General features: G+C 39.4%; 2 protein-coding genes and 1 long non-coding RNA gene across 4 annotated transcripts in view; 2 read left to right on the forward strand and 1 right to left on the reverse strand.

Moving 5' to 3' along the window:
* Positions 1-36,246: 36,246 nt before the first annotated feature.
* Positions 36,247-43,471, reverse strand: LOC121400541. The gene is made up of 3 exons (XR_005965803.1): positions 43,046-43,471; positions 37,015-37,060; positions 36,247-36,566 (listed from the first exon to the last, which is right to left on the reverse strand). It is a non-coding gene; the product is annotated as an uncharacterized LOC121400541 (long non-coding RNA).
* Positions 43,472-54,683: 11,212 nt separating this feature from the next.
* On the forward strand, positions 54,684-59,686 carry trem2.S (triggering receptor expressed on myeloid cells 2 S homeolog). 2 transcript variants are annotated; one of them, XM_018248727.2, is made up of 4 exons: positions 54,684-54,791; positions 56,048-56,447; positions 57,915-58,031; positions 59,450-59,686. In XM_018248727.2, the coding sequence occupies exons 1-4, from the start codon at positions 54,755-54,757 to the stop codon at positions 59,625-59,627; spliced, it is 732 nt and encodes a 243-aa protein (XP_018104216.1). In that variant the 5' UTR covers positions 54,684-54,754; the 3' UTR covers positions 59,628-59,686. The 2 variants fall into 2 exon arrangements, with proteins under 2 accessions (XP_018104216.1, XP_018104215.1); XM_018248726.2 differs by having other exon boundaries at positions 54,685-54,791; positions 59,447-59,686.
* Positions 59,687-70,979: 11,293 nt separating this feature from the next.
* The window catches only part of LOC108709462 (polymeric immunoglobulin receptor-like), an 18,202-nt gene continuing 17,092 nt past the window's right edge, over positions 70,980-72,089 (forward strand). Inside the window, exon 1 of the mRNA XM_041583856.1 lies at positions 70,980-71,129. Within this exon, the coding sequence (XP_041439790.1) occupies positions 71,051-71,129 (79 nt within the window). The 5' untranslated portion in view covers positions 70,980-71,050. The remainder of the gene's footprint in view (positions 71,130-72,089) is intronic.

Consider the following 72,089-nt stretch of genomic DNA (forward strand, 5'->3'; position numbering starts at 1 on the left):
CTCTTTGCGTTTTTTTGCGTTGCAGTAAGCGCCGCGTTTCGTCTTTGCATGTGAACAGGCTGTAACCTTTACATGTAGACGCTGGACGTTTTAAAGCAGTTTATTACACAGGTTTAGAAATGTAGTGTGATTTCTGCCCTTTACAGCACAAAACGCAGCGCTGTGTCAACAATGTATTTTTCAGGTACATTTTTGCCCTTGATCCCCCTCTGGCATGCCACTGTCCAGGTCGTTGCACCCTTTAAACAACTTTAAAATCATTTTTCTGGCCAGAAATGTCTTTTTTAGCTTTTAAAATTCGCCTTCCCATTGAAGTCTATGGGGTTCGCGACGTTCGCATTTTTGACGCAAGTTCGCTAACTTTTTTTCCGACGTTCGCTACATCCCTACTAACCAACACATGGATATACTTGGGGAAAAGTACACTGGCACCGAACTACACATCAGCCCTGGCATTTGGCTTATACAATCTCATGGGCATTTTTCACAACACTATTGGTATTAGGTTATATAACAACACGTATATCCTACCCATAATAATATCACAATAGGGAAGGTAAATTGGTAAACGGATGGGTTTTACAATTTTAGATGCACTTTGGGTAGTTTTATCACTTATTATTACCCCCTCATTTATTAGATTTTAAAGTGTGGGTTCTTAAATGATGTTTGTTCCTAGACTACTGTTTACAGGAATTCCCCTTTTTACTTAGTAAATTATTAATGTTAAATGTGTAAATTGTAATTCATAATTTATAATGTGTAATGTAAAAACCAATAAAAATCTAATTAGAGACATGCGCCAAGAAGATAAGCACAGGGGACAGAACTGAGCCTGATGGGGCCCACAAGAGGCAATGAGGTTTTTTCCCTGTGCCTCGCTGGCCCAGTCTGACCCTGCATAGATCAACTTAATAAAGGTTACATTACCTCTAATCAAACTGACATACAATGCTAGGGGAACACCCAGGAAATTTGAGCAAATATGGGAACCTTGGTTAGATGCCAACCCTCATGCATCCCCACCAGATGACTGAGTTCTACACTGATAACTGGTAATTATTATGCTCCTCTGTGCTTGAAACTGTTACTGTACATATTAAATAATTGTAAACAGTAGTCACACAAGTGTCAAGCCTGTTTGTTTTTTGGTTTTCATGTTTTGAAAATGCAGAATAAAAACCTTTTAGAAAAAGGGCTGTGATTGGTCATTTAGTAGCCCCATTTAGTGGACTGGCAGCCTACAGGAGAATCTGTTTGGCAGTACACCTGTTTTTTATGCATCAAAACATTTTCTCCAAGTCAGGAATTAAAAAAACAAATACATACTTTGAGGCCACTTGGAGCAACATATAAGGGGTTGGTGAGCCACATGGTGCTTACGAGCCACGGATTACGGATTGTAACATTTGAGACAACATGCTTCCTTAAAAGACCATTCTTTTTAATTGATGATATATTCTCCTCCTCATCCAATGGAAAATAAATCTGAGATAGAGCTTAAAGGAAAACTATACCCCCCAAACAATGTAGGTCTCTATAAAAGATATTGTATGAAACAGCTCATATGTAAAACCCTGCTTCATGTAAACAAAACATTTTCATAATAATATACGTTTGTTGTAGTATGTGCCATTAGGTAATCATAAATAGAAATAGTCATTTTAAAAAATAAGTGCCGCCCCCTGGGATCGTACGATTCACTATGCACACAAACATACCTAACAAACTATATTTCTTAGGTCACATGAGCCAATTAACAGACAGAGTTGTGTCTTTTGCTTCCACAATTCTTCCAGTTACAGTTAGAGTTGTAGGTGATCTCTGAGGCAACACACAGATCATCATGAAATGGGGGTTCAAGGCAAGAGATATAAAAGTGCAATAATTACTTAAATATATATTCCAGTTTGGTAAGATTCTTTAATATGCTACTTAATATGATATAATACTTGCTTAAGTATTCATTTCGGGGGTATAGTTTTCACTTAAACAGAATTATGTTACTGCAGGTGCAAAGATCATGACTTGACTTGATGTAATAGGGGGAGCCAGTGGCATAACTATATGTTACTGCTCCCCACAGAAAATTAATTTTAGGGCTCCAACATATCCAGAGGTTCTCTTGTTTTACCAATATATCTTGAAATTGCTCATTAATTAGGGCTCATAGGCCCCATTTACCTCTTGCCCCCCCCCTGCAGCAGCTTACGCCCCTGGGGGGAGCCCTTAAACAGGGTGTGGAAAGATCCACTATTGTGTCAAATTGGCAAAGATGAAGATGGCAGCAGCTTTTTTATATGGAAGCTTCAATTGATTTAACCAAGTTAGCTGCAAGAACCACAGTGCCTTTTGAGTATCAACGCAAAGGGCATTGTGGTTGAAGATCTACAGCAGGACTGCCCAATGCAAGGTCTACTTTTAGTGATGTTGTCCTATTATGATCTACGTCCATAAAAGCATTGTTGGCATTCTGTTCCATGGAAAATATTACTTAAATATTGATTTATTAGAAAATGTATTTTGGTATTTCTTATGTAACCAAATAAACCTGGATGAAAGGCATGAAACAGGAGGGTGATTTAAAAAAGCTGTTTGTTGACAGTGACTTGAAATCTACTTATCACAAGCTAAATGTCTACTAGTAGATCTTGATCTACAGACACTGCTTCTAAGACAGTATCATGTAAACTTAGTTTTATTGGAAGTGTTAGAAAAGGCCTTGATTATATAACTGCTAGTACAAAATGTTGTGCAATTTATTCTAATTGTATGTACAAAATTAACAGTCTTCTGAGAGACTGGACCATTTCTCCTGCACAGAAATGGTCCAAAATGTTTGGATTCGATATGTGATCCAGGATCTGATTAATCTCGAAATGTCATTTATTGTGCCCTACCACAATTTACTACCAGAAGTACATTTGGAGCAGTCGTATGTATTCAAATGAATCTGATTTATTTACTGGATCAACAACAAGGGTTTACAGTCACTCTCCTCTGCCAGCATGGAATTTAGCATCCTTTCTGCATTTTCAATTCCTCTATAGAACTGGTAAATTGGGCCAAATGGCACATAAAAATAGCTTCCTGGATGTCAGGGCCAGACGGCTGTAGAGGATTGGAGTTGGGACCAAAGAGGAAGCTTGCTATGCAGGTTCGCCTATAAAGTCCAGTTCACGGTACCAAAGGGGTTAAACAGCTTGAGGTCAAAGTCCAGGCAAAGAATCAAGGGCAGGGAGCAAACAACGGAGTCAGGAACGAAGCAAGTGGTTAAATCCAGGAATCAGTCAAAAATAGCAATTCAGGACCTATTCGAGCATTGAATCCATGAATGGCAGTATCTTTTGTTTTGAATTTGGCAGCAAATGTGCATGCGATGACATCACACGCCGGTGCACTGACATCACCACACAGCAATGTGTGCACGTGAGTCATAGGCACTGCCATCTTGGATGAGGCGCAGAAGAGGAGAAATTGCAATCGACATAAATCTTTTGGGATGAAGAACTAATTTCCATATGTACCTTAGTAGAATTGCGAACAAATGGGTCATTTGGTCATTGGCTGGAACATTAAATAGGAGGAAGTCCTGAGGAATAGCTTGGGGATGTTGACCATAAACACTTAAAAAGACCAATCTTCCAGTGGAAATGTGTAAGGCCATGCCCAGACTGGCAATCTGTGGGTTCTGGCAAATGCCAGAGGGTCTGCTGTAAGATGCCATAGAAAGTCAGTATTTAGTGGGTTGGTGGGGGCTGTTTGGGCCTCTGTGTGGGCTGATTGAGCCTCTGTGTACCTGAAATGCAAGGGCCTATTTTGATTCTCAGTCCAGACCAGTGTAAGGCGTTATGAGCGAACAGGAGAAGATCAGACCAGTCATCTTGGCAAAGAGGGACGTGGAATCTTAGGATCTGTTCAAGAGCCTGATTTATCCATTCAGCAACCCTGTAAGACTGGGGATAGTAGGCAGAGAAGGGAATTTATGTATGGCAATGAAATGTGCCATCTTGCTGAAATGATAAATTACCACCCATATGACGGTGTTTCCCTTAGAAGCTTGTTAACATGGACAATAAAGTCCATGGCCACATGAGTCCATGGGCAAGAGGGTACAGGAAAACGTTGTAGTGATCCAGAAGGAAACGAATGACTGGATTTATAAGATGCACAGACAGAACAAGAAGAAACAAAATCTTTAACATCTTTTTGCATGGATAGCCACCATATCAGATGATTTAACCAGACCATTGTCTTTCTTATACCCAGAAGCCCAGCCTGCTTAGAGCAGTGAGTCTGTTGAAGAATAGAGCTATGAAGTTCAGGAGGGATATAGGCTATCCCAACAGGAGTATCAGGAGGTGCGATGGAGATGCAATCATTTTTGTGGGGGGAATGATTGGGTCATACTCTTCTTCAAGACAATCCTCTGGAACAAAACTCTTGAAGATGGCTTCTGCCTTCTTGTTTTTGGCACCAGGACAGTAGTTAATAACAAAATTGAAGCGTGTAAAGAAAAGTGCCTAGGGTTCAGCCTTTTGAGAGCTTGAATATACTCCAGATTTTTATGATTGGTGAATATGGTGATGGGATGTCCTTTGCCCTCCAGTAGATGTCTCCACTCTTCCAAGGCTAACTTGACATTGAGTAACTACTGGTTCCCAATATCGTAGTTTTACACATTTTTTGGAAAAGTAGGCACAGGGATGACGTTTTCCATCAAAAACTTGTTTTTGGGACAAGATGGCTCCAGCTCAATGTCTGATGCATCCACTTCAATATAAAATGGTTGGCAAGGATCCGGATGTCTGAGAACTGAAACTGAAGTGAAAGTTTCCTTCATAGATTTAAAGGCTTCAAGGGCTTGCGGAGACAAATTGCTAGGTTTCCCACCTTTATGGATAAGAGCCAATATTGGGGCTATACGAGAAGAGAACTCCTTGATGAACTGCTTGTAATAGTTAGCAAAGCCAATAAATCTCTGTATGGCCTTGGTGCAGGTAGGAAAAGACCATTTCTGAATTGTGGAGACCTCGAACTCTCTTGGGAAATAATATAGCTAAGAAAAGAATCTTGGAGACTTCGAAGACACATATTTCTAGCTTAGCATACAAAGGAATTCTTCCTTAGACAATAACGTACTTCCTGTACATGAGTTATATGGCTGGCCAACTCTTTGGAAAAGATAAGAATATTGTCCAAGCAAATGACCACGGATTGTCCCAGAAGTGTCAGGAGCGCCGGTCGGTGCTTCCCTTGGCAACGACGGTGCATCCAAAATGGAGGTGCCCATAGCTACCACGTGGGTAGCAGCGGCGCTGGCGCGGTGACGTCACGCGATTGGTGCGAAAATTTGAAATAAAAACCCTTCCAGGTCATGAGTTCAATGCCCGATTGTAGGATTTGTTTGGAACATTCCTGGGTGCTTAATAATTCCTATGGTGGCTTTTCAACTTTATGATCATAACTTTGTAACTAAAAACCCCTGTCTTTGTGAACACATGCATTTGCATATCTACTGAATTACTAAGACAGGGACCCAGGGAATGTGCACTGACCCATTTGGCTATGTCAGTAGCACTTCCCTTATACTTATATACATTTCTACTTAGCAATGTGAGTGCTCCCACAACCCCCTTTTTGTATTTGTTAATAATTCCTGTTATATTGATTCCTGGACTTTTGACCCTGCCTGAACCTTGACATTGCTATTATTCTGCCTGCCTTTTGGTCGTTTGCCTGTACTTTGATTACGATTACACTTGATCCTATTTTGTACCGCAAACTTGGACTTGAACCCCTAAGGCTTCCTCCTTGGTCCTGACTACTAATTGTTATTTGGATTCCATCTGTTTGCACTTTTTATTTTATTATTTTAGGATCTTTTAAAAAATAACTTGACATTGACTGGAAGTGAGTTTTTTGTGGTTTGACCCACAAGGGCAAGGATACAGGCACACAGAACCTAGGCTCCTCTGCTTTGAAGCTGTGTATTTCTGCAGGCTGAGAGCAGGGCCGCTCCTGCCATGAGGCAAGATGAGATTCTTGCCTCAGGCGGGAGCGAGCGGCCAGTTGCAAGGGGCAGCAAAAATCTGCCTCTTGTAACTTTAGTTGAATTTCCGGATCACTATATGGGTATAGAGACACTGTGAGGAGTTAGTTGGTGATAGGTTTAATTCCTTTAAAAGGAACGTCTCCACTGAGTCACCCAATATGGCAGTTCCACAGATAAGATTACTTATTTACCTTTGGGAAACCAATAATTTGTTCTAACACAAAGCTAAGGAGCATACTAAGAAATCTTGAGGAATTTGGTTCATGGATTCAAACTGATTTTTTATTGTTATTGTCTTCCATGTCAGGTTTAGTGAATCTAAAAATGTTCATATATAAATAGTATTATACAGATGATCCACCTCTATCAAGACAGGACAGACTAGGATCAGTTTACATAAGTACTTTAGCAGATGAAGAAATATTTTAGTGGCATTCATAGATGATAAACTTTCCCAGGAATGTCAAGCAGGCCCCTCAGACACAGGTGGGTTCTTTCACTGGCACGATGGAGAAAAAGCGATAAACAAAAAGAGAGAAAGAGAGGTAATATGACTCCAACAGAGAGGTGAGAGAGTGACAGCACCAACAAACCAAAGGAAAATATGCATTGTGTAAACAGTGTGTGGAGACTGATCCCAATCTCATTCATTCTACAAGCAATATCTCAAAACAAAGTTGACTTTATGGGCTCTGAAATCCAGCAGAGCATCGAAAACTACACAGATCCCTGTTTTTATCTTGTGCTTGATATTCTAAATGTAACAGAAGCCGTTTATAAAGACACAGATTGTTAGTAGGGATAGTAAACCACCCAAACCTAACTCCACAAAATAAAAATAGAAGATTAAACATTTAGGGCAAGGCCAGACGTGGCGTTTTTGCAGGTTTTTTCGTTATGTTTTTAAAAAAGAACAGGCAGGCGTAAATACGCATAAACTGCACTACCACTGAAACAAATGGAAAACGCACTATGGCAATTCACACAGGGCGCTTGCAAGCTGAAATCCGCCACAGGACACCAGTATTGGCATTTTATAGCAGAAATGCCAATACTTCAAGAAACTACCAAATCAATAAACTCTATGGGATCTGCACGTTTGAAACCACACTTTATGTAAATACGCAACGTATTTTAAATATGGCGTCCAAATTCAATGAGACCAATGAGAAGTGCATGTTGGGATAAGAATACTACGTGCTGAAAAACGCATGAAAAACACATGTTGACGGTTGCATGTGGTTTTAGTGGCGTATTTACGCCTGGCTGTTTTTTTAAAAACCCAGCAAAAACGCCATGTCTGGCCTCGCCCTTAGTCTTCTGGTAGTTTGGCAGCCCAGTCAGGATTATTCCATTTAGGGTAGAGTCGATTTTGATGCCGGCTTCCAAAAAAATGGATGCCAGTACATTTTTGCTGCCGAATTTTCGCGGCAGTTTCACAAATTTATTCGCCAGCAGCAAATAGCAGGAATTCCCCCGTGAATTCGCGCCTGGCGAATAAATTTGCCAATCACTAATCGCCTCTTCTTCAGGGCAACTAATCTCCCCGCAATGCCTTCCCGCTGGCTAGAATCTAAATCGGCAACAGGATGGCACTCGGAAAGCTTTGTTTTCCGAAGTCGCTCGAAGTTTCCTCATGAGGCAACTTTAGGTGACTTCAGAAAACGAAGCAATCCGAGTGCCATCCTGCGGGTTATTTAGATTCTAGCTGGCGGGAAGGCTTCTCGGGGAGATTAGCCACCCGAAGAAGAGGCAATTTGTCGCCGGGCAACTAAATCTCCCAGAATCTTAGTGTCTGCCCTTAAGCTGGCCATAGATGCAAAGATCCGATCGTACGACTCATCGTACGATCGGACTTTCCCATCTCCCGACCCGCCACTAACCATTCAGATCAAAGTCTTACCAGTCAGATTAGTTAAAGAACAGATCAGCAATGTTCTGCCCCTGACAGCAATCGTACGATATCTATGTCCAACCAAAGCTAGTGACAGTCTCCCACTGAAAATCGTACGATCAGCAATACACGCAGAGATATTATTGGCAGCCGACAGAAATTTTCTAACCTGTCTGATCGACCAAACGACCGATCTCCGCCGGACGAAAAATGTCTGGACTCTCCACACACGGTTCGAAAATCGTACGAATCCTCGATTCGTACGATCAGATCTTTGCGTCTATGGCCAGCTTTACCCTTAAATACTGAAACCCATCAATAGCTCAAGTGATCACTTGAGTTTGATGGTAATTAGGGATGCACCGAATCCACTATTTTGGATTCGGCCGAAAACCCCGAATCCTTTACAAAAGATTCGGCCAAATACCGAACCGAATCCGGATAGGAAGGGGGAAACTTTTTTACTTCCTTGTTTTGTGACAAAGTCACCCGATTTCCCTCCTAGCCCCTAATTTGCATATGCAAATTTGGATTGGGTTCGGCCGGGCAGAAGGATTCAGCCAAATCCTGTATTCGGTGCATCCCTAATGGCCATGCAACCAAACAACCTCAGAAATGTGAAAGCCACCTTACACTATAATCGCTTCCCATGAACACTTCAAAATATGAGATTATAATATTGGGAATGGGACATTTTTTTACTAAACTGAACCCAATATTAAAAAATTATAAAAAACATTTTAAATTACAATAAAACTATTTTAAAATAACAAAAACAACCTAGAGAGAAGTAGGGTCCAAACTGTTCATGTAGATACACGGTACATGAAAAGAATAAAAAATGTTTATATTTTAGAGCTTCCCATCATGTGATGATATGATTTTCCCTTTCTCCTACCATTATCAGACAGGGAACTAGTTCATGGTATTTAATTATTGTACTGTCATGTAATTCACATTGCCAGCATCTTAGGCTGCTCCTTTACTTTATTAAACCCCACATGAATGTTGGTAATAACCGCTGCTCATGTAAAGATGTACAGAAGACATGAATCAGAAACCTATTCAGGTAGTTTGCACAGCTCTCACATTATCTATAAAATCTGTGTTTGCAAATGCAAGTACACACACAAACAGTAAAACTAACACTAAAGATATGTTGGCTTGAGAGCCCTCTTTATTTCTTCCATCTCTGTTATTTTCATATGTTAATCTGAGTTAATTTACTGTACAGCACAGTGTAATATGTTGGTAATTTATATGTAAACTAGAATATAAATGAATATGTAGGAAAGAATATGTAACTGAGAGACAATTAAAGATGCCCATTAGAAACTTTAAACACTCAGGGCAGGACTGAGTAGCCAAAAAAACAAATATAAAAAGGAGTACAAAAATACATAGACATATTTTTGCCTTAAAAAATGTACATGAACAATCCTCTGGTGCATGTCTAGACTTTTCATATAGCCTGCATGATAGTTAAAGGACCAGTAACATCAGAAAATGAAAGTGTTTTCAAGTAATAAAAATATAATGCAGTGTTGCTCTGATCAAAATATATAGTGTAACAGGGATCCCCTACCTTTTATACCTGTGAGCCACATTCAAATGTAAAAGGAATTGAGGAGCAGCACATACATAAAAAAGTTCCTGGGAGTGCCAAATAAGGACTGTGATTGGCTATTTGGTAGCCTGTTTGTAGACTGGCAACCTACAGTAGGCTCTGTTTGCCAGTTCTGTTTGTTTTTTTATACAACCAAAACTTTCCTCCAAGCCAGGAATTGAAAAATAATTACATGCTTTGAGGCCACTGGGAGCAACATCCAAGGGGTTGGTAAGCAACACGTGCTCAGGAGACACTATTTGGGGATCACTGTTACATAGTGTATTGAACTTATATGCAGGAAATAGTGATACAGATGAAATAGAACAAGATATTATAGAGAATTTTGGTTCCTCTATTAATTTATTAACATATAAAAATGCTAATTTATTTCATATTGCAATAATAAGAACTTTGTAGCAGAGCAACTTTAGGGTGGGCCCAAGCTAAAAATGTCATGTTCCTGGTTACTTTAAGAGCCAGTTCTTCTTGTGCATTAGAGTGCAATTGCAATTGCACTCAGGGTTGGACTGGGCCGGCGCTCCCCCAGGCTGCTGATCTCCCTCCCCTGATGCGCTGAAGGTTTTATTTACTCTCGAGGGAGGGGGTAGGGTGAGTGGTGGCAGCCCCTGTAGGGGGTTGTGTGAGTGTGGCTGTGGCCCCTGGGGTGGGCCCTGCACCCACCAGTCTGACCCTATCTGCACTAGCGATGCGGAACCCCTTCAGTACAAACTGAACCTCAACTCAAAGGAATGCTGAGAAAATGTAATTTCTGCACTGTTTCATCCACAGGGTCCCAATATCCACTTTTTTATTCAAAACAAAGGATCTATGGACACACATTTACCCAAATGTATTACTTGCTTGCCCCCCCCCTTTGAATAAACTCACAATTTAAAAAACTCAAATGTTTGCTTATTTATGAAAAAATCTGATTGTAAAAAACTCGATTGAATACAATCATGAAAAAAACTTGAATACCTCAAATGTTATAAATTTATAGGCTTAAAAAATAGAATTTGTGAGTTTACAAACTGAAAAACTTGAATTAAAATTCATATTTAAAAAATGGCTTGACCATTGCCTAGGACAACTCCCATTGACTTCTAAATGAACTTTTAGATGCCGATTTTTATTATATTTGTATTAATAGATACGAGACATTCAAATTATTTTTGTTAAAAAATTGAATCATGGCAAAACTTTTAATTCGAACCTTAATAAATCACCCCCCCCGGTACTATACGTAAAAATAAATAAAAACTCACGCAACAGATAATCCACTATTTAAGAAACGTGAAAATGATTTCAGAAATGAATACACTATATATATACATATATATTTATATATACCTACACATATAAAAACTGTTACAAATGCATTTTTGACTGACTTAAGAAAAATAAAATAAATTCCAGGAAAGGGCTGCAGCTAAGAAAACGAAAACCAGAAAATGCTTAAAGATGTTTTAATGACTTAAACACTGGCCGGATTGTGTCTAAAACTTTCCACATTTAAAAAAGAAAATTCAATATTAAATATCCGTTTCTCTGAGCTGCTGCTGCTAAAGAAAGTTTATTTTTCATTTTGTTCTTGTGGGCTCCTGTGTGTTCATAGGCATTTTTAGAATGTCCCATATATGAACGTGCTCATATTAATAACATATATATACATGCAGGATATAATGAACTGTGCTGTGTTTGCAATCATGTTTATGACGAAATTAAAATTAACAACTAGGTTACAAAAACAAAATTTAGGAATATTCAATGTATTCTTTAGTGTAAGACCGTGCAAGCAAATGGTAAAATAGTTTTGTCAGTGATTTTATCATATTACGCTTTCCCCTAGAACTACAGTACTTTATTATGCAAGTAACTGCCAAAGTGCACAAGTGCAGCAACCCATAGCAACCCTTGAGACATTTGCTGTCATTAATCTAGCTTGCTAGCTGTTACTTAACAGAGCATTCAGTATGAGTGTGACACAGGTCAGTCATATGTAATCATGTCTCCGTCAATAAAGAGGTCCCAGTATTTCTGTCCGAAAAAAGAATTAATTAGTTCATTAATCAGGCTCTGATATTTAGGGGGTTATTTATTAAGTCCGATATTTTTCTGGTCAGACTTTTAAAGGGGAAAACAATATTTTTTCTTGGCAAAAAAACTAGAATTTTTCATGCTTTATTAAACCGGGATGGTGTTTAGAATAAAAAAGTACTCAATCTCAGACCTGCCAAGTTCATGTAGATGGCAATGGTAGATGTCCCGTTTACAATTGAAAAAGTCTCAGTTTTCAGAGATAAATCTGAAAATTGTTGTACGATTCAGAGTTTTTCATGATTTTATAGTCTTTTCCCTCACGTGTCCCCCCCCATGTAAAAATGTATTGAAAAATGGGGGGGGGTCTGCAAGGATTTGGTCTGAGTGGTTTTCAGAAAATAGTGAGAAAATTTCACATTTTGATAAATAACCTCCTGAGTGTTAATTATAGTGAGCTAAAAGTATGATCAAAAAGGTTAGTAAGGTTGGCACAGCCTCAACATATATATTTTAAGTTTTGAAGAACTTGACAACAAGTATTCTTCCTAGATATACTAAAGAGGGCAATATCCTTTAAAGGGAAGGAAACCGAGTCGGCGCAAACCCCCCACCCCCCCTCCCGTTTGTTGCCCACCCTCCCTCCTCCCCCCTGGCCTACCCGTCCCGCTGGGCAAATGCCCCTAACTTGTTACTTACCCTTCTGCGCAGGTCCAGTCCAGGGAGTTCACCGATGACATCTTCTTCCACGCGATCTTCTTCCTGCTTTGAACGGCGCATGTGCAGTCGGATCATTTCGCCGGTAGGATCTTCTGCGCATGCGCCAAAACGCTGTTCACAGCAGGAAGAAGATCGCGTGGAAGAAGATGTCGTCGGTGAACTCCCTGGACTGGACCTGCGCAGAAGGGTAAGTAACAAGTTAGGGGCATTTGCCCAGCGGGACGGGTAGGCCAGGGGGGAGGAAGGAGGGTGGGCAACAAACGGGAGGGGGGGTGGGGGGTTTGCGCCGACTAGGTTTCCTTCCCCTTTAACTAGGTGTGTAGTGTGAACCCGCATGGTAATCCAGATTTGACATGCTTTATGCACATGCTTACCCCCAAATTAATTGAATTTACACCCACTTGTACCAAACTTTGGGAAAGCTGAAACATGTAGTGTTTCTATGTTCTATGTTTCATGCCTAATGTGTTTAGGTTTGCTATAGCATTGATGTCCAGTAGACTGCCAATAATATCAGTTAGATTTCAATGTTAAAGTGGCATCCCATACAAAAGTGGACTTCCTCCATTATAAATTTGATACTGCCCTATCCCAGGCTAAACAAGAGTACTGTAGTACACTCATACACAATAATAAATCCAACCCACAGTGCTTGTTTTCCATATTCAATTCACTACTCCATCCTACAAATGAAAAGTTAAAATCTGAACATACCCCTGGACTGCGCTGACTTCTTTAAAAGCAAATTCAATTCTATCCTCAAAGAATTTTCCCACCCTTCTGAAACCAATATTCTCACTCTTCCTAAATCTAATCTACAATAAATCTTACCTTTTGATCTTATAACTGAGCCTGAAGTCTCAAAATTCTCCTCTCCATTAACAACCATCAACATCTTGGTCACTTGATCCGATGCCATCACCGCTACTAAAACAGTCTGCTCTTATTTTTAGTCGATAGGTGCTCTAGTTCCGACATTTAGGTCAAAGGTTAGCCAACCAAATGAATTTGGACATTGCCAATCACGTTTTCTTTTTATCCAAAATCACATATAGATTATTGTTGATTAACTATCTTGTTGATTAACTATCTTAATTAACTTTGACCTTCGACTACGACTTCGACTTCGAATCGAACGATTCAAACTAAAAATCGTTCGACTATTCAACCATTCGATAGTTTAAGTACTGTCTCTTTTAAAAAAAACTTAGACCCCCTAGTTCGCCACCTAAAACCTACCGAATTCAATGTTAGCCTATGGGGAAGGTCCCCATAGGCTTTGCTATCTTTTTTAGGTCGAAGAAAAATCGTTCGATCAATGGATTAAAATCCTTCGAATCGAACGATTCGAAGGATTTAATCGTTCGATCTAACGATTTTTTGTTCGATCGTTCGGCAGTCGAATATCGAGGGTTAATTAACCCTCGATATTTGACCATAAGTAAATACTTGATCCTTATTGGGCCTATTGGGTTTATTTAATATTCACATGATTTTCTAGTAGACTTAAGTTATGAAGATCCAAATTATGGAAACATCTGTTATCCGGGAAAACCCTAGGTCCCAATCATGGTGGATAACAGGTCCCACACCTGTATTCTTATTTTGCTGAATACAGCAAAACCGGCATTTCGAAAGGTACTGTTGCAGAGCCATTGCATAATTGGTTTATGGTTTAATTTGATCTACCCCCTGGATGTTACAGATTTAAGACTTTGCATACGTAATTCTATCCTTTTTAATGTATATAAGACTATATCACACACACATACTTTTTTAAGCAGCCATTTTACATAAAAAAACACAAGACTTGTAACAAAATATTTTTAACAAAATAAAACTTTTTCTGAAATTGAAATTTTCAATATAATATGGTGCTTGCCTCCCCCCAGTGAGTATGAATGAGTATGAACTAACAAAACAGACTGGTGAAATTCATTTTCATCAATACAGATATTTTAAGGTTATATTAATCTGGGTAGAAGAAACAGATGCTGCATCAAACTGCATCAAAACACAATTATATCTAAAGGAACTAGGACAGAAGATTTAGAAAACTGTTCTTTTGAGATTCAAGCCAAGGATGTAAGAAGGTATGCTAATAAGATGGTAATTATTTCTGCGGGGTTGTGGTGATCGCCTGCTGTATATGTATTAGATGATATACAAATGTACAATGCTTCACTGCTATGTTAAACAGCTTAAGTTATGGTCAATTACTTGAAAGGCAGATTTGATTAAATCAAAATTCAGCAAATGTAACAAAAACATTTTCTTGAAGTAGAATAAAGAGAACACACCAGCCAATAACTACTGTAGCATACTGAACTGCAAATAGAAACCATTATGGGGCATTTTTTACACTGTATAAAAATGGCACACAGCTTATTTATTTAAATGTTTGTAAAATGTATTTTTAATGAACACTCAGTTAAAAATAAAGGCTCATTATACTGAGTAAATATGAATTTAGTTAATATATATCTATCAAGAAATCGTAATATAATTTGTCATATTTTGTCAAATATGACTCTTTCTCTTTTGATGAGATTTCTTTATCAGAGCAACTCTGACACGATTATAAAGCTTATAAATTATGTGAATATTTTTACTTATAATATACACGTGGCAGTATTTTCACGTGATTTTACGATTAGAGTGACATACGTGTAGTAATTTACATCCTGGCAAGGTCCTGATGTGATAGAGATTTAAAGCAGTAGACAAAATACCCTATGTGCTATCACACTTAAGTACATTTATAGGGTTATTTATCAAAATCCGAAATTTTCTCACTATTTTCTGAAAAACACTCTGGCCAAATCTGCATGTACTTCCCCCCCCCTATTTATTAATACATTTTCACAAAACTTTCTTGTGCAGGAAAAGACTCGATAAAATCATTAAAAAAAATCCAAATAATTGTTTTTATTGTCACTGAAAACTGCAACTTTTTTAGATTTGATGCCCAAAACCTGTGACTTTTCGGATTATCGCTGAAAACCACAAAATTTTAGGATTATTGAATAAAACCCAGCGCAGAGCAGGATATCTTCCAATTGTAAATGGGACATCTGCTGTTGAGTTCTACATGAACTCAGCAGGTTTGAGAAAGAGAGAGATAGAGTACTTTTTTATTCAGACTTTTAACACCATCGGGGGTTTAATAAATCATGAAGAATTTATGGGTTTTTTCCATGAAAAAATTGTGTTTTCCCCTTTAAAAGTCAGTCAAAAAAAAAAAACGGACTTTAATAAACAACCCCCTTACATTGTATTGCCTGATAATGGCTGGTGCCATTTTCATATCCTTATCCTTACCTTACTCATATCCATATCATATATATATATATATATATATATATATATATATATATATATATATATATATATATATATATATATATATATATATATATATATATATATATCATATCCATATCCTTACCCAAGATCTAAATCCAGTTGAACAATTACAGGTTTTTACACTTACTAGACTTTTTGTGAATCATTTACTAACAATTTGTTTTTTCTATATCTCTATATTCTAAAAAAAACTCGAAAAATTTGAGATTTATTAAATTGTCTTTTCTTGTGACTTTTTTGGAGTACAAGATATAATGTGACTGACATAATAATGTTGAGGATATAGCTTCATCTTATCTATTCGCCCAGCCAGAACCTGGCAAAATAGACTTTGACATTTGTAAAAATTTTGATAAATTTGCATATTAACGATTGTTCGCCTGGGCAAAAATTTTCCTGGCGTAATGGCGCAAAACTTCTCTCTACCACTGAGCTTTTTCACTAACAAATTGTCTTCTCCTCCTTTAGTCAATTGGCGATGTCCCTGCGAATTGTCATTTTGGCCATTTTGGCTAAAGAAGTACTTTTTGTTTAGTAAATTTGGCCCTTTAGAGTCTTTGCAAGATTCATTAAACTAGGCCAGTGGCTTAGGGTAGCTCAAACTCCTCTAGTTAAAGGAAAACTTTACCCCCAAAATGAACACTTACGCAACAGATAGTTCATATCATATTAAGTGGCATATTAAAGAATCTTACCAAACTGGAATATATATTTAAGTAAATATTGCCCTTTTACATCTCTTGCCTTGAGCCACCATTTTGTGATGGTCTCTGTGCTGCCTCAGAAATCACCTGACCAGAAATACTTCAACTCTAACTGTAACAGGAAGAAGTGTGGAAGCAAAAGACACAACTCTGTCTGTTAATTGGCTCATGTGACCTAACATGTATGGTTTGTTGGTATGTTTGTGAGTACAGTGAATCCTAAGATCCATTTATTTTTTAAAATGGCAATTTTCTATTTATGATTACCCAATGGCACATACTACTAGAAAAGTATATTATTATGAAAATGGTTTATTTACATGAAGCAGGATTTTACATATGAGCTGTTTTATGCAATATCTTTTTATAGAGACCTACATTGTTTGGGGGGTATAGTTTTCCTTTAAGGTGGTCTATATACGAGTTTATATAAGCTGTCAAAAGATTAACGGGGGAATGCAATAAAAGTTGCCAAGAGCAAAACAATCCGCACCAATAAGAATAAAAATCCACATCTCACAATGAAATATTGTTCCTTAAACTGTTATTGCATTGAGAATTTTAATTTCGCATTGCGAATTTTAATTGCGCACTCTTAAGAAGTGCATGAAGGTATTGTAATCTTTTGGAGCAAACATAACTACTTTTTCAGTAAGAAGTTTTATTACATTTACTGCGCATTGGCGCAAACTATAAAATTCTTCCACTGTCAGAAGTGGTCGCTAAACAGATTCCGGGTTCGCAATTGAATTCAATTTGCGTAAAGCAAAATTTGTTCGCGAAAGTCGGCCAGATGTCAGTCAGGCAGGTTTAAAAATCAGTTTGTTGGTGCGGAACTCAATCCAACCGCCTATATTCTCCTCCTTGTGGTCCGATTGTGGGCCCTATGTGGGCATATCAGCGACCTTGCCAAATGAGCAGATCTCTGTATGTATAGCCACCTTTACTGGGTAAATAGAAAACCCATTCCCTGCATACTTTGTACTTATACAGTACAGGGATCTGACACAGAGCTAGTGTTATGAGAAAGCAAAAGCAACATTAAGGGGCAGATTCATTAAGGGTCGAATTTCGAAGTTAAAAATACTTCGAAATTCGACCCTCGAATTGAAATCCTTCGACTTCGAATATCGAAGTCGAAGGATTTAGCGCTAATCCTGCGATCGATCGATCGAAGGATTTTTCGTATGATCGAACGATTAAATCCTTCGAATCGAACGATTCGAAGGATTTTAATCCAACGATCGAAGGAAAATCCTTCGATCAAAAAATCACAGGCAAGCCTATGGGGACCTTCCCCATAGGCTAACATTGACTTCGGTAGGTTTTACCTGCCGAAGTAAAGGGTCGAAGTTTTTTTTAAAGGGGAAGTACTTCGACTATCGAATGGTCGAATAGTCGAACGATTTTTCGTTCGATTCGTTCGATTTCGTTCGAATTCGAACGAATTTAACCAATTCGATGGTCGAAGTACCAAAAAAATACTTCGAAATTCGAATTTTTTTCGTTCGAATCCTTCACTCGAGCTTCATGAATCGGCCCCTAAAAGAAATTGTCTCTCCTGAGGTAATCAATATAGCAGTTCTATGTAGCAGTACTTTTTCATGCTTGTGTTTATTTCTCTTTCAATATTACAGGTATGGGCTATCTTATCCAAAAAGCTGATATCCAGAAAGCTCTGAATTACAGAAAGGCAATCTCACATGGAGGCTGTTTAAAGAAAATAATTCTAATTGTCTCCTGTAATTTTTTCCTCTGTAATACTAAAATGTTACCTTGTACTCAGGGCCGGAACTAGGGGTAGGCAGAGTAGGCACGTGCCTGGCGCCCTCCCAGCTTTGCCCTTCTCTGTCGCTTACCCCAAATCCGGTTCCCTTCTCTTCGCGCTTCTCAACGCTTCTGCGCATGCGCACGAAGACGCAAGTTCGTGCAGGCACCGCGACTGCCGGGCCTGCCTAGGGCGCCTGCCTAGCAAGGCCCGGCACTGCTTGTACTTGATCCTAACTCAATTGCATACATCCATAAAGATGGCAAAATAATCCCATTGGGTTTAAATAATTTTACCGGGCTTAAAATATGAAGATCCAAATTACGTAAAGGTCCGTTAACAGGAAAACCCCAGGTCCCAAGCAGCCCGGATAACAGCTTCTATATCTGTACTGCACAGTTTTATATGTTGGCTGTCCCAAACCCTTCAGTTTCTATGGGTGGCAGGTCTTTTCTCTCATATTGAATATCACCATACGTTTTCATGTGATAAACCATAAAATGTTTTCTCATTGATTTAAATCTGGCTCATTGTGTGCTAATGTGTTTACAGGGGAATTTTTTTATTTTTTTCAAATAAATTACTGACTTTTCCTCAGTTCCTCATGTTTCTTTCTGTTGTTAGATTTTAAATACAGTAGCTGCATTACTAATTGTACTCAATAGCCTTAAAAACATTGTGCTGTCTTTACTCTGTGCCCATTTGCTATATCAGCTGAAGTGGTGAAAGCACTTCCCTGAGATCAGAAAGCTAAATTACTGTATTTTGTTGCTAGTGTTATTGTCTATTCTCTCTCCACTAATAAAGAGGATAATAAATCTACTAGTTATATATAACCACATTAAAAGAAAAATAAGAGAATTGGTCAAATAAACACTAGAGGCAGATTCTGGGAATAATATTTTTGATTTTTGACCATAGAAAGCATGAGGCCGAAGGCTGATTGCTTTTATACAGGTCATGGAACTCCGAGGTTACTGCTGGAAGGTGATCCTCCGTCCCAGTCTCAAATCACAGGCAGACTGACACAGGTTTTGCTCAAGAATATCCCTTTAGCACCATCCATCTTTCCCCTTGACTCGGACCAGTTTCCCAGTCCCTGCTGCTGAAAAACATCCCACAGCATGATGCTGCCACCACCATGTTTCACTGTGGCGATGGTGTTCTTGGGGTGATGGGATGTGTTGGGTTTGTGCCAGACATAGCATTTTCATTGGTGGCCGAAAAGTTAAATTTTAGTCTCCTCTGACCAGAGCACCTTCCTCCATACATTTGGGGAGTCACCCACATGCCTTTTGGCAAACTAAAAACGTGCATTCTTATTTCTAACTTTAAGTAATTGCTTTTTTTCTGGCCACTCTTTCCATAAAGCCCAGCTCTAGCGTACAGCTTATTGTGGTCCTATGGAGAGATACTCTCTGCAACATATTAAGTGGGAAATGCTTTTCACAGGGTTAAACACAGAACAAAAATGGGAAGTCTTTAAAATGCTGCTTGATAAATATACTTGTCAGTATATTCCACTTGTAAGCAAGGAACGTCGTTGCAAAACAAAACCTTTTTGGTTCAATAGAAGCGTTGGTGTTGAGGTGGGTAAGAAAAGACGTGCTTTTAAGGCTTTCAAGTTAGCTGGGACAGCCGAATCGTTTATAAGGTACAAGGAGGCCAATAAATCATGCAAAGAAGCTATAAGGCAAGCTAAAATTGCTATAGAAAAGGATATTGCAGCAAGCAGTAAAAAAAATCCAAAATTATTTTTTAAATATGTTAATAGTTAAAAAATGAAGCAGGAAGGGGTGGGACCCTTACTATCAGAGGGGGGTCAGCTGGTTGATGAAAACAAAATAAAAGCGCAGATTCTGAACTCATATTTTTCATCTGTCTACACAAATGAGGAACCAGTAAGTGACGGTTTCCTTCTTAACAGTCCCAATTCTAGAAATACAACTAATGGTGCATGGTTCACACATGAGGAAATTCAAAAGAGACTAGAACATGTTAAGATTAACAAAGGTCCGGGGCCAGATGGTATTCATCCCATGGTAATTAGCAAGCTTAGCTCTGTGATTGCCAAAGCTCTTTACTTAATTTTTCAGGATTCATTGAGATCTGGCATAGTGCCGAGAGACTGGCAAATTGCTAATGTGGTGCCTCTATTCAAAAAAGGATCCCGTTCTCAGCCTCAAAACTATAGGCCAGTTAGTCTGACGTCAGTGGTAGGAAAGCTTATTGAAGGGTTAATAAAGGATAAGATACCGGACTTCATAGCAAATCATAATACTATGAGTTTGTACCAGCATGGTTTTATGCGTAATAGATCTTGCCAGACTAACTTAATTTCTTTTTATGAGACGGTAAGTAGAGACCTCGATTCTGGGATGGCAGTGGATGTGATTTACTTAGACTTTGCTAAAGCATTTGATACAGTGCCACACAAAAGGTTACTGGTTAAATTAAGGAATGTTGGCCTGGAACATAGTATTTGTACCTGGATAGAGAATTGGCTAAAAGATAGACTACAAAGAGAGGTGGTAAATGGAACATTTTCTAATTGGACCATTGTTGTTAGTGGAGTACCGCAGGGCTCTGTACTAGGTCCCTTGCTTTTCAACTTGTTTATTAATGACCTGGAGGTGGGTATTGAAAGTACTGTTTCTATTTTTGCAGATGATACTAAATTGTACAGAACTATACTGTAGGTTCCATGCAGGATGCCGCCACTTTGCAGAGTGATTTGTCTAAATTGGAAAACTAGGCAGCAAACTGGAAAATGAGGTTCAATGTTGATAAATGCAAGGTTATGCACTTTGGCAAAAATAATATAAATGCAAGTTATACACTAAATGGCAGTGTGTTGGGAGTTCCCTTAAATGAGAAGGATCTAGGGGTCTTTGTAGATAACAAGTTGTCTAATTCTGGGCAGTGTCATTCTGTGGCTACTAAAGCAAATAAAGTTCTGTCTTGCATAAAAAAGGGCATTAACTCAAGGGATGAAAACATAATTATGCCTCTTTATAGGTCCCTGGTAAGGCCTCATCTGGAGTATGCAGTGCAGTTTTGGACTCCAGTCCTTAAGAGGGATATAAATGAGCTGGAGAGAGTGCAGAGACGTGCAACTAAATTGGTTGGAGGGATTGAAGACTTAAATTATGAGGGTAGACTGTCAAGGTTGGGGTTGTTTTCTCTGGAAAAAAGGCTCTTGCGAGGGGACATGATTACACTGTACAAGTATTAGAGGACATTATAGACAAATAGCAGGGGACCTTTTTACCCATAAAGTGGATCACTGTACCAGAGGCCACCCCTTTAGACTAGAAGAAATGAACTTTCATTTGAAGCAACGTAGGGGGTTCTTCACAGTCAAGACAGTGAGGTTGTGGAATGCACTGCTGGGTGATGTTGTGATGGCTGATTCAGTTAATGCCTTTAAGAATGGTTTGGATGATTTCTTGGACAGACATAATATCAAAGGCTATTGTGATACTAAACTCTATAGTTAGTATAGGTATGGGTATATAGAATTTAATTAAAAGTAGAGAGGGGTGTATGTATGGATGCTGGGTTTTCATTTGGAGGGGTTGAACTTGATGGACTTTGTCTTTTTTCAACCCAATTTAACTATGTAACTATGTAACTCCAGTCTCTGCTGTGGAACTGTGCAACTCCTTCAGGGTTACCTTTGGTCTCTGTGCTGCCTCTCTGATTAATGCCCTCCTTGCCCTGTCTGTGAGTTTTGCTGGGCGGCCCTCTCTTGGCAGGTTTGTTGTGGTTCCATGTTGCAGCCTCTGGGGCCTTTCAGAAAAGGTGTGTTCATATTGACAGATCATGTGACACTTAGATTGCACACAGTTGGACCTCATTTCACTAATTATGTGATTTTTGAAGGTAATTGGTCGCACCAGGATTTTTAGGGGCTTCATGGCCCCTGTATATAAATCAGGATGGTAAGTCTTAGGGGGTTATTTATTAAAGTCCAGTTTTTCAGGACTGAGTTTTCATGGGGAAAACAATTATTTGGTAGAAAAAAAACATTTTCATGATTTATTAAACCCCGATGCTGCTAAAAGTCAGAATAAAAAAGTACCCCATCTCAAACCTGCCAAGGTCATGTTAAAGTCAATGGCAGATATCCCATTTACAACTGGAAGATATCATGATCTGCACTGGGATTCATACAATAATACGATTAATCAGTGGTTATCAGGCAATAATTCGGAAAATTTGAGTTTTCATGCGTCAAATCTGAAAAAATAGCTTGATTCAGATTTTTCCATGATTTTAACGACTCTTTTCCCACACCAGAATTTTTCGAGTTTATTTATTGATAAATACAGTAAAAAGTGGTTTTAAGAAAATAGCGAGGAATTTTCTGTTTTTAGTAAATAATCGCCTTAGTGTACTATGCACACATCTGTGCACAATGACTATGTAGCAGATACTGTAAATGCTCAGCATCCCAGGTCCTGTAAGCTTTTGTAAAATAGGTGAACTGTCCCAGGGCAGAAGGTACCTCTGGGGAGGGGGTACTTAATACACTGTGCGTTACTCTTTCCTTGTCATGTAAGTTTTTTTTATAATTGAATTAGTATTTAACCCAAATGACCCACAACAGGAAAATTGTAATACCAAGGAAATGTTCTCATATTATTATAGTATTATCATAGAATTAATCTGTTGCTGTTCATAGGGCCACAATCAGGATGGAACCTGTGCTTTGTTACTGTACCCCTTAAAACTGTACATTTTGGTGTTATAATGAACAGAACTACATATTGATCTGCAGGTGTTCAGTAAAGATGTCATTGACAGATTTACAGTTGATAGATTCACTAGCATATTTAGTTTAAATATTATTTCTAAGAACTTTGTGAGAACTTCTTTATCCCCATAAATAATTTCCTAGTTCAATTTTACAACTCAATTCAGTTTTAGAATATTACAGTAAATAAACCATACCTCCCAACATTTGAAAAACAAAAGGAGGGCCAAAATCTTGTGCCGCACATAGAGCGTCAGAAAAGTTTTGGACCACGCCCCGTTTTATGGTCACACCTCCTAATTACCATGTTCATGTTACAAAATTTGGCAGGTTATGCAAGTTTGAACACATTTCTGGGAGTTTTAGTGCAATGTTTTATGTGTTATAACAGTTTTGCTAATGAAAATGAATTGCCCTTTAAGCTGCTAGTCTCAGTTCTCCCAAGAGACCTGCTTATCTTAAATAGTTACAATTGTTTCTTTGCTTATCTTAAATTGTTACAAAAGTATCCAAGTGCAGCTGCTGACTGTTCTGGGTTCATTGCCAAAAAGCCTCTTACTTTAATTAAGTTTCAGAAACATATCTTTTTCTCGAGTCAGTGCAGGAGATCAAAGAGAAAGTCGGGACATTTCAGTAAGAAACACGGGCCCGAGCTGTCAAAATCGAGACTGTCCCGCAGAAAACGGGACAATTGAGAGATATGAATAAACAGGCTCTACCATTTACACGTGCAGTTGCTGCAAAAACATTTAAAATACAATCACTAAAAAGGTTTATAAACCTTTCCAAAAACCTTTGACAAGGCATGGACAACTGGAAGCCCATTTAGTCCTTTAAATTCCAGTGTCCTGACAACAATAAAATTATTTAAGTGGGTGCTGGGAATTTCAGCACCCTCACTTTCAGACATGGAAAAGGCTGGCATTTTATCCTGTGTTGACAAGAATCAGTTTTCTCTTTGTAGGCAGCTCTGTGTGTACCTGAGGTGTGTTTTTTTTTCCAAATTATTTTGCTTTCTGAACCTTCAGCACTCAGAGGTTTTCCTTCTGTGGCATTTATGGGCACACCCTGTGACCTCTCCACATATCAGCAACCAGGCCAGATCCTGAGCTTTATTTTGAATAAGTTTACCATTTTTTTCCCAAAAGAGTAGGAGGACGAGCCCAGAGTCTCACAAATACCAGACTTTGCTCTAAAGGCTACAGTATGTTTTCCAAAGGTTTCATACCCAGCTGATCTTTGAAAAAACAGAGGAAAAATAAAAGCCTCCTTTTGTTTTTTTCGACAGCAGAAATTTTCAGAGCTGTTGCCAAGTGAGAAAGGAGAATTTCTGTGTGAGGAGGAGGAGGGGTGAGGAGTCTTTAATCAGAGGCCTTTGATAAATAGAAAACTTCTAGTCATAATAAAGAGTAGTTTACATCTCGGGGGCAGACAGGAGGGGAGTAGGGAGGCTAGGATTGTACAGATTGCCTCAGAGCCCAAACAATGAGGTTAAGAAACATAACTGTAACACATTAGTAAATTGACAATGAAATTGCAGTTACTTCACTAGCTCTTTATTAAATAAACACAGGCTGAATTGGACCAGTCTGCCCCAGTTATTTGCAGAGAGCTCAGATTACTAACTCAACACTGCTGAATATCACACGTTCTGAGGCGCCCTCCAGCCCCCTGAATCCAAACACATTCCAAAGAGTTGCAATCCCCACCCATGCCTCACATTATACATGCTCCCACAACACATGTAACACATACCTGTAAGCATGAACAGGCTTCAGGTTTTTTTAATTGTATACTCTGAATTAACAGTGTAGAGCTAGATCTTCATCACTATGTGCCCGACCCAAAGTAATTCATATAAACATTTCACACATTTCCAAACACATTCATGATTATCATATATCTAACACATGGTTGCTGGCCCATGTTATTTTTCTTAATCAGACTGGTCCTATTTGTGTCAACTACCAAATGTCCTTTAGATGATCCAGCAATTTCCTGATACTGAATGTACTGATATGTTCTCAAGTGTGCTCTGTTTTGTTTTTTTTAAGTCCCCATTGTGTAGCATATATGCCAATTTCTGAAAAAAAACATTCTAATGGGACAAACTGTGTTAAAAAAAAGTGTCTTGCCTTTATATTTGAAACTAAAATATTTATTTGTACTACCTCAAAATTAATAAAACTGAATGAAAGCAGCTTTTGTTACAAAACAGGAAAAGTTATATTTTCACTTCTGTCCTATGCTTATTACACTGAATGATACATCTACAGTACCACAAATACTGATGAATTTGATTTACAGGAAGGATAACAGAAGCCACAGTACTGTAATACTTGTATTATCAATAGGGTTGCTTGGAGTTATTGTCAGGTATGGGATCCATTATCCAGAAACCTGTTATCCAAAAAGCTCCAAATTACAGAAAAGCTGTCTCCCATAGACTCCACTTTAATCAAATAATCCACATTTTTAAAAATGATTTCCTTTTTCTATGTAATGATAAAACATTACATTGTATTGTATTGTATTATTATCCAAAGTAAGATATAATTAATCCTTATTGGAAGCAGAACCAGCCTATTTGGTTTATTTAATGTTTACATGATTGCAAGAATCAAATTCAAATTAATGACCCTGACATTCAAAGCACTTCATAACTCTGCCCCACCCTACATCTCTGAACTCATCTCTATATACTCACCCAACCGCTTACTACGCTCCTCTACTGACCTGCTACTCAACTCTTCTCTCATTACCTCCTCACATGCTCGCATTCAAGACTTTGCAAGGGCTGCACTCTCTCCCACGGTCTGTGCGACTTTCTCCCAACTTTTCTGCTTTCAAGAAATCTCTTAAAACGCACTTCTTTCGAGAAGCCTACCCTCACTCTGCTTAACTACCAAATGCAACACTACATACAGTACCACATCTCTCACCCACTTAATTTGATCTTGCCCACTCCCACACCTTGTGTATTACTCCCTTCCCTTTAGAGTGTATGCTCTTTTGCATAAGGCCTTCCTCACCTTTTGTACCGGTATTGATTGTGGTGTATGTAACTCCATATGTATAGAATTCATGTGATTTAGTTGTATAATCACATTTACATTACAGTGCTATGCAATATGTTGGCGCTATATAAATACATGTTAATAATAATAATAATAATAATCCAGAAAACCCCTGGTCTCAAGCATTCTGGATAACAGGTCCCATATCCGTACAAGATTTTAGACCAAAAGGAGTGATCAGAGGCCTCTGCCAACCACAGGGAAATATTCAGCAATACCCAATGCTATATAAATATGGTTCAGTAGCATATGCTTATTAATATAACATCCTATTAAACTCTTCTTTGCTAAAACTAGGGTACTAGAGTACATTTTACATTTACCCCCCATAGCTAAAACTAAAATAACATCTGTCAGTTATCATTTTACAGTGTTATAGTTATGAAAAATTTAAATTGATGTTTAAAGTGGTCTGTACAGTGTCTGGTATTCTGCCAGATCAGTGGCATACACTGACATACAGTACTTATTTGCTCTTTATCTATAAGACGTCTCTATTTCTTTTCTCGGGTGAACCCTTTGAAAAGTTTTGAACTACACAATGACATAGCAGAAGGTAAATGTGCTTGGTTTTAATGGTCCCACGATAAATCTGACACATTTCCTCAATATCACCAACATTCTCTAAACCAAGACCCTTTTCCTTTTTTTCCCACCACCTCTTATTACTATCAGGATAGCAGTAATCAATTGTTTCCATTCAGTTCCATGTATGCAACATGGTGTAACCTTAATGCAGTAATGTCTGAAGACAAGCCAATAAAAAAAACAATCCACAAGTCACTTATTCCATACTCTAGCTGAAGTTGAAAGAGCTAATAGGCTTCCCAGGTTGATTTTAATCAGCCACTCCAACATATAATGGTTAATTTACAGATGCTAAATGCAAATGTAAAAAAAACTTTGTTCCTTTGCAATACTAACATTTTTCATAGCAATTAAAAATAGGATTTAAAGAGATTCTGACACCAGAAAATAACCTTTTTTATATCCATCATAACATTATCCTTGAATGCTATTTATAATTTTCCATAAAAGTATTTGCCTGATGCCTTTTACATTACTTTTCTTACCCCCATGTTCCTCTATGAGGGGGCTGCCATATTTGTGCAGCAGTAGTCTGTTAGCATTAGAAACTCTGACAGACTGAGATGGGACAGTCAGGTTGGCAATACAGTCAGGTTTAGTAGCTTCAAGAAATAATTACTTACAAAAGCGGAACTATCAGCAAAAAACGATCAACGTGACCTATATATAACTTAAAGGGGCAGATTTATCAAAGGTTGAAGTGAATTTTCGAATTAAAAAAATTCGAATTTCGAGCTTTTTTTTGTGTACTTCGATTAGGGAATAACTCAAATTTAATTCGAATTTGAAAAAAGACGAAAATTTCAAAATTTATCATGTACTGTCTCTTTAAAAAATAGACTTTGACCATTCACCATCTAAAACCTGCCGAATTGCAGTCTTATCCTATGGGGGACCTCCTAGAACCTATTTGGAGTCAATTGGTGCACTTTGAAAAATCTAATTTTTTGAGGGGAAAAACGTTGAATCAAATTCAATCGAATGCGCAATTCCTTCAATTCAAAGGAAAAAAAAACTTTGCCTTAATTTCGGTTGGTCTTTTTGAATTTGGATTTCAACATTTATTCAACTCAAAATTCAACCCTTGATAAATATGACCCTAAATGTAGATTAATATTTTGGAAAGAAAATTTTTTGTGTCAGTATCACTTTAAGCAATAACCACAAAACATATGCACTGTAGATGTGGTGGTTATGAGGTAAGCAATTTAATGGCCCCCTGTAACAGACCAAGAAACCTCCATTACAACCAAAAAAAAACTTTGACTTAATTTCGTTTGGTCTTTTTGAATTCGAATTTCAATGTTTTTCAACTCGAAATTCGACTCTTGATAAATTAGGTTCCTATTATGATACAGATATGGGACCTGTTATCGAGAATGCTCGGGACCTGCTTTACTGATAATGGATCTTTCTGTAACTTGGATCTTCATACCTTAAGTCTACTAGAAAATCATGTAAACATTAAATACACACAATAGGCTGGTTTTGCTTCCAAAAAGGATTCATTACATCTTAGTTTGGCTCAAGTACATGGTATTGCTTTATTATTACAGAGAAAAAGAAAATGTTTTTTAAAATTTGGATTATTTGCAGGGCCCGATTTACATAACAGATTCCCCTAGGCCCGCTGGCATTCATCACCCCTATCTCGTCCCCTTCCTTTGTGTACATGTGCAAATTTTCAGCATGTACTGAGTACTGGGGATTGGTGCACAGGAATTTTTATTATTGTATCTTCTGTGAATACCCAGTGCTTCCGAACCAATGCAGGTGTGTTTGAGCGGCATGCCTAAAATTCTGCCGCCCTAGGCCCGGGCCTTTGTAGCCTTTCTACAAATCCGGGCCTGATTATTTGGATAAAATGGAGTCTATGGAAGATGGTCTTTCCGTAATTCTGATCTTTCTGCATAACGAGTTTCCGGATAGCGGAACCTATACCTGTACATCCAAAGACTGTGCAAAGGGCCACTCATTTGTTAAAACCACCAAACAAGCAAATAGTTTCATGTAAAACCAACTTTACAGACATGCCTCACTAATTCCAGAGTGAACCCTTCATGTCAGCATACCCTTAACAGCCTAGAGCTGCTCTGTAATCAGTGACACTTTGTTACGACTCTATACACAAATCAGGATCATTTTATTTATTTTACTCACCTTTATGATAATTTCTGTGAATTCATCCTTACCTGCACACATTCTCATTGAAGAGGAAACTTGGGCCTTCATAATTATTGAGTTCCATCATCAAGCAGTGTCAGATTACCAACAGGGCCCGAAAAAGAAAACTCTTTTCCACTCCACCATACTTTGCTTATATTTAATTAGAATACATGAAATATAAACAAAGTATATTATTCCTTTACATTTGTATTGGACATGTGCATTGGACACAGTGACCCTTCAAGCAAAGTCATGGGTGGAGAGAGGAGCAATAACATTTGGCATGAGCACGTGCAAGGCTTGTTTATTATTTCTAAACCTAGTTCACTCGGACAGTTTGGCATTGGTCAAGGGACAAGGTAGAAATGATTTAAAGAGGAAATGGAAAGATACATTGTATCCTGGCTGCAAGGAAGCCAGAGGTGTGGGAAATAGAGACTGAAAAGTTTTCTTCCTTAGTGGAAGCAAGCCATTAACCCTTGACATCCACAAGGGACATTTAACTTTTGCAAATAGTTTCTTTCTGTAACCCAGAGAGATCCCTTTGTGTTCTGCAACAGTCTGCTGAGTTTAGATAGTATCATCGCTAATTTTACTGAAGCAAAGTACTTGAATCAACTCTCATGTTGTGAATAATTTAATTATTTATATAGTTTTGAAAAGGAAATATCGCATGTCTAAAAATATGTGTAACGCAAATGATTATTAAAAGCAATAGATTTCAATTCAAATATCTTACTGAACGGCGTTTAATTTTCTGTGACACAACATTCTGGACCTTGATATCAAGCTAGATGGCAAAATCTTAAATCAGGTGATTTTAGAATGTATTGTTCAGGGAAATTAATGTTAGATAAATACAACATAAAAAATATAGACTGCAAACCCATAATGTAAAATCAAGATACAATTGTACTTACAGGGGGTCCGAATGCCAAAAACTCTAAAAATGTGAGTTTTTCTACTATAATATCTGAATTTTTAGTGTAAAAAAAAACTTGAATTTTTCAGAATTTATTAAACCAGAGGGTGTTAAAAGTCCAAATAAAAACGTACTCCAACTCAGACCTGCCGAGTTCATGTAGAAGTGAATGGGAGAAGTCCCAAAGATATGCTGTTCTGGCTGGGTTTCGTACAATAATCCAAAGATTTTGTGGGGGTTTTTCATGCATCAAATCTGAAAATTTGTACGATTCAAATTTTTCAACAATTTTGTTCCCACACAGGAAATTTTTTTATTTGCAGGTATAACACATAGGCCTCTTACTCTTTCCTACAAAATGGTATTGTCACACTGGTGGTTCTGACTTTGAAACAATGTAACAGAAGCCAGCATATTAACAGACCTGCAAAGAAGCACGCAGGGGTAATTTCTGGTACATTGTTTCATGAGACAGAACCAGTATTGTAGATAGGGACATGAAAATATTGCAATTATATTGAAAAATAACTTTAAAACCACTGAAATTTTAGAATGAATGTATATTAGACGTTTATACATTTCGGGTAACATTTTGTTCAAAATTTCAGTTTAAATAATCTTCTGATTATTTCCACTACAAATACGTTATTTGCATTGTTGTAATTCAGACCTGTGGGAAAAGTCACTGTTCTGGTGCTGCTTCTGGTTAAAAAAAAATCCTACCTACAAGTATAGAGCTTCTTCCTAATATGGACTTTTTTAACATTTAAAAAAGCTACACCCAGAATACTTGTTTTGATTAGTATTGGGAACTCGGAGGCTTTTCCATTTGTATCAACAGAGTCACAGGGGAAGGGTGTCGATGAGAGTTATATATATATGTAAAGGAACAATAACACCAAAAAAATTAAAGTGATTAACATAAAATATACTGTTAACATATACTGGTAAAAGCTGTGTTTGCTTCAGAAAGTCTACTTTAATTTATATAAATAACCTGCTGGGTAGCCATGGGGACAGGCATTCAAGCTGAGACAGGGCACAGGTTACACAGCACATAACAGATAAGCCCTGTTCAATACAATGGTGTTTTATTAATTCATATATTCTGCTATGTAACCTGTGCCTTTTCTTCTTTTTTCCAGCTTGAATTGCTGCCCCCATGGCTACACTGTAGCTTTTTTATATAAACTATAGTAGTCTTCCTGAAGTAAACATACTAGTTGTACATTATATTTTAATTACTTTGATACACTTTCATATTTTGGTGTTACAGTTCCTTTAAAACCTGCATCAGCGACAGAATATTTCCAGCTGTTGTTTTAACTTATTTCATGCAAAAAATTGCCACCATGTTTTATTTTATACCAGAATATCTGAGTCTAATAATATAACAGTCATGCAGAAAGTTACAGTATTTCTTTAGTGATATGATGCAATGTACAGTGCTTTGGTTGACAGTCCTTCTATATGGAATGCCTAAATCTGATCAGCAGCAGTCACCTAAGATCGCCCCCAAAATTAAACCAGAATCAGAATATTCTAACCTGTTGCCTTTTATTTGAACTCGTTGAATTTTCCCTTATTATATATAAAACATTTGCTATGATCTCATGGTACACAAAGTTGAAAAAGGACATAAATGAGTGATCTGTTTCGGAAAGATGACACGTCATCACAAGGATTTAGAGTGATCCAAGTTTAACAAGCAACAGGTCTATAGACTTCTGAAAGTCCTAAATGCTTTCAGCAGGAAATCTTCTAATTGGTACATTGAGGGGCAAATTTACTTATGGTCGAATATCGAGGGTTAATTAACCCTCGGTATTCGACTGCCGAATGAAAATCCTTCGACTTTGAATATCGAAGTCGAAGGATTTACCGCAATTCGTTCGATCGTTCGATCGAAGGATTTTAATTCATCGATCGAACGATTTTTATTTGACCCAAAAAAGCTTAGAAAGCCTATGGGGACCTTCCCCATAGGCTAACATTGACTTCGGTAGGTTTTAGGTGGCGAACTAGGGGGTCGAAGTTTTTTTTTAAAGAGACAGTACTTCGACTATCGAATGGTTGAATAGTCAAACGATTTTTAGTTTGAATCGTTCGATTCGAAGTCGTAGTCGAAGGTCAAAGTAGCCCATTCGATGGTTGAAGTAGCCAAAAAAATTCTACGTTTTTTTTCTTCTATTCCTTCACTCGAGCTAAGTAAATGGGCCCCTGAATGTCCAAGGCAGGTGATCTACCTTAGGGAAACAATAAAATGTTGGCTTGCGTACCCTAAGTTTGTGTTTATAAATACTTTTATGAATTCATTCCACACACTATACCGTATCGCATGAACTACTTGAAAAAGATACATTTAGCCTTTATATTCATGTATTTTCTCTCATTTCCTTTAAAAAAAAAATTTTAGGAATCAGAATCATGCAATAAACATGAGTAACTGAGCCTGCAGTTAAACTTAGCACAGTGAGACTTCCCTCTTATGAATCCCTTGGGAAAAGTGACATGTCTTCAGACAAGCACTGGTGTATTTATTTTGGATGACAACGACAAATTTTAATTAATACTTTAAAGACCTGTATATTTCTTTTAAATGAGAACAATCTAGATTATGAAAATATGAAAAGTATACACCTGAATAACAATAATACCTAAAATGATTTTCATCCAGAATTCCTTCATCTAGCTGAATAAAATATAAATAGTAAATATGTGCCACTTTATTTCTATAAACTGCAGAGCATGTGTGCCCCATTCTGGCCACTTCCCAACTCTTGGCTGTAAAGTTACATGTAACATACATAGTAAGTTAGGTTGAAAAAAGACACACGTCCATCAAGTTCAAACTTTTAACTCTATTTTAACCTGCCTAGCTACTAGTTGATCCAGAGGAAGGCAAATACCCCATTTGAAGCCTCTCCAATTTGCCTCAGAGGGGGAAAACTTCCTTCCTGACTCCAAAATGGCAATCGGACTAGTCCCTGGATAAACTTGTACTATGAGCTATCTTCCATAACCCTGTTTTCCCTCACTTGCTAAAAAGCTATCCAACCCCTTCTTAAAGCTATCTAATGTATCAGCCTGTACAACTGATTCAGGGAGAGAATTCCACATCTTCACAGCTCTCACTGTAAAAAGAACCCTTCCGAATATTTAGCAGGAACCTCTTTTCTTCTAATCGGAATCGGTGACCTTGTGTCAGCTGGAAAGACCTACTGGTAAATAAAGCATTAGAGAGATTATTATATAATCCCCTTATATATTTATACATAGTTATCATGTCACCCCTTAAGCGCCTCTTCTCCAGTGTGAACATCCCCAACTTGGTCAGTCTTTAAATGGGAAGGAAACCTAGTTGGCGCAAAAACCCTCCCGTGTGTTGCCCACCCTCCCTCCTCCCCCTGGCCTACCCGTCCCGCTGGGCAAATGCCCCTAACTTGTTACTTACCCTTCTGTGCAGGTCCAGTCCAGGGAGTTCACAGACGACATCTTCTTCCACACGATCTTCTTCCTGCTTTGAACGGCGTTTTGGCACATGTGGATTAGGAGCATTTCGCCGGTACGGATCTACTGCGCATGCGCCAAAAGTCATGATGTACTTTTGGCGCATGCGCAGTAGATCGTACCGGCGAAATGCTCCTAATCCACATGCGCCGGTCAAAGCAGGAAGAAGATCGCGTGGAAGAAGATGTCGTCTGTGAACTCCCTGGACTGGACCTGCGCAGAAGGGTAAGTAACAAGTTAGGGGCATTTGCCCAGCGGGACGGGTAGGCCAGGGGGGAGGAGGGAGGGTGGGCAACACACGGGAGGGGGGGAAGGTTTTTGCACCAACTAGGTTTCCTTCCCCTTTAAGCATAGCTAAGATTTTCCATACCTTTTACCAGCTTAGTTGCCCTTCTCTGTACCCTTTCTAATACAATAATGTCATGTCTGAGCTCTGGAGACCAAAACTGTGTGGAATTAATTGGGCTGCATAGTATAGTGTCATATGCAAACATTGATACATTACTTACAATACTCTCCCCATAGTCATTAATGTGCAGAAAGGAAAACATGTAAGTTCTATCGCAGGTATATTGCCAGAGGTAGTATGCCTGCAGGTAGCAAAGTCATAGCTAGAGAGACTTTTCCATGTGGTAATAGGTGGAAATAGCATGCAGTTCTCCCCTGTTGGTCTGTCTCGATAGATGTGTGTGAACAGAAATTTATGGTGTGGAAATTTACCCAAGTGACACTCATTGGACACTCAGGATACTGTATACTCCATGTTGCAGTGCAGTCAAATTGTGGAAGCTTTCCCACAGCTAGGGTTGCCACCTGGCCAAAATTTTACCTGCCTGGCCAGTAAAAATGATGGTTGATCCCAATGTTATTAATAGGGAAAAAAGATAAATATATAGGAAGGCCTGTATTTTTTTCCAGAAAAGGTGGCAACCCTACCCACAGCATAGCAATAACTATACAAATGATTGTATAGGGCATTCCACAAGTTTACAGCAATAAATGAGTATAAAGGATATGCTTTCTTTCTATTGCCCTTTCATAAAAAATGAGTAACTAAGAAGTAAAGTGAAGCAAATTGGAAGCAAAACCCCATCTTAGCCTGGTCATTAGTCTAACGGTCTCTATTTTTACTTAATAATAAATTGCTATTAAAGTTATTTATTATTAAGTAAGTTTTTTTTCTGCCCAGGAAGCCTAATTTATCTGTACAGTTTTATTTATTCAGTTAATTTTCAATGATAGCCTGCCAGGAAACAATAGCCTCTGGCCATCAATTTGTCATGAAAAATGGCAAAATGTTAAGTTGAATTTAAAAAGCTTAGGCATGTGAATCCTGTTGTTTTCTCAAGGGCAAGAAATGTTTTAATGTTTTTTAAAACGATTGTAAGCTGATTGTAAGTGTTGAGTAGTGCTTTTGACCTCCTGTGTAAATCAGTTTGTGTGTGATTTGTTTGTTTAATGATGATGTTTTATAACTACATCTTAATACTAATAATAAATCCAAAATTAATAACTGATCAGAATAAAAGATAACTTGTTTACAAGAGAATTTAGATGCACTATCCCCAAAAGGTCACAAAATGTAATAAAAGGAGCAAGGTTTGCTCAGGTCTAGTCACCAATAACAACAAATCAAACATTTTTTCACTGGCAAAGAATGTTACCTTCTGATTGGCTGCTATGGGTAACTAGACCATACTATTCCCCTGTAAAAGTTGTATGTATTTAATTCCATTTGCATGTAATTTTTTCATAATGCTGCTCATCTGCATATCAGGTAGCATCAGAGCTTTATTGGTGCTAGAATTAGGACTGCTATAAAGCACAAGGTGCAGTAAATTGTGTAAAATCAATGCAACTTTTGATCAAATAAGTGTGCAGGATCACAAAAAAGACTTTTCCTTATGATTTGCTCTATTATTGTGCTTTATACAGCGAGAGTGCCATAAAACATGATATTAGAATCTGCATGGTAGGAAACTGTCTCTTTTAATTGCAGTATACACTTTTACTCAAAAATTAAGACCTATTTACATAACTGAAAAGCTAAATGTCCTTATTCAGCTGTATTTGCTCCCATAATTGCATTTGCTCCTATAATTGCCTTTATATTGGACAGCAATGTTGGCCCCCAATCGAACAGTCACAGAAAAAAAAAATTAGAGGAACTGCCCCTGCCTTCAATCTACTATCAGTCTGATCTCTGTAATTTACTTCTGTGAGTAACCCTTTGATACCTTTTCTTCATTGTGTACTAATTACCCTAAGGCTAAGGCCACACTAGGCGATAGCGCCGCGATTTGACTCGCGGCGACTTTTAAGCCGCAATCGCTGGGGAAACTTTTGCGCTGGCGTCTATGGGGAATCGCGAAAAACCGCCAGCGTAAAAACACACGCGGCGATCTTTTTTCTATTGTCGCTCGAAATCGCCTAGCGAGGCAATTTCGAGCGACAGTAGAGAAAAGATCGCCGCGTGTGTTTTTACGCTGGCGATTTTTCGCGATTCCCCATAGACGCCAGCGCAAAAGTTTCCCCAGCGATTGCGGCTTAAAAGTCGCGGCGAAAAGTCGCCGCGAGTCAAATCGCGGCGCTATCGCCTAGTGTGGCCTTAGCCTAAAATAGCACTACTCTACAACTACTACAACTGGTAACTGCTTCCATGCTTTAAAGGTTTTTTTTCTAGTTTAATTTGTTTAATTTTATTTGTTTCAGAGAGATCACCCGAAATAAAGACTTTTTTCAGCGACTTCCTATATTCTAGTTGTGACAGTTTTTCTTTCCTGAATCAGCTCTGAATTCCATAACTGCAACTAAATTGATACATTAGTTGATACATTTCTTATCTTTGGTCCTGCTGAGCAGAATCCCTGAGTTACATTAAAGGCAGAGATACAATAGTTGCTAATATTCCACAGATGCTGCTGAGAAATGTGTCAGCTAATGTAGCAAATTGAAACAGTTCAGAATCTGCACCAGGATTACTGAGCCGCCAGACTAAAACACAAGAAAGACAGGAACATTAAACTTCAATTTTGAAAAAAACAGTAAAAAATTAAAAAGGAATGAAAAGCAACTGAAAAAGGGTTTTATTACTGGTGAACAATTTGAAAATAACTGAATTGAACAACCCCTTTAATAAGGAAGGAAGCCTAGGGTGGAATATATAAAGTGGCTTAGCTTCTCTTTAGAAAAACATCATCTAATCAGGCAGTTACTGTACTGCATGGAAAATTCAGCAATATATAACTCTGTTTTCTTTGTATCATCTGAGCCGTAAACTCAGAGTCAAGGGGCTGTTTTGAACGAAAGCTGATCATCCAGTTACTGCATCTAAGCTGTGTTTTGCTTTCCATTGGAGGTCATGCACATTCCTCTTCCTTGCTTCAAACCCCTGAAAATAAAGACTAAAATGAGAAACAGAAAGGTTAATTTTCCTATTCTATAGAAACATGCCGTCATTTACTGGAAAAAAAATGTATAAATATTCCACTGCCAAGCAGTTAAGATATTTGAATAAGAAAAAAAATCCCCAGAAAGAAAAAGTATGTGATTGCTAATGATCTCATTTCAATATAATAGGATCTTTCTTTTGCAAAGTGCAAGACAGGTTAAGAGATATAATTATGACTTAGCAGACTCTCCCAAGTGCACAGAGATGGTCTGACAGTTGTGATCCGGCTCTCTAAGAGTAGAACCTTTGTCTTCTTTCCATGTTAAAGAGGCAGGATCCCACTCCTAACCTCAACCTACATTGCAATTTAACTGTCATGAAACACTTCCTACCAAACCCTCTCATTTCAAAACACCGAAGAAGAAGGAACAATTTGAAACTGTCCTACCATGAGTATCTGAATTTAGAATGCAGGAGATATTTCCTAAAAGGTTCTGTGGAGAGACAAAGTGGTGATTAATATCCTTCTCACTTGCACTGCGTTTTGTTAGAATTCATTCCTACCAACAATTATACAGAATGAGTTATCTGCACATTAGCATAAGATATATTAAATTCTTTAGGGATTCTTATTCAAAGCATTGCAACTCAAATTATATCTGCCCTGTTAGAGGGGAAGAGCAATGTGTTACAGGCCATGGTATTTTCTTAGAATTATCATCATTTTTCGCCAGCTTTCCATACAGCCAGACCCTATTAAAATCATGCTATAAATAACTTCTATTGAACTCATATGCAGAAAAATGTTGGACACCAGTCATGAGAGCTATCTGAACATCCTGCCATTTATACCCATGCTACATGTCTAGCTTGTCAGTTCTGGAGCTTGCTGTTCCAAATTATGGGAATATCATTTACCCAGAAAACCCCAGATCTCTTTTTATTTTTAAATATTTTTATTGGTTTCAACTTAAACATTTTGATGTACAGGTATCGGATCTGTTATCCAGAAACCCATTATCTAGAAAACAAAAATACCATCTGCCATAGACTCCAGTTTATCCAAATAATCCAAATTTTTAAAAATGATGTCCTTTTTCTCTGTAATAATAAAACAGTACGTGGTCCAGACTAAGATATAATTAATCCTTATTGGAAGCAAAACAAGCCTATTGTGTTTATTAAATGTTTTCATGATTTTTTATTAGACTTATGATATGAAGATCCAAACTACGGAACTATCCCTTATACAGAAAACCCCAGGTCTTAAGCATTCTGGATAACAGGTCCCATACCTGTAAGCAGATATAAAATCGTAACATTAGAAACAAATGTAAATGCAAAATTGAATAATCATCAAATGTGCAACCAGTTTCTCTCCCCAGATCTCAAGCATTCCGGAGCCCTATACTTATACAGTATTAAATATTGTTTAACATGCAGTTCTAAATACGTTTTTCTTTTCTTAAACCTGTATAATATGTTATAGTATGATAATTATTGTAGAATAACAGCATTTATGCATTGCGTCTGCCCTCTAGACCTCACAATCTATCTGTTGAAGTAAAATTTACAAAGGCACATGAAGCATTAACACATTTGCTGCACAGAACAATGCCCCATGCACCAGTTTATTGTGAATATAAAGTAATCAAAGTAATAAAGTAATCACTTGCCTGCATTTGAAGGCAATATGAAAATGACCCTCAAAAGACTTTCCAGAAATAATGTACATTTATCCCCCATATGTACCATTTATAGCTGATATAAGTATTTTAATGTATTTTATTAGGCAATCAAAAAGTAACACTCTTTTGACTCAAAAAACATTCCTTTGTGACACATTCTGAGAGAATTCTTTGAATTATAATTGCATTTGAATTATTTGCTTAAAATGTAAAAACAGTATAGGATATGGCCACCCTGTAATTCAGAGATTTTCAGATATCAGGTTTCCAGATAATTTGTGTTGATTTTAAAACTATTATAAATAATTAAATCCTTAATAAACCAACTTCATAATCCTGCACTTCCTAGTGTCCGTCAGTCCTAATAGACAGCAAGAGGGAAGGAGTTTGTTATACAACAAAGATAATTCTCCTTGCCCTGCAGCTCCGGAACTTTTTTTCCTTTCCTTCATATTGATTTGTTTATTTGTAAACAATAACCAGTAACATTACAAATAGATCTGTCGATCTGCACTCGTGGCTGTACAGGTGGTAAGTAGCATGTTTTAACAAAGGTAGGGTACTCAAGTATGGGTTTCATCAACATTTATTTATGTAGCACCAGCAAGTTGTCAGATCTTTATTGTTATAGGGCTGCTGTATCGTTAGACTGCTGTAGCAGCCTTACAGGAACAAAACAAGTAATTTAACTTTTCTTAAGGCTTTAGTTGTCCTTTAATTTAAAAACTAGCAAATATTTGGGATTATTTGCACATTCAACATATTTTTTCTGCAAGTCCTATTTATTCGTTTTATGAAAACCATTGCTTTATACTTACCATCTGATTCTTTCTGGTATTGCCCCTTTGCTAAATTCAGTTAATGCATTTTCTTTATTTTTCAATTAAAGAAGTACTTTGAAGTTATTGAATTGTTGACCAGGAGTCCAAAGGGAGTCAGGGGCCATGGAGTGAGCAACAGGATTTTCAGTTATCTGGCTGATGGTTGACTGTCAACACAGGCCATGCTGCAGATAAGCCATTAACATGATCCAGAGCAGCCAGGTTGGCAGCTTTTATGGGCCCATGTTTGGACAGCTTAAGATAGAACAGAAGTGGTCACTACAACCACAAGTGCAGTATGCAATATGCAGTTTAGGACACAAATCAACATGTTTTGCAGTGTTTTTACCACAATTTCCACACTATTCATGCCTTTGGAGTAATTGGATACAACACAATTTCACCCAATGCATCAAAATGCATTTTCATGCAAAACCAGGTTTGTAGCTTAAATGTTGGGGGATGTGGGGATGCCATCACTTGTGGTGCTCAGAGTTCAGATGTTGTTAGATTGTGTATCTTTGGACACAAGTCTGTTCGGTTTTTTTGACACAGGGAACCCCGGAATTTCTGCTTTCTTGTACTTTAGGGTTCGCCAGCATTAATAGTCAAACAGACACACTGCTGCTGAGTGTAATTAAGTGCAAGGAGTAGATTTCAATGTAAGTACGTAAATATAAGCAACACATTTCATCCAGTTTAGTGTGTCTGCACTCTAAACTTGCTGTTGCATTCATAACATAATATTTTTCTAACATAAACAAGTATATTGTTACAGATATATTTAATTTATTCATATTATATATTATATTCTTATTATTTTCATATAAAAACACTAAGCATATTTAAGCATATTTACTCAATTAAATAATTTAGTACTGCAAGCTGAAGTTGTTAGTCCCCCTGAGTCCCCCCTGTCTTAAATATTAAAGCCATATTAGTCTGAAATCTATAATAGAAAGTTTTGTTTGAATATAGGATAGTCAAAATAACAGCTTGAAAGCTAAATGTCTCACCTAAGTTCAGGCAAAAGTAACCTTTAATCCTGTTATTAGGTATTTATTTGAAAACCACAGCTCTAAATTCTTAGTCTCTCCATACTTGGCAGCATGTGTCATCATAAAGACTCATCCTGGCTTACATCACACATGTTCCAAGTTATTAATGAAAAGGCTTTGCTCTTGGGAGAGGAGGAGGCCTAGACATGACGGGGCAAAGGGCACAGGGCAGACAGGGGCCACAGTGCTTTGTAGCGCCATGGAGAGTAAAATGTTACAACAGTGAAAGCAGTCTATGTGTGCATGCACATAGCCACAAAGAGAAGATGAAACAATAGAGTTGTGTTATCTGTGTTTGTGTGAAGCTGAGGAAGAAGAGGATATTAAAACTATTCCAGTCCTTATTTTGGTTCCTGACAATGGAAATGTTAAGAATTATTACACTTGCATAGTCGGCAAGCACTGTTTAAATTTGAATACATACTCATAATGTACAGTATAACAAAGGTGTCAGCCTTTGCTGAGAATGCGTGAATCTAACTGATATGGACACTCATAGTGTTGTCTCTAAATACAGCTTTTTGCATTTCCATTTTCGAGGCAGCTTTTAAAAAAAAAATCACTGGTCCTCGTTAATTACACCAGTGCACCAGTGCATACACTAAAGTTAGCATAATGAAACATATTTGCTTTCATTACAAGAACTGCATATTAGTAAATGAGGGCCACATCAACCCTCTCAGTTTACATCACCAAGGTAGCTGGTCATTTTTTTTTGCCATGCTGTTAGTATTTAAATAGATTTGTCAAAATATCTAGGATAATTTATTGGGATAAAATTAACCATGCAGATTGTGTGATGCCATAGGGACCTAAGATTAGGCAAGGGCACTGACAGGGCCAATTTCAGCCCCCCGACCACTAGCAGTTTCCTCATCTTGTTTCTGCGCAAACTCACTCACAGATTTCGGCTCCTGCATTTCTTTGTGAAAATTCACCAACTGTGTTTGCACTGGAGCCAACACAAGGCTTCTGGATGCGAGACAAGAAGAGGACAGAGCTAGCGGTCGGGGGCTAAAAATCAGTCTACGGATATCAGTAGGCTGATTTCTAAACAGTCTCGCCCTAGCCAGTCAGTCCTGCATGGGTCCAGTCAGGCAAACCCGTGCTCGACTAGGACCAGCTGACCTGCACCCCAACCCACACCTGCCATCCAATATGTCCCCCTAACCAGACCTAGGGTTGCCACCTATTCTAAAAAATATTAACGGCCGGTAGGGGAGCGGAAACAAAAGGGGACGTTCCGTGATGCAAAAGGAGACGGAGCCACACACAGTGATGCAAAATGGGCGGAGCGACACATGCTATGGCCAGAAGCCTGAAAAAAGTAAGTTCTGAGCGAATTGGGGGTGGGTCAAGGGCTTTTTTTTAAGAGTATTACAAATTACCGCCAACTACATTGCTGGTAAATTTGTAATATCGGCCTTGGCAGGTGTTTTACCAGCTCTGCCCTCCCACATATTTATTATTATAAATAAATAGGTAATAAAGAATATATGTATTTGTGTATTTTTCTCACTTTCATTCCATGTGTCCCATTAGGCATCTGTTTTCGAGTATCAACTATTTGTATGCCATTAATAGAAAAATACATAGAGCTACTTGTACATGTAGTGTACATTAGCTGTACATTAGACCAATATTTAATAAATTCTGGTATTAAACTGGTCTGGACAAAATAGGCCCTGGTATTTCCAGTACACAGAGGCCTAAACAATCATCACCAGCCCAATAAATAATTACTGTCTATGGCATCTTACAGCAGCCCCTCTGGCATTTGCAAGAATCCACAGATTGCCAGTCTGGGTCCATATTAAATTTATAAACATACATAAATACAAAATGCAGTTAAATTCAAGATTACATTTAAAGAGACAAAATAAAGGAGATCCCTTCCCCTCAGTGCTTACAATCTAAGCAGTACAATCAAATCTAATCTACACAAATGGGAGGATAATAAGTGCTAGGGATGTAGCGAACTGCCGATTTGGTGTTCGCGAACGCCGTTCGTGAACACCGCCAAAAAATGCGAACGTTCGCGAACAGTTCGCGAACTTCGAACACCCGCTAAAATCGTTCGATTCGAACGATCGAAGGATTTTAATCGTTCGATCGAAGGATTTTCATTCGAATCGAACGATCGAAGCCATTCGATCGAATGATTTTCATTCGATCGAATGCTTACAATCGTTCGAACGAATGGAAATCGTTCGATTTTTAGCAGTCGAAGGAATTCGAATGGTCGAATGGTCGAACGATCGAACGCGAACTCAAAATGCGAACGTTCCCAAACGTTCGCGAACATTCGGCGTACGCGAACGGTCGAAGTTCGCGCGAACTAGTTCGCGGGCGAACAGTTCGCTACATCCCTAATAAGTGCTGCACTTTACAGTGGTTCTCACTGCATCATAAAATGCCATGTATGATGGACTTACACACTATCAAGTTAGTAGCCAAACTGGTTAAAATGTTGCATCCATACAATTGCACTCAAAGAAGTCAACTGAGTTAGTTTTATATATATTTAATTCATACTGTTCAGTATTTCAACATGTACCAAATAGGAAACCGAACCTGGTTAGGGTGAGAAGGGCTATGTAAAATATTTGCACAACAATAAATAAAAGTCAAATACTGACACCTCATGGTAAAATAGAAGATTGCAGGTACATCACTGGCTCTTACTTTAATAGCAGGTGTTCAGTTATAAATATTAAATAAGATAGTCACTAGAGTATAAAGTGATTTACCTGTATGTAGGTTTCTATTGGTGTTCAAAGCAGCAGTATTACAAACAGTATACTAATATAAATGTGACTCTGTATGCTAGGGTAGCTTTGGGCAAATTTAAGCAGCAGCAAAAAAAGGGGACAAGTTTTACATTTGAGTAAAACAAATTCAGTCTTACTTACTTTGCACTGATCCAACTGGATGGAGCTCCAGGTCTTCCTGCTCCAGGTCATTTACTTGATGTTGTCAGGACTTCAAATTTTCGGCCCATTGGAAATTTTAACTCAGCTGTAACCCCTTACTGGATTCAAAGAGCAAGATAAAGCATGCTAAAGAATACATAAAAAAATATACCTTATACTGAATGCTTACTGTCCAAGAACAATGGCAAAGTATACAAAGTTACACAGTAATTAAGGGTGAAAACTGACACATGGATCAGATTGGCCTCTAAATGAAACCTGTTGACTTCTAGTTATTCCAAAGAAATCAGAACTGTTGCCAGTTTGCTCCACAGGGGTAAACATTTCCTTCCTGAGGAAAGGGCAGTCCCAGGATCACGTTCACAAAGTTTTATCAGTAGCCTTCTAAGTTCTCTGTTTAAAATTCATTCAACCTATTTTTGAAACAAGTTGATTTACTAATAAAACCACTTCAGAAAGGTAATTAAAAAATTTAAAAGCACTCACTGTAAAAAAAAAACTTAAGATAAAACTTTTCTTTTTGCACTTACAGTCATAAATGACCCCTAATATATTCCCCTCTTTCTGCAGCTGACTGGTATACCCTCTATATTGACTGCCCAGTCATGTAACTCATTCAGCCATGGGCATATTGATCTGACTTCATCAGGCCCGGAACTAGTGGTAGGCAGAGTAGGCACATGCCAAGGGCGCAAAGCTTGGGGGGTGCCAGGCACAGTTCAGGCTTCAGAATCCGGCTTGTTGCTGTGCGCCTACGAGATGAGTGAGCGGGTCAGCGCGTGCGGGTCAGCGTGTGCACTCGCATAGTGGCGCGCGGTGGAGGGGCGATGTGGCTGGCTGGGATGCCTGGGGCACCCAGCTGGCCTGGTACGGCCCTGCCCTTCATAATATATATAAAGCCATTCTGGAGAAGATAATCTTAAATGTGATCCCTTAACAGACTTTCAAATAACTTGCCCAACACTGATGTCAAAGTTATGGGCCTGTAATTGCCAGGCAGCTAAAACTTTCATTTCTTTTGAAACATAGGATTTATGTTACCTTGCCTGAAGCTCTGACTTCTCTATTGTATACATTGAAGAAAAAATCTGATTAAGCACATTCTTTTTTATTTTTCCATTATTTAACAGAGCCACACTTGGGGGATAGATGGGGTTAGACTTAGCCAACTAGTCGATCAGTTCCTTATTAAGTAAATATTGCACTTTTACATCTCTTGCCTTGAACCACCATTTTGTGATGTTCTCTGTGCTGCCTCAGAAATCACCTGACCAGAAATACTACAGGAAGAAGTATGGAAGAAAAAGCAGATTCAACAACAGTCTCCTCCTCCTACAGTAATGTTTGAGGGACAACCTGAATTTTTAGTTCAAAAATTGGTTGATTCACGGCTTGTTCGGGGTAAGTTTCAGTACTTAGTACATTGGAAAGGGTATGGTCCTGAGGAGAGATCCTGGACTCCTGCTTCTGATGTCAGAGCTGATCGACTTAAGAAACAGTTTCATTGTAATTTTTTCAGATAAACCTGGGGGGTCCAGTGGCCCCCTCTAAAGGGGGTGTAATGTGAGGTTACATAGTGGAGACTAGGGGCCGGCGGGGACACCAAGATCCCTGTTCTTCTCTTTGCGCTTCTCCTATGGCTCCTATGGCTGGACCAACCCCTTGCTTGACTGACTATCACTTGAAGGTATAACAGCTATCGGATGTATAAAGAATACAAGCGGGGTCAACAAACAAGGGATCAGTCCAGGCAGAGTTCAAGTGGTAGTTAGGCAGATTTAAATTTACTGTGTATCTGACCCCTTTGCTTGTCCAGAACTTCTGCTTAGCTTCTCTCATTTTAAGACCTGGCGGCATCTGAGTGGATGAGGGCTCCTCCCGAAACAAAAGGCGGTTGCTATGGGTGGAAGACTGAGCTGTGACAGGAAGCTTAGCACTAGTTCTGGATTTAGGGAGCCGATAGTCTTCTGTATTTACTGTCCAGTCATGTAACCCATTCGTATTTCAGCTATTCCAATGTTATAATATTTTCACCAAGTGACATTACCTCCAGCTCTCTCATTTTACCAACCAGACTTCTTCCAACTCCATCTCATTACTTATATCACCATTTAAATCTCCATGCATTCATCTCCCTAACATGTGGCTGTCCAGTCCTGTAGAATTTTCCACTTCTTCTAACTTTGTCCTTGGTACCAATGTTAACCAAGACCGCCATGTCCTCATCCTCTGCCAATAATCTGTCAACTCGGTCCATCAAAAGCCATACACTCACATCAGGAACGCAGCAGATAATTCAGCATGTCGTCTTGCAATAGATTACCCTATCAATTTTCCTAATCCCAATCTAAGGCAGGTTGTATTAACAACCTGCCTTTTCTTCCTAGCACTAATTTCTCCACTTGTAGAAGAGCAGCTGCCCACCTGGGTGCTCTGGGAGTCATACATGACAATTCAGAGATCCCAGAATCTTAAAGGCTGATTAGTAATTAATACAGATAATTACTACATGGCAGCTCAGAAACCAGTGTAACTAGCAACAGATTTCAATAATCAGCCTTGTAGCATAATCTTATATTACAGGCCAACCTTATTTTCTGCTTGATAATTTGCGACGACCCCTAAACTTGGCTTCTCAACATCTGCTCAGAGCCCACTGAGAATGTGAGGGTCGCAGACACTTTCCAAGATGGTGACCCCCTGTGACAACTTTGAAGTCCTGGATCATTGCTGCTATTTACAAGCTGAAACTTTAAGCTGTATGTAAAATATACAAAATATATCAAATATCTCATATTTAGCCTTATTTGTTTTTAGGGTTTAGTTCTCCTTGCCCTTCCATCCATTACTTCGCCTACATGTAACAAATTTGTCTTCCTCACTTACCTCCACCATCCCCCACTTCACTGGCCTCTGCTTGACAAAGGGGTTGCTACCCACTTCTGCAATAAACACACAAGGGCTTTTCCCTGTCTGCACTTGCCTTGTCTCGTTTTCTCGCTCTCTGCCAGTGGCCGCTTAACCCCACCTTTGTTTGCAGCCCTTTCATTGTTGTAAACTGTCCCATAGATTCTGGAAATAAAATTAAGAGAATAATTTTTTTTTAACTTATATGGGGGCCCTAACCATCAATAGCTTTTTATAACTTGTGTGTGGGGGGTTACTATTTTAGGCCTGATGTTAGTGTGGTCTTTGGGCGGGATGGAGTGGGGCATGGGTGGAGTGGGCGGGATCTGGGGTGGGGCCTGGGCGCTAGTGTGGGCGTGGCCCAGGGGGCTCTGAAAGTTTTGTTGTACTGGGCCCTGTGATTTCTAATGGCGGCCCTGGTTGGATGTGATCTAAGTGTTGCATGTGAATTAAGTGTTAAGCAGCGTTAAAAACCTTAAGGCGTTAAAAAACCTTAAGGCATTTGTGAGAAATTGCACTTGGGAGACTGTAAGTGCCCAGTGTAAATATGAGTGCAAGTGGGTTTGCTGGTATTACTCAGTGTGTGTCTTGTCACATGTATGTGGTGTTGGAGCTGCAGTTTCATGCATTATTTACATGTGAGAGATGTCGGTGGGTTTTCATCTTGGAATCTGGACTTGCAGCACTGAGGGCAGCGGCAAATGTGGGGGAGAAAAGGAGGCTCGCAGGACAAACACTGGCAGGGGCTAGTGGTGTGGAGGGAGGAGAAGGGGCAGTGGAGGCTAATGAGGGAGGAAGGTTTGTGAAAGTCAGGAGGGGAAGTAGGGGACAGAAGGGTACAAAACAAAAACAAATCCGCCATTTTGGCTGAAGATGCTGGGGAAGAAAGCTCTGAACTGGCGTGTATGGAGCAGGCTGACTCTCAGAGCACTCTGAGAGGCAGTGGCTCTAATACGGGTGGTGGGGGGGAGTCCAAGGAAGGAAAGAGAGGTTCTAGTTATAGGGGATTCAATTATTAGAAAGGTGGATAGGGTAATCTGCCATAAGGACCCTTCATGCTGAGCATGTGGTGGAACGAGAGGACAGATTATTGAGAGGGGCTGGGGAAGACCCGGCAGTCTTGGTACACATAGGTACCAATGACAAAGTTAGAGGAGGTGGTAAAGTCCTCAAGAACAATTTTAAAAAACTAGGTGTAAAGTTGAGGGTGAGGAATTCCAAGGTAACTCTCTCAGAGATATTACCTGTGCCACAAGCAATGGTAAGAAGACACTGGGAACTTAGGGAGATTAATGCCTGGTTTAGAGATTGGTGCCAGGGAGGGTTTTGGAGAACTGGGCTGATTTCGGCTACAGGCTCTTTGCTAGGGATGGGCTGTACCTCAATGATGATGGTCAGGGTCTAACTGGGGGGCCCTGGGTCCACCGGGCTGCTGTTGCAGGCCCCCATCCAGGTCTCCTGCCAAGATGGGCCTCCTGCCGCGTCCCCTGCCGAGCCTGCCACCCACTGCACTGCGCATTGTATTTGCCGCAACCTGACTGATAAAGGGAGGTTGCGGCAGGGAGATTCTGCTGGGATATTCAGCAGGGAGTGGATCTGGGCTGGTGGAGCCTACAAGAGCCGGGGGCCCACCAGGTTTTTTCCCGGTGCCCCGCTGGCCCTGACCCTGATGATGGTGCAGCTGTTTTGGGGGAGAAGATGGCTAAAGGGTTGGAGGAGATTTTAAACTAGAGGGGAGGGTTCAGTAAAAGATTCAGTGGAAGACAGATTAGATGAGATGGGCAAAGGAAGGGAAAATGGGGGAGGAAATTTGGCTGGGGGTACTGTTAAGGATAGGGAGGACCACATGTCATATGTTCAATATGGCACCAGTATTAAATGTATGTTTGCAAATGCAATTACCCAGATATTGACTGGAGCAACAGTACTGCCAGATCAGTTAATGGGAACAGGTTTATGAACTTGTTGCATGACAATATTATGGCACAGGTTGTTGAGGAGCCTACCAGAAAAAATGCTATTTTGGATCTAGTGATCTCAAATGACCCAGAGTGAATGTGCAAGTCATTGAACCCCTGGGTAATAGTGACCATAATGTTATATAATGTAATGTCTGGTGCAAAAAACAAATATACATTTGGGCAACAAAAAACATGAATTTAAGTAAAGCTAATTTTAGTGCCTTGAAGGCTGCCCTTCAGAGCATTGATTGGAGCATTTTCAGCTAAAAACACAGAACAGAAATGGTTGTCATTTAAAATGATATTAAATCATTACTGTTCTCAATTTATTCCCTTAGGGAGTAAATGTAAAAGTTCTAAGAATCACCCCATGTGGCTTAATATAGAAGTAAAGAAGTTAATAGGAAAGAAGAGAAAGGCATTTAAAAACTACAAGTCTGTTGGGACAGAAGCTGCATTTAATGAATATAAACACTATAATAAATGTTGTAAATCAGCAATCCGGAAGGCAAAGAAAGGAAATGAAGAGAGCATTGTGGCAGAGGCTAAAACTGACCCCAAAAAGATGTAGGTTGAGAGTGTTGCTCCATTAAAAGATGGTAACTGTTTGATTGTAACAGATACAGAAAAGGCAAATGTGCTAAATCAGTTATTTTCTTCAGTGTATAAAATAGAGGAGTCTGAGTTCACAGGCTCACTTCATAGCTGCACTGATGGCTCAGCTCAATCTAGTCAGTGGCTGACTTAGGATATAATTCATAAAGCTTTAATAAAAATTAATGTAAACAAGGCTCCAGGGCCTGATGGCATATACCCCCAGGTTCTAAGAGAGCTTTGTTCAGTTTTATACCAGCCCCTATTTCTGATTTTCTCAGATTCACTTTCATCTGGTATGGTACCTATGGACTGGAGAAAAGATGATGTCATTCCAATATTTAAAAAGGGGCAAATTATTTGAAGGCTTTTTAAGGGATCACATTCAAAATGTTGTCCTAGTGAATGGCATTATGAGCAGCAATCAGCATGGCTTTATGAAGGATAGGTCATGTCAGACGAATTTGATTGCATTTTATGATGAGGTAAGTAAGATGCTGGACAGTGGGGGGGCAGTAGATGTGATCTTTTTGTATTTTGCCAAAGCGTTTGATACTGTGCCCCACAAAATAACTGCTTTCTAAACTAAGGTCTGTTGGGCTTAGTGAAGTTATTTCGGTATTGGGTCCACTTTTATTTAACTTGTTCATTAATGACTTAGGGGAGGTTAATAAAAATTAAAAAATTGTAAGAAAACAAAGTTAGTCCTTAGTCCAGTTCACTCCTGCCGATCCTGCTTCAGTCTCTCAACTGTGGTTTATTTATATATGTGTAAGAAATGGATCAGCGCCTCTGGCAAAGGAGAAAACAAACAACAGAGAAATACAAAGTATATAGTGTAGTATTTCCAAACTTCAAATTGTACAACAAATGCTGAAATGGGGGAATAGTGCTGTAACCAATTCTCCTCCTCTGACACTCCGTGGGTATCCCCATATAAAACAGGAAATATATCGTGTAATCCGTTTTATTAAAACTTAAAAGATATAAAAAAATGTTGCACTCACATTTTTTTCATTAAAAAAGCTATCGTAAGCAAACTTTCTTTAAAGGTTGCCCAGTTGTCTCCGGGATAGAGGTACTGCCGGTTTCCCCTTCTCCCTCGTGGCTTTCCCCTGCAAGCTGCCATTCTGTCCCCACTATTCCCACATTTCAGCACTTGGTGCACAATTTGAAGTTTGGAAATAAAACACTATATACTTTGTATTTATCTGTTGTCTGTTTTCTCCGTTGCCAGAAGCGCTGATCCATTTCTTACACATATGTAACTTAGGGGAGGTTATTGTAAGTAATGTATCAGTGTTTGCAGATGACACAAAACTATCCACCAAATTAATTCCAACCAGGATGTGGCATCCTTGCAACAGTACTGGCAATCTGGGCAGTTAAAGGGGTTGTTCACCTTCAAACAACTAGTTGGTTTCAGATAGATCACCAAAAATAACGACTTTTTCCAATTACTTTCTATTTCCTATGTGTGACGGTTTTTCTAATATAGAATTGTAAAGTGTAATTTCTCTCCTTCTGAAGCAGCTCTGGGAGGGGGGGGGGTCGACGATCCTGTAAGCTGTTCTAAATTGATACATTTAGTTGATACATTTGTTATCTTTGTCCCTGCTGAGCAGAAGCTCTGGGTTTCATTACAGGCAGCTGTTAGAATTGATACAATTGTTGCTAATACTCCAGAGATGCTGCTGAGAAATGTATCAACTTAATGTTCCAAAATTGTAACAGTTTAGAGTCTGCACCTGAATTACTGAGCTGCCAGACTCAAACACCAGAGACACGAACATTCAACTTTAAGCTTAGATTTTGGGAAAAACGTAAAAAATAAATAATGGAAAGTAATTGAAAAAAGTCTTTATTTCTGGGGAACAATCTAAAAACAAGTGAATTGAAAAAAGTGTTTGGAAGGTGAACAACCCCTTTAAGTGGCAAATGAGATTCAATGTTGATAAATGTAAAGTCATGCACCTGGGATGTAAAAATATCCAAGCCACATATACCTTTAATGGGACTGCACTAGGCAAATCCATTATGGAAAAGGACCTTGGAGTCCTTGTAGATAATAATCTTGGCTGTAGCAAGCAATGCCAGTCAGCAGCATCAAGGGCAAATAAGGTCTTGAGCTGTATTAAAAAAGGCATTGATTCACGGCAGGAAGCAGTCATTGCTCCGCTTTATAGAGCGCTGGTAAGGCCCCGTCTAGAAAAAGCTGTACAGTTTTGGTCTCCATCACTCAAACTGGAGATTATTGTATTAGAGAAGGTACAGAGAAGGGCAACTAAGCTGGTAAAAGGTGAGGAAAATCTTAGCTATGAGGAAAGACTGGCCAAATTGGGGATGTTCACACTGGAAAAGAGGCTCTTAAGGGGTGATATGATAACTATCTATAAATATATAAGGGGATCATATAATAATCTCTCTAATGCTTTATTTACCAGCTAGTCTTTCCTGCTGACACAAGGTCACCCATTCCGATTAGAAGAAAAGAAGTTCTGCCTAAATATCCGGAAGGGGTATTTTACAGTGAGAGCTGTGAAGATGTGGAATTCTCTCCCTGAATCAGTTGTACAGGCTGATACATTAGATAGCTTTAAGAAGGGGTTGGTTGGCTTTTTAGCAAGTGAGGGATTACAGGGTTATGGGAGATAGCTCATAGTACAAGTTGGTCCAGGGACTGGTCCAATTGCCATTTTGGAGTCAGGAAGGATTTTTTTCCCCCTCTGAGGCAAATTGGTGAGGCTTCACATGGGTTTTTTTTTGCCTTCTTCTGGATCAACTGACAGTTAGACAGGTTAAAAAAAGTTAAAAAGTTGAACTTGATGGGCATGTGTCTTTTTTCAACCTAACTTACTACAGTATGTACTATGTTACAACTATGGGATCTGTTATCTGGAAACCAATTATCTAGCAAGATCCGAATTACGGGAAGGCTGTCTCCCATAGACTCCATTTTATCCAATTTTTTAAAAATGATTTCCTTTTTCTCTCTAATAATAAAAGAGTACCTTGTACATGATCCAAATAAAGATATACAGTCATATGAAAAAGTTTGGGAACCCTCTCAGCCTGCATAATAATGTACTCCACTTTCAACAAAAAAAGAGTACTGGGGTGTTTTCTGAACAAAACATTCAGTTGTGTGAAATTAAATCAAATGTGAAAAACTGGCTGTGCAAAAATTTGGATACCCTTGTAATTTTGCTAATTTGAATGCATGTAACTACTCAATACTGATTACTGGCCAAATTGGGTGGATTAGCTTGAACTTCATAGGCAGGTGTGCCCAATAACGAGAAAAGGTATTTAAGGTGGCCAATTGCAAGTTGTGCTTCTGGTTGACTCTCCTCTGAAGAGTGACAGCATGGGATCCTCAAAGCAACTCTCAAAAGATCTTAAAACAAAGATTGTTCAGTATCATGGTTTAGGGGGAATGATACAAAAAGCTATCTCAGAGGTTTAGACTGTCGGTTTCAACTGTAAGGAATGTAATCAGAAAATGGAAGGACACAGGCACAGTTGCTGTAAAACCCAGGTCTGGCAGGCCAATATAAATACAGGAGCGGCATATGAACACACAACCCAAAGTTCACCTCCAAAGACCTGCAAGAACATTTTGCTGCAGATGGTTTATCTGTACATCATTCTACAATTCAGCACAATTTGCACAAAGAACATTTGTATGGCAGGGTGATGAGAAAGAAGCCCTTTCTGCACTCACGCCACAAACAGAGTTGCTTTTTGTATGCAAAAGCTCAATAAGACAAGCCCAGGCCCGGATTTGTGGAAAGGCCACCTAGGCCCGGGCTTAGCGCGGCAGGATTTTAGGGGGCGGCATGCTGCCCAACCACACCCACATTGGTTCAAAAACACAGGTAATGCACTGGAGATACAATCATTTTTTAAATTTCCCGTGTGCCAATCCCCATTGCTCCAGTCCAGATGATGAAAATTTGCATGAATAAAGGGGAGGGGACAGGGGCGACGAACGGCAGTGGGTCTAGGGACGCCCACTATGTAAATCCGGCCCTGGACAAGCCACAGTCATTTTGAAACAAAGTGCTTTGGATTGATGAGACAAAAATGTAGTTATTTGGTCATAACAAAAAGGGCATTGCATGTTGGAAGAAGAACACCGCATTCCAAGAAAAACACCTGCTACCGACTGTCAAATTTGGTGGAAGTTCCATCATGGTGTGGGGCTGTGTGGCTAGTTCAGGGACTGGGGCCCTTGTTAAAGTTGAGAGTCAGATAAATTCAACCCAATATCAACAAATTCTTCAGGATAATGATCAAGCATCAGTCACAAATTTGAAGTTACGCAGGAGTTGGATATTCCAATAAGACAATGACCCTAAACACACTTCGAAATCTACAAAGGCATTTATGCAGAGGGAGAAGTACAATATTCTGGAATGGCCATCTGACAGGGGCCTATCTGCTCCGAGCGGGAGTAGTCTGGACCAAGGAGGAAGCTTCAGGTAAAAGTCCAAGTTCAGCATAATCTAAAAGGGATCAGGCAAAATCCAGGCAAAATATCAATAGGCAGGAATATGAGTAGCAATGTCAAAGTTCAGGCAGGGTCAAAAGGTTCAGGAATCAGACAATAGTAATTTTAGAAACACCTAGGAAACTCAAAGGAAATCCTATCATCAGGCATCGAACCCATCACCTGGAAGGGCTTTTATTTAAAATTTTGCGCCGTTCCTCTGCATGCTGACGTCATGCGTCAGGCATGGCACGGTGATGTTAGTGCACGGCCCTAGCACCGCCATCTTGGACAGGGAGCAGAGCACTCCTGAACGGAGCGATCCCAGTGCTCCTGACACCGTCACATCCCCCTGACTTGAATAACATCGAAAGCTCGGCAGCCATCAAATTTAAATGAAATGGAGAGATTTTGTATGGATGAATGGTCAAATGGATGAATGGCCATCCAGAATCCAGACACTCATCAAAAGCTATAGGAGGTGTCTAGAGGCTGTTACATTTGCAAAAGGAGGCTCAAGTATTGATGTAATATCTCTGTTGGGGAGCCCAAATTTATGCACTTGTCTAATTTTGTTACGTTGCATATTACATATTTTCTGTTAATCCAATAAACTTTATGTCACTGCTGAAATACTACTGTTTCCATAAGGCATGTTATATATTAAAAGGAAGTTGTTACTTTGAAAGCTCAGCCAATGATGAAGCAGAACCAGCCTATTGGGTTTATTTAACGTTTACATGATTTTCTAGTAGACTTTAGGTATGAAGAACAAATTACGGAAAGATGTTATCTGAAAAGCCCCAGGTCCCAAGAATTCTGGATAGCAGGTCCCATACCTGTTCCTATTGCAGCAGACATAATACATGGAATACTTCTTAATCCAATATTTTACTGCACCATCTTAGTACCAATAAACAAAATGTAGTAAGTTTATATAAACAACTTAGTGTAGCCCTATCATTTGGTTTCAATGTCACCTACTTTGTCTTGGAACACAAAAGCAAAACCTCTATCTCTATCAGCCAGGTACACTCAGATAAACACAATTGTTAATCCTGCTTACTCCCTCCTTTCACCCAGCACCCCAACTCACTGTGCAAATAAGATGCCACATTTTTAAGACCTCTGGATGTGTTGCAGAGGAGGGATCAACACACATATTTTAATTGCACAAGGCCAACCCCATATTCCTTATAGGGTCAGAGGATAGCAAAGGTGCATTGGTCTGTAGACACTTTTTCTATTAGATGAAACCAGGCGGCAACATTTTGATGAGAAATTTGTAACTATAAAATCATGTTTTTGAAAATGTATACACTTGCATGGAATATATGGCTGGTCAAACATAAGCTAATAATATACATGATCAAATGGGATATTGGGTAATTTTGAAGCAATGTTCACCAGATCAGATTTAATACTTTAAATGTAATACTTTAAAATAGATTTAATACTTTAAAATAAGCTAATTAGCACTGGATTGCTCCATGGTCAACAGATGAACTGTGGCAGGATACCCGTTTGGACATAATCTGGTTTATAAAAATCAACATCTCTCACATGACACCAAGTCTGTATGACTCTCACCCTGAATCTTGCTGAAGCATCAGCATAATATGTTGCACAACTATTTTACAGGTTCCTCTTTGCTAATTTACATTCTCTGGTATTTTAGTAAAAAGGCATTTCTTAGTCTCTCTGTCTCATTTTCTGGACTCACATACAGCAACTATGCACCCCAGCCTGGTTCTTCTCATATGTCTTTTAGGTAAGAACCTGTTTTCTGAATATTTTATCATAGATCAACATCTAAATCATGAGGCTAGGGAATGTTCATTGGCTGTTCTGTGCATGCTTATGTTTGTGCATTAACAGCAAACAGATTAGTACCACTTCAATTATAGTTTAAATAGTCAGGGACTCGTTCTTCAGCCATCTATTGTAGCAGAGGTATTTAGCAGGAAGGCATGCCAAACCTCCACATGGTTGTAGCACCTGTGTCCTTGTGCCTTTAATGGTCATGAAGATCTCATCAGCATCAACATCATCAGCAGGCCCGGATTTGTGCTCTAGGCACCTTTGTGTGCCCAAGAGGTGTTGTGTGGCAAGTTAGGACCACACAGCTTAGGGGCGCCTGCCCGGTAAATCCGGTGCTGATCATCAGCAAAAATAGAAACAGCACTTTCAATTCCCACCTCCAGGTCATTAATTAACAAGTTGAAAAACAAAGGACCAATGACAGAGCCATGCAGTACCCCACTAACAACACATTTCTCAATGTAAACAATGATTTTTTTAAAATGCGTGTAGGGATTTATGTGGTAACATGCTTAGCATAATAGCAAAAATGTACATGCATATGTATGACCCCGCACCCTTATAGAGACTTTAAATGTTAAGATCCGTATCGCCCAATCCTGTCTGTTTCAATATCTCTGGGTAATATGGCCGAAGGTTGCTCACCGTTTAAGTGTAGTGGTTCGGGTGCAATATGCCCCAAACCCTACTTTTATTGTTATCACAGGTGAATCTGTCCTTGCCACCAGCTTCAACAGCCTTCATTCCCGCATATAGAAAAACAAGGATGAGCTTACCCTTTCAATATTGTGACCCGGGTGCTGCCGCCCCGAGTCCGTCGCCAAGGGGACAATCATTCACTGCAAGTCAAAATGCTGTGGCGCACTTCCAAGGCTAAATGATCACTTCCATTTTCAGTTAAAAGAATCGCCTTTATTTGTTACATCGATAAAAGTTTGGACAACATCAGCTCAAGGTCTGACGTGTTTCATATTTACATACTGAAGTATGTAAATACGAAACACATCAGACCTTGAGCTGATGTTGTCCAATCTTTTATCGATGTAACCAATAAAGGCGATTCTTTTAACTGAAAATGGAAGCGATCATTTAGCCATGGAAGTGCGCAGCAACATTTTGACTTGATAAAAATGTACATGCAGTATTACAAAACTTTAGTAGATATGAGAAATACAGAAGGTTATCCTCGTTGTAATGTCTTTACAGATATTTGTCTTGCACAGAATGTCACTGTACTGTCAGGCCAACTTGGAGACAGTCTGACTATTCTCTGCCCATACAAGCAGCGTGCTGACCGATGGCGGAAAAAGCTGTGGTGTAAAGAGGACAGTGCCAATCACTGCCAGCCTGTCGTCATTGCACGACGCTTCTGGCTGCAACTTTCCAAGAGGATTAATGGCAGTACTTCAATATCTGACAATATACACGAAGGCCATGTGATTGTTACAATAAACCACCTGCAGCATGATGATGCAGGCATGTATGAGTGCCAGTCTCATTCCTTCCAAGAGGTAGACATCCTACAGAAAGTACAACTGCTTGTGTTGGAAGAAACCATGAGGGCAAATATATCAGATGTTGCCAAAGTGCAATATAGTATCTCTGGGTAAGTTAAAGACCCACAACTAGTTATCTTATTTTAACTGGATAGTGTATTCAAAGTAAGTACTTACCAGCTCTTCACCAGTGGATTAACTATAGAGGAAGCAGACCTGGCGGGGGGGGGACAGGAAACAGGAGGGTCCGGGGGACCATGGGGTTGGTTACATAGTTACATAGTTAAATTGGGTTGAAAAAAGTCAAAGTCCATCAAGTTCAACCCCTCCAAATGAAAACCCAGCATCCATACACACACCCCTCCCTACTTTTAATTAAATTCTATATACCCATACCTATACTAACTATAGAGCTTAGTATCACAATAGCCTTTGATATTATGTCTGTCCAAAAAATCATCCAAGCCATTCTTAAAGGCATTAACTGAATCAGCCATCACAACATCACCCAGCAGTGCATTCCACAACCTCACTGTCCTGACTGTGAAGAACCCCCTACATTGCTTCAAATGAAAGTTCTTTTCTTCTAGTCTAAAGGGGTGGCCTCTGGTACGGTGATCCACTTTATGGGTAAAAAGGTCCCCTGCTATTTGTCTATAATGTCCTCTTATGTGCTTGTAAAGTGTAATCATGTCCCCTCACAAGCGCCTTTTTTCTAGAGAAAACAACCCCAACCTTGACAGTCTACCCTCATAATTAATAATAAGTCTTCCATCCCTCTAACAAATTTAGCTGCACGTCTCTGCACTCTCTCCAGCTCATTTATATCCCTCTTAAGAACTGGAGTCCAAAACTGCACTGCATACTCCAGATGAGGCCTTACCAGGGACCTATAAAGAGGCATAATCATGTTTTCATCCCTTGAGTTAATGCCCTTTTTTATGCAAGACAGAACTTTATTTGCTTTAGTAGCCACAGAATGACACTGCCCAGAATTAGACAACGTGTTATCTACAAAAACCCCTAGATCCTTCTCGTTTAAGGAAATTCCCAACACACTGCCATTTAGTGTATAACTTCCATTTATATTCTTTTTGCCAAAGTGCATAACCTTGCATTTATCAACATTCAACCTCATTTTCCAGTTTGCTGCCCAGTTTTCCAATTTAGACAAATCACTCTGCAAAGTGGCAGCATCCTGCATGGAACCTATAGTTCTGCACAATTTAGTATCATCTGCAAAAATAGAAACAGTACTTTCAATGCCCACCTCCAGGACATTAATAAACATTGTCATTGTGTTTAGAAAGTTTCTTATTTCAGTGTGATGACGTTTATATTAAATTTTCATTTTCACGATAAATCCCCTTTAACCATTACATCTGCTGTGCCAAAAGCATCTGTACTTGTCTACATACATCTAGTTACACCTACTGTATATGTTTACATATATAAATATATATATATATATATATATATATATATATATATATATATATATATAATTTATCATGTGCAAAATGTATTTATTGTGATGATATACTGAGCTCTTTATATAACTTCTTAATATTAAAAAGGTTTTCTACGAGGTTACAGATCCGTTGGAGTTTGATCATTCTTGGCTTCAGCTTCTTAATGTCCAAGGCTGTACTCTTAGGTCTGACATTCGTTTGGCTGAGCAGTCGACACAAAAGGTGAGGAATGATGTGTGTTGCTGTTGGAATTATTTTCGAAATACAGTAGTTGTTTTTTTCCCTGCCTTTCCTCAGATCAGGACCCAGTTATTCACTTCACTATTGAGTCCCTAACACAGGCCAGAGAACAGGTCAGTAAGATCCATCAGATAAGGGCACAGTTTTAGACAAGAACAAATAGAAATCAGAAACTCTCTAGCATATGAAGCTAAATGATAAAGCAGTGGTTGCAGGAGGCTGGGAGACTGGAATTCAAGTACACAGAGGCCCAAACAGTCTCATGACAGCCCACTAAATAGTAACTGTCTATATACCACTCCCTATGGCATTAGCAAGAATCCACAGATTGTCAGTCCAGCCTGGCTGGATTTTTACAGAACTAAAAATGTTTGGAGGCACAAAATGAAGTTGAGGAGAATGGGGCTCTACACGACTAATGGCTGTGGAACCAAATGATTTAAACACACCAAAGAGGAAAAAAATGCTAGCACTCAAATTCAGTCTGTGTGAAACATTACTACAATATTTTGGCCAAAATATTTAAGCTTACATGTTATGTCAAGACTCGTTGTATGCCCTACACTGCCTACAGTATACTAAATATTAAAGTACATTTAAACGGATTATGTCATGATTTTTATGATGTTGTTTTTGTTTCTAAATTACACTGTTTAAACTTCAAATAATTCACATTAACATGTAAAATTTAATTCCTAAACCAACAAGTGTATTTTTTTTTAGTTGATATCTTGGTGTGTAGGCAGCCAACTCAGGTCATTCAGAAAGTGCCAGCACCAGGATGGAACTGCTTTCAGGCAGGCAATTGATTCTCCTACTTCGTGTAACTGAAGTGGGACATGGTTTTTTGTATTGGTGCTGTTCTTATAACTACTAGGATGCTGTTTTCTGGTTACCTTACCATTGTTCTGCTGATGTGCTGCTGTGGGGGGAATGGGAGGGGGTGATCACTCTAACTAGCAGTGCAGCAGTAAAGAGTGACTGAAGTATATCAGAGCACAAGTCACATAATTGGGGGCACCTGGGAAACTGACAATATATCTAGCCCCATGTCAGATATCAAAATAAAATATAAAAACATCTGTTTGCTCTTTTGAAAAATGGATTTCAGTGCAGAACTATTAACTGATGCATTTTGAAAAGAATGTGTTTTCCCATGACATACTAGGAACTTTATAATAATTGAAATATACCTTTCAAACCTTCCTAAACTACAAAGCATGGTACTGGCCTGTCAGCATTCTATGACTGTAATTAAATATTGGCATTAATAGTTTATCAACAGCTGGAGAGCCAGTGGCAGCAAATGACAGGTTTATAGTATTCAAATAACCCAGAACAAAGCAAACATGAAAATTTTTTATTAGTAACAACTATTTGTGCATTTTTGTCTCCAGCAGAGCTATTTCTGAATCCGCTCTTATTGCTTCCTCTGAAGAATCTGTTATCGGAGAATCTAGAAGTGCCAGCGACTATGGAAGATCTGAATATGGGACTGGAAGACACAGTGAAACACCGGTTTACATGAATTATATGTACATGACGGCAAACCTGAACCAGGTGTTTTGGCATAGATAATGCTCTGTTCATACTTGTGATATAACAAGGATAATAAATCAGCAGAATTCTGAAACATTGCTCTAAGGGGTAAAATCGGTACTTTATGATCTTTTCTTAAAAGGCCAAAAGGAGCCATTCTATTGGAGCTATGTAACTACATAGGCTAAATGCCATTGGTATATAAGTGATCATGTGCTGTTGCCATACACATCACACAGCTTTCTCTTTGTTTACACGTGTTTTTGGTCAGCAATCCAAAATGTATATTTATACTTCTATGGCCAGCATTACTAATTAACTTATTAAAGGCTAGATTGTTTAAGCATGGTGAAGAATAACAGAAGGGCATGATTAAAGGGTATCTTATTATGAAAACAACAATTTAATATAAGCTTCAATTCTAAATATAATCAGTTACAAATTTGGGGATACATTTTTTTAGATGAATTACTCTTTACTATCCTCCTCTAAGCAATCTCTATACAATGCAGCTTTGTGTTGGTTTTGTCTTTTTTGACTGACAGCTCTAATACAGCTCTAGGCAAAGAGAACATACACCAGCAACATATTATGTGCCTTTTAAAAATCTGACTGTATGTAGAGAGAAAGATTGCAAAGAGGGGATAGCAAAGAATAAATTGATTATTTTAGAAATGTGGCAGAATTTTAAACTGATTATGTTTACAATTGTTTTCTTTCCGTGAGGTGAAGCTTCAATTTTTTGTTTTCATTGTTTAGGGGATAATTATTCATAATGCATTCAATATAGTATTGACTATACAGTCTATTTGAACATAAAGAAACATTTTTAAACTTTTGAGAAAAAAATGTGCTTTGCAAAGTGCTTTTGGCTGATTATGTGATGTTCCAAAGCATGGATTAGATTAAAAAGCACATCAGGAACATGTAGGCAGGTAAGAGCAGTGGCAGAGCTACTGGGGGTATGGGTGGTGCAATCGCACCAGGGTCCGTATCCCCTCAGGCCCGCGGTTGACATGAATGTGAATTCGCTGCAAAGATCTCTACTGCAGACTCTTGGCCTGCACCCAGGTGCTGCGCCCTGCAGTTATGTTATTGGGTAAGCACAACCAGGATTTATAAGTCACAATCTCTTTTTGAAAAAGGCAAGTATAAGGGCTAGTCCACACGGGGAGATAGCGACGCGTTTGCGGTCGCGGCGACAAAGCGCCGCGACAGTCGCCGCGACCGGCGCAAGCGACAGTTTTGTATGGGCGCCTATGTAAAAACGCCTGTGCTAACCACACGAGGCGATGCGCTTTCCAACAGTCGCCTGAAAATGCCTCGCCAGGCTTTTTCAGGCGACTGTTGAAAAGCGCATCGCCTCGTGTGGTTAGCACAGGCGTTTTTACATAGGCGCCCATACAAAACTGTCACCTGCGCCGGTCGCGGCGACTGTCGCGGCGCTTTGTCGCCGCGACCGCAAACGCGTCGCTATCTCCCCGTGTGGACTAGCCCTAACTGTTCAACCAGATCAGATTTGCTGCAATTTGTGGTCCAGTCAATTAGGCAGTACTTAATCCTCAGGTAGCAACCAAATGTTTAGTGCAAGGGGTGTCCAAAAGGAGGGGTTGCTCTGTTTGTCCCACTCTGCTATGTAACATTAGTAACCCACCCGACTGAAAGAAACCTTCCCTGCAGCTACAATCAAGACAGACAAACCCACTTCTTCAACTCCCCTAGTGATCTGCTTCTTGGCCACGAGACCTCCCTAGCCCAATCCCTCAGTCAATAGTTTCCAAAACAATTAGGGAATTCTTCACAGACTTTTAAGGAAATTATTTGTAAAAGCATTGCTTCAAATTTTAGTAACTTAACTTGAGACTTTAGTGTTGTTTTATTGCAGCCGAATGGACAGGGACAGGTTAACCCTTTTGGTGTCCCTAGGCCAATATCTTCTGCTTAATCTCCACCCCACCTAGGGTTGCCATGTTTCTCCATTAGTAAAACCAAGTGGTGACATCAGAGGGCAGGTGATATGAAGGGATCAATTTATGTAAATGATATTAATAAGTGGGGGTGTGACATTAGGAAGCAGGGTGGTGAAGTAAGTGGCGGGGATTGGTGCATTTTGGGGGTGGGGTCAAAGCAGTAGAATTGTACTACGGGTTCCATAACCTGGACAAGCAGTTATGTTCTGGACAGTCCAAACAAAAATTAGTCTGGTCCAAAACCAGACTAACCCTAACCCCCACACTTTGGGGACCAAAAACTTGCTGAAGAAAAAGATTTTTATTATTGGCAATAGGCACTTATGAAGGGCCTCAGCTCATAGATGTCCCTTAATCAGCCTGCCAATGGAAGAAAACTGGTGCTGCAACTAATATTATTTTAATCTATTTTAAAATTAAAAGTATTTTGCTGCAAACAGTTTTGCAAACAGTTTTGCATAAATCACCTTGAAAAGCAGACCCCAAATTTTAATCTACTTAAAAACCATAGGATATATTGGGGCTGAAGGATATAGGTGCTACATTGCACTAGTGGGAATTACATATAGGAAATAATTAGCAATTATCTTTCTATAGTCTACTATATGCGGGTCTATACTGTTACCAAAGTCTCTGTATGCTGCTACGGTAAACCCTTATCACATAACATTCCTACATAAACAGCTGCAAGCTGCAGACAAACCTCTGCATGTTTTCAAGCTTGGCATACAATACAGCTGCTCTTATTCTGATATGTAAAATGCTGAATCAGCATCACCCTTTGTCTCACTCTCAAACCACAAAGGAAAAACTTAAACAAAAATAGAACAGAATTCATCCTGTGGAAAGAACCCACATTTTAGATGACAGATCACAAAGCCTGACAAAACTCAGAAACACTGTACCAGACTAATATAAATATATAATAAAAGTCTTCTACAACAACTTTTAAGGCAAAAGGACTGCAAAAAAAGGTGACCAAGCTCATTTTAAAGTAAGGTGTAAGATTCAAGGTTCAGTTTTGCATTGGGTTAGTTACAATCTGCCTGCCCCTTCCATCACTGGCTGGGCAGGAAAAATGCAGCAATTACAAACATGCATATTTTCTATGTATGTAATACAAAAAATTATTCACGTTTCTACCCCAGGGGAATCTTAAGGCCTTGCAATTGCTTATTGCCCAAGCCAGTCAGCATACCAGTTGGGATATGGGACAGAGCATCAGTAAAACAGATTGCAAAATAGGTGACCAAGCAATTTGTGCAAATGTGTGCAAATTTGTGCAATATTCAAGGTAGAGTCTTGCATTGGCTTAGCATACTTCCCAACTGTTCTGTTTTCTGTGGGATGGTCCCTATTTTGAAAGCTCAGCCCAAAGAATGAGAATTTTATTAAAAAGTTCTGAATTTCTCTTTGGTCTCCTGCACTGATGCCAGAAAAAAAGATATAAAGTTTCTGAAACTTAATTAAATAAGGGGCTTTTTGGCAGAGAGCTCAGAGTACACAGCACCAGCACTTAGATATATTTGTAACAATTTAAGGTAAGCAAATATACAATTGTAACTATTTAGGATAATCAAGTCTCTTGTGGGAATAGGGTTGCCACCTTTACTGGAAAAAAAATACCGGCATTCCTATATATATGTTTCTTTTTCCCCCTATTAATAATATTGGGATCAACCATCATTTTTACAGACCAGGCCTGTAAAATACCAGCCAGATGGCAACCCTATGTGGCAACTCTGAATTTCAGCAATTTGGACTGGTATTAGGACTCGTTATCTCTTTATGCTTGCTCAGACTTTGTTGTATCCTTGTCTTTCATGAAATCTTCTTTTCTTCATTGCAACATGTCTGCTGCCTTTCATCATCTCAATTACATGCACGGCCCGGGTTATACAGCACATAGGCGCCAACCTGGCATCTTCACAGCGGAGGTAGTACCTGACAGCGCGTGATTAGGTAGGGGATGGTGGGGGCAGCCTCTGGGCACTGTGGAAAGATATCTGGCCCTGCATGCTATCATCACATTTGGCTCTAGCTTCCACTATGGTGACTGGGCCCTCTTGAACCCTACTGCAGGGGCGCTTTGCCAATGAGGCGAGTTGAGGCTGTCGCCTCAGGTGGCAGCGCCCCCCTAGGTACCAGGGGCGGCAAAAATGCAGTTGCTGGTACTTTAAGAGCCGAATTTCTGTTTTTCAAAGTGGAAATTCAGCTCTTCTAGTACAGAGAGCACAGTTAGGCTCTCTGCGCTAGCATACTGGCCCTCTCTGCTGCCCTCGTGGACCCCCCTGCACCCCCTCAGGTGTAAAAAGGTAAAAGCACGGGGGAGGGGGGCGGAAGCAACTGCTGCTGCCTCAGGCAGCAGAGGGGCCAGGATCGCCCCTTCCCCACTGGGCCATCAGGTTTTGGACCATCCCCTGGATGCAAGAGTGCAGGATCTACCAATGGCATCTCCTTCTGGGCTATCTATAACACAAACTGTTGGGCTCTTTGTTAACACTTTACCAACAGGTTCACCCATTATTCCAAACTGCTTTCAGTTGGATTATCCATCACCAGCAACAGGAGATCCAGAGGTAGTCATTCCTGCCAGCCAAACAATAATAAGAAGGGAGTGTACCCTGTGGCCAGGGCAGCCATCAGGGGGGGACAGGGGGGAGAGTTGTAGGGGGCCCGAGGGTAAGGGGGGCCCCAGCCATGCCACACTTACTTGATTAGCTGGGCCCCCCATCTTTCTGAGAGCTGCTGACTTCGGGAAGGCATGGATGTTTAAGGGGCCCTGGCCACCAATTTTCTTATAATGTGGGGGGGGTTGCCCTGGCCACCAATTTTGGCCATCAATTTTTTTTTCTCATGTGGGGTCCTAGCCACCAATATTTTTTAATGGGGGGGGCCTGGAAACAAAGGTTTTTTTATGGGGGGGCCCTGACCACCAATATCTTTTTATTTTTTATTAAACATGTGGGAACCCTAGCCACCAATATTTTTTTTGTTTTTTTACTGTGTGGTGGGGAGGGCAGACCTGTAGGTGGGGGTTGCGGTGGACGCAGCCCAGGGGGCCCAGGCAATTTTGTCGTACGGGGCCCTGCGATTTCTGATGGCGGTCCTGCCTGTGGCTGCTGAACTGTATTGTTATAGACCTCCACTACATCTAGAAGGAACTTTGACCACCTTTCCCAATACTCCCCTCTTGGTGTCCACAACAGGTTCAGGAGGACTTGCTCACAAGCCCAATTCCTTTGGGGAAGGTATGGGGTAGCAAGTGACTTCCTCACCCACTGCAACTTGCTTAGTTCAGCTGGGATTCAAAGTTTGGACCCCGGGGCAATGAAGTAGTGTGACACACAGCCCTTGGCACTGCTCCCAACCCCGGGGCAAAAAAGTAGCATTGGACCAGTTGTACGGTCTTGACTGCTATGAGGTGCTCAACTATCTTGTGCATGAGACATACCTCATTGAGTTGGGCTGCAGGAACAGTTAGCTGACAGGATTTCTGTTGTACAACAGGCCATCTCCTTCCTGTAAACGGTCCTACTTTCATAGTAGAATGCAGGCCACCAAAGTCATCCTGGCACTCAGCTGGTTCTAAAGTAGTTGCCACGCTTTACCCAGTTGAGCACCTATAGTAGGATGACAACCGCACTGCTACAGAGTAGATCCTGGTCACTGACTCGCCTATCAAACCTACCAGTACCCCCTGGCCCTGTATTAAGCTAGGTGACTTCCCCACTGGGCCAAATAGTATCAGTATAGAGGTCCACATAGTTTCCCACCAGATACTCCACGTGGTCCACATTGTGTCCCACCAGATACTAATTTCTCAGAGACAGCCCAAACAATGGGCAGGGGTTCAAATTTAAAAGAAATAAAGTTAGCTGGTTTCCATCATTGCGGGTGCAAGCTGCAGCTGGCATACACCAACACTCTCTTTGTCTCTTTCCCTCTTGGACTTGAGCCAGGACAGCCCCAAACTAGTGTCTGTGTACAGCTGGAGAGGCAGATTGTAATCCACATATGTCAACACCGGCATGGACATCAGACTAGCTTTCAGCTTCTCAAAGGCTGAATTGGTTGTTCACAAACCCAAATCCATGGGGTCACTTGCTTCCCCTGCAGTGTGCCCCTCTAGCAACCTAGATGTGATGCAAGAAAATCTGGTAAAACCAAACGAGCCGAGGACTACAATTGTCTCAGGTTACTAGGAGAAGGCCATTTTGGTATGGTTTTAACTTTGTTGAGGTTGTGTGCCACCCTCTGCTCCAGATGATATGCCCCCAGGTACACCAGCTGTCTCTGAGCTAAGTGGCATTTGGCAAGTTTTAGTTTTAATTGAAAGGTATTTTATTAGCATAACACCACATCAAGGTGAAGCAGTGAAGTCATACTTCATGTCCCACAAACAGCACTCCATTAGTCTTTGGAAGCAACTGGGCATTTGTCAGCCTGAACAGTATTTGATTAAACTCAAAGAATCCCATGGGGTAATAAAGGGGATTTTATCCTCAGGCTGAATGGCTATTACTAATACCCGCTATCCAAATCTAGCAAGAGAAAAGAAGGCAGCCTGCTTTAATGTAACCAGTGTCTACTCAATCCATAAAAAGGGGTTAGGCATCCCAGTGGGTGTAGGTATTCAGTCCACACAAAACTGCAAAACTGGCAATAAACTTGTATGACCAATAAGCTCAGTAGGGAGGGTTCCAGTTGCTCAAGGATTGCCCTCTGCTCCTGCAAATCAATTATTTAGGCACTGTGGACCTCCTCAGCTGAGTTCAGAGAGCTTTAACAGGCCCGGACTGGCATTCTGTGGGTTCTGGCAAATGCCAGAGGGGCTGCTATAAGCTGCCATAGAAAGTGAGTATTTAGAGGGCTGATGGGGGCTGTTTGGGCCTCTTTGTGGGCTAATTGTACCTCTGTTTACCTGAAATGCCAGGGCCTATTTTGATTCTCAGACCTTGCACTGAGTCATCGGCTGTGAGAGCATACTCTTCTGCATAGTTACTGGTTAAGTACCCGGGTTCATGACTCACCGTTCTTCTTGTACTCTCCCCACGGAATGGGCAACCCATTCCCGAACAGCTGTAAAGGTTTCAAAAATACCCTGTAACAGCCGTTAGGTGCCTACCCACAGGGGTAGCCCTTGTCTAGTAAGCAGAGAACATTCCGTCCCCCCAGTTCAGCAGTCACAAATGGTCTCCTCCTGTTCCATAGGGCACACATTAGCTTCCCCTGCAGTTGGCCCCCTAACCGCAGGCAGGCCCGGATTTGTGGAAAGGCCACCAAGGCCGGGCCTAGGGCAGCAGCATATTTGGGGGCGGCATGCTGCCCAACTACACCCACATTGGTTCAGAAACACTGGGGATGCACAGGAGATACAATAGATTTTTACATTTCCTCCCCCCCCCCCAGAAGTTTAAAAAAATTTTGGTGCCCAGGGCCCCACCACACAACAGGGACCACAAAGGGTTACCTTTAGGGGGGCCCTGCCATGTTACACTTCATTAGTGTGCAAATGAGCTGCCAACTACAGAAGGGAGGAGGGGAGCACAGGTGGCTGCATCTTCTTCCAGTGACAGCATTTTCTTCCCTTATTGGTCATAGAATTTCAAGTCCTGGTAAAGCTGCATGGTGATTGGATGAGCTGGAGGAGAAGTTCAAACCTCAGCTATCCAATTTCCTGAGCAGCTCAACTGGGACTTAAACTCAGTGACCAATAAGGGGAAGTAATGGACAGAAGATACCTCCCCTTGTGCTCCCGCCCTGCCTTCCCGAAGTCAGCAGAAAGCAGGGGGGCCCGGCTAATCAAGAAAGTTGGCGTGGCTGGCCCCCCTTACCCTCGGGGCCCCCTACAACTCTCCCCCCTGTCCCCCCCGATGGCTGCCCTTTCTATACCATTCAAAGGCTTGCCACCTCTGTCATTGCAGCCAGGGATTCTCTCACCCTTCCTTCACCATCCCTCTAGGGCTCTAGAGTACCCTCCAGTGGCAGCCTCTAATATGGTGATGGGCATAGCGTCTTAGGCACCTACATCTACATATATATTAATATATAAGGAAAATCAAGAATATTTTTCACAATTTGTTCCCAGCAATAAAAAAATTATATCAATATGCATGTTATCCCCTGTACAAGTTGGAGGGGATATATCCTGGATGGCAGATATATATACCCATTCTTTAGATTTTGAGCCATCCCTTTAACAGCCACCCCTTTAAGAGCCACACACCTTTAAGAGCCACTAAAGGGTTAACCAGCCAGAGGTGGGCTGAACATCCAATTAGTGTTTTAAGGAAGTGAGCAGCAGGTGAATGGGGTGTATGAGAGCAGGTGTTACAGTGGCTGTAACTGGCTATTCACTGAAAAAGAACTTCTGAAACACTAGATTAGCTACTCCCTGCATTCTTCTTGACATGATATTTTGGCTGAAGTAACCTATTTTATATTTTGGGAAAAAAAATAAACATTGTTTTTCCATTGTCTTTCATTTCTGATGTAAGTCCAAGTGTGATTCCCTCCCAAACTACACACCCCTTAATCATCCTTATTCACAGGTTCCATATTGGTATCAACAGCTACTAGCAGCAAGTTGTCAGTTGTCTTATTTACACTGCATTTTTCATAATTAAAATCTACAGGAACTTCTTCACATTTAGAATTCTGCATCTTGGTTTTAATTTTGTTGCAAAACAAAATGCATTTAGCAAATTTATTTATTTATTATTATTCCTGGGCTTGGGGATTCTTTAAAGGAAAAACTATACCCCAAAATGAATACTGCAGATAGTTTATATCAAATTAAGTGGCATATTAAAGAATCTTACTGTTATATATACTGTATTTAAGTAAATATTGTCCTTTTACATCTCTTGATGGTCTCTGTGCTGCCTCAGAGATCACCTGACCAGAAATACTGCAGACCCAACTGTAACAGGGAGAAGTGAGGAAGCAAAAGACAGAACTCTGTCTGTTAATTGGCTCATGTGACCTAACATGTATGTTTTGTATGCACCGTGAATCCTACAGTAGGATCTTTCTTTTTAATTTTTTTTTTTTTATGATTAACAAATGGCACATACTACTACGTTTTTCAGGGGACCAGAAAAAACTGGTGTAAAATCCAGGAAAGGGTAAAATCAGGGAAATGTATTATGCATAATATAGACAGAAGGGACCACAAATAAACAATGTAAAATGAGGGGAAACTTAAAATCAGGGGACTTATGTATGTATTATGAAAATGGTTTATTTACATAAAGCAGGATTTTACATATGAGCTGTTTTATGCAATATATTTTTATAGAGACCTACATTGTTTGGGGGGGTATAGTTTTACTTTAAGTTTTCTGCTCGGTACCCTAAGCAATATATTTTTATATAATATATTTATATATGTTACTTGGTCACAGATTTTTGCATAACCAAGTACCTGCCATATATTAGAGAACACTATACCCTTATAATTATCCTTCAGATTTGGGCTGTACAACCATACTTTTATATTGATACTTTTATAGTATTATATTATAGTATTGCTATAGTATCACTAAAAAGGGCATTTTCTTGAGCAAAAACACACCCCTAAGTGTTGATTTGTAGAGAATTTATGCCCAGGGGAAAGGGTGTGTACCTTGTGCAAGATAAAAAAATCTGGCATAAAGTGCAGAGCTCGTTAGGCACAGGCAAGCCCTGTAATTACTGCCTGTCATAGGCCAGGCAATATTGGCAGGGCCCTGTTGCAGTCTACATCCTCTGCCCCTCCCTAACTTGTGACTGACAGCTACAAGCACCTAATGTCACTCATGAATTCAGTGCTGCTAAATTCAGGCAACAAAATGTGTCCTGTTGCAACGTGCCTTCTTCATAGTAAATAACCCCGAATTACTGTGAATATCTGCTCCATGGGTGAGCAGCATTATTCACAATATCATGGCAGTTAGAATTGGTAATTGTGTTATAATGCTTTTTCAAAAAGCTGTCCAATTAACAGAAGAACAATGCACAACATAGCATGGTTTTCAAATCTTACTAATTATGAGTTTTGATGCACTTAAAACCATATTTAGCTAATACTTTTTAATTAACACGTTCTGCGTGTGGACAACTAAATGCAACAAGTTTTTGTTCACAGATTATTATTTTTTTTATCAGATTTTATTATACAAATTCCTCCAGACTTAAAATGCACTTGGCCCAGGCAAAAAAACAACAGAATACCAAATCCCAATTTAGTGACCTCCTAGGCATACGTAGCTTGGGAATTCAGATATCCAGGTTTAAAGGTACTGTACATGTGTAATTGTAATTCACCTGGCTCATTTTTTCCTAAAAGAAACACTGGCTCAGGGAAATTGGGTTCACTTGTTATTTAAAGGTGTGGTTCACTTTTAAGTAAACTTTTAGTATGTTATAGAATGACTAATTCTGAGCATTTTTTTAATTGGTCGTCATTATTCATTTTTTATAGTTTTTGCATTATTTGCCTTCTTCTTCTGACACTTTCCATCTCACAAATGGGGGTCACATACGATATCTTAAAAACAAATGCTCTGTAAGGCTACAAATGTTGTTGCTACTTTTTACTCCTCTTTCTATTCAGGCCATCTCCTATTCATATTCCAGTCTCTTATTCAAATCAATGCATGGTTGCTAGGGTAATTTGGACCAATTACAAATAGTCTCAGAATATCACGCTCTACATCATACTTAAAGTTCATTAAAAGGTGAACAACCCCTCCAAATGTGATAAATATGCTGTTTTCCTAAGATTTGGGGACCTGACACAACCTTCCTGTGAGATCCTGCCTAATATAAGTGGCAATAGCATAGTAATGTGCACTATTTTCTTCAAATACATGGAGATAGAAAGTAATTTTTAATAGCACTATCTCATACCAAGAGCATTTAAACAGAAGAATTTTTTCATTTTGAAAAAAAGTTTTATACAGGTATGAGATTGGTTATCCAGAATGCTCTAGGCCTGGGGTTCCAATAATGTATCTTTCTGTATCTTCATTACTTAAGTCTAATAGAAAATCATATAAACATTAAATAAACCCAATAGGTTGATTTTGCTTCCAATAAGTATGAATTGTACACTATCTTAGTTTGGATAAAATACACAGTACTGTTTTATTATTACAGAGGAAAAGGAAATCATTTTTATTTGGATAAAATGGAGTCTATGGGAGACAGTCTTCCTGTAATTCAGTGCTTTTTTAGATAATGGTTTCTGGATAACAGATCCAATACCTATATAGATTAATTACATGTTGTATGCTTATACGCTTGTACATGAATTACATGTTGTATGCTTGGACGCTCAGCCAAGAGAGTGTGTATCCTGACAAATTGTTTCCTTCTTGTGGTTAACAGTCTGACACAGACCTTCCCCTTATAGGAGTTTGGAAGGAACAGAATAAAACATTATTCATAGAGAGGACACACTGGGTACTGGTTAGCCACTTATTTCTAACTATTATTAAATAAAGTATGGAGTCAAAGTCTGCCCAGTGCCACACATTTAGAGGATCTGTTTCCATCCTCCTACTGATTTTCACATGGACGCAATGTAAGTAATCACCACAATTGTTACCATACAGAACAAGGAGTTTGTGTGTTCTTGCTGTGTCTGTGTAGGTTTCCGTCTAATACTCCGGTTTCCACTCATGCTCCAAAAATATAGAGGCAGGACAAGTGTCTTCTGATGAAATGGACCACAGTGTGTTTGAATATAATAGGGACTTTAAACTGCACGCTCTGCTAGGGTTTAGATTGGCATGAACGATAAACGATCTCTTCAAAGCACCGTGAAAATATATTGGCACTGTGTAAATAAATAACATTCTATTTCTGAGGAGTAACTGTTCCTCACTTGTTCAGTTAGGTTTTTTCTTTTCATGTTTTTCAACTGATGTTAGAATTCATCATGCAGCATAGCCTTTTTGCCCTGTGGATGGATTTCACTAATGCACAGGCTGTGAGCTTTGATCACAGCCTGGAAGTCCCACCTCCATGATACATTATATAACAGAACACAAACTCTGAAAGGAGACTGGGTCAGATATGTGCTGAACCTAAAATACATTTCTAGTGTAGCACAAATCAAACTTATGCCATAAAGGTTACCATGGGGGAATTTTTTTGCCACCATTTGAAAAGTAGTGTCTGAGGTGATGTTCTCACCTTACTTCTTGGTCTGGGCTGTATTTATAAACAGGCTCCTGCGTGCCTATGCCTGGGGGTGGCAGGCCCTAGCTGCTACCGGAGACTTGCTGTGTAAATCTGTCGTGGAGATGGGGGGGTGACCATTTACCAGGTGCATTGTGGGCAAAAGTGATGTCACACAAACTGGACATGATGTTACACACAGATGTGCATGTAACACTGTTTCAGCAAACTGGGGGTGCGCTTAAATAAAGCATTGTCCTTGGCTACAATCAGTAAATATTGCTTTAACAAAGCTTATTTATAAATTCAGTAATGGGTGGAGGGCACACCAATTCAGCAAATGCTGTAGGTAAACAGTGCA

This window comes from Xenopus laevis, chromosome 2S, assembly GCF_017654675.1.
Source record: "Xenopus laevis strain J_2021 chromosome 2S, Xenopus_laevis_v10.1, whole genome shotgun sequence".
NCBI lineage: Eukaryota > Metazoa > Chordata > Amphibia > Anura > Pipidae > Xenopus > Xenopus laevis.

Excerpts from the sequence above, each read along its gene's own strand:
- trem2.S (XM_018248726.2), top strand. The coding sequence starts at position 54,755 with ATGCACCCCAGCCTGGTTCTTCTCATATGTCTTTTAG. Across the intron at positions 54,792-56,047 it reads TCTTCTCATATGTCTTTTAG|ATATTTGTCTTGCACAGAAT; the intron begins GTAAGAACCTGT and ends ATGTCTTTACAG. Across the intron at positions 58,032-59,446 it reads CTGAGCAGTCGACACAAAAG|CAGAGCTATTTCTGAATCCG; the intron begins GTGAGGAATGAT and ends TTTTGTCTCCAG.